At 46.9% G+C, this 63366-nt stretch overlaps 1 protein-coding gene and 1 long non-coding RNA gene across 2 annotated transcripts; one reads left to right on the top strand and one right to left on the bottom strand.

The window, feature by feature from the left end:
* Positions 1 to 2773: 2773 nt before the first annotated feature.
* Positions 2774 to 25257, top strand: LOC112588908 (formin-like protein 10). Its single transcript, XM_025300248.1, has 3 exons — positions 2774 to 3013; positions 24790 to 25105; positions 25220 to 25257. The coding sequence occupies exons 1-3, from the start codon at positions 2774 to 2776 to the stop codon at positions 25255 to 25257; spliced, it is 594 nt and encodes a 197-aa protein (XP_025156033.1).
* Positions 25258 to 49626: 24369 nt separating this feature from the next.
* Positions 49627 to 50125, bottom strand: LOC112588911 (uncharacterized). The gene is made up of 3 exons (XR_003113118.1): positions 50072 to 50125; positions 49892 to 49990; positions 49627 to 49685 (listed from the first exon to the last, which is right to left on the bottom strand). It is a non-coding gene; the product is annotated as an uncharacterized LOC112588911 (long non-coding RNA).
* Between the last annotated feature and the right edge of the window lie 13241 nt (positions 50126 to 63366).

Raw genomic sequence — 63366 nt, 5'->3', positions numbered from 1 at the left:
AGGGCGACTCTCAACACGGTCGCCGACGCGTTGTCTCGACGAAAGCGCCATCTTCTCGGAAAACGGTTGCTTTGGTACCGCCGTATGAGGGCGCGGTAGCCGCAGATCCCGCCGCCTGGCCGGACTACGCCATCCAGCAAGGCCAGCTCCTCCGCCCACTCCTGCACGAGCTGGATTTTCGCGAAACACCGGCGGAGGAGCAGTGGAAGGTATGCGTGCCTCGAGAGCAACGCGCCGAAATCCTTCGCCAGCTCCACGACGAACCCACCGCCGGCCACTTGGGATAGCGAAGACGATCGCCCGCGCGGCCCGCCGGTATTATTGGCCCGGAATGTTCCGGATGTAGCCCGACATGTCCGGGCCTGTGAGACCTGCCTCGCTATAAGGCGACACAGGTCAAACCCGCGGGCCTTTGCGGAGCGGTATTGGCAGGTTCCCCTGTCGGCCGCAAGCCGCCCCTTGACTGCGTTTGCCGTGCCGGGGCGAGGATTAATGCAGTTTCGAGTAATGCCCTTCGGTCTGCACTCCGCACCCGCCACGTTCCAACGGCTGCTGGATGGCATACTCGGCCCTGAGCTCGAGCCCCACGTACTCGTCTATCTAGACGATATCATTATCGTGAGCCGGACCTTCGAGGAACATATCGCGCGGCTCGGGGAGGTCTTCCGGCGACTCCGGGAAGCGCGACTGCGCCTCAATACGGAGAAGTGCCGTTTCTGTGTGGTACCTGGGGCATATCGTGGACCGAGAGGGTATCCGCACCGACCCAGAAAAAGTGAGCGCGATATCGGAATGGCCGGCGCCCACGACCGTGCGAAAGGTGCGGCAGTTCCTCGGGCTCGCGTCGTGGTACAGGCGGTTCATCCCCGGGTTCTCCGCGCTAGCCGCCCCGCTCACGCGACTCACCCGGAAGGATGTGAAGTGGAGGTGGGGCGCGGACGAGGACGCCGCGATGACCGCACTGAAGAAGCGGCTGACCACGGCACCGGTACTCGCGTGCCCCGATTTTCGGGAGCCCTTCCAGCTGCAGACGGACGCAAGCGCGGAGGGGCTGGGAGCCGTCCTCACGCAGCGGCTGGAGGGGGCCGAACGCGTGATCGCGTACGCGAGCCGAACGTTAAATCGCGCCGAGAAAAATTACAGCGCGACCGAGTTGGAGTGCCTCGCCGTAGTCTGGGGAATAAGGCGAATGCGCGACTACCTGGAGGGCTATCGTTTCACGGTGATCACAGATCACCAGGCCCTCCGGTGGCTGCGCAGCCTGGAGACACCCATCGGGCGACTGGCCCGCTGGGCCCTCGAACTACAACAGTACGAGTTCGAGGTGCAATACCGGCGAGGCGCTCTCAACACGGTCGCCGACGCGTTGTCTCGACGACCCGAGGTAAGCGCCATCGTCTCGGAAAACGGCTGCCCTTGGTACCGCCGTATGAGGGCACGGGTAGCCGCAGATCCCGCCGCCTGGCCGGACTACGCCATCCAGCAAGGGCCAGCTCCTCCGCCACATCCTGCACGAGCTGGATTTCCGCGAAACACCGGCGGAGGAGCAGTGGAAGGTATGCGTGCCTCGAGAGCAACGCGCCGAAATCCTTCGCCAGCTCCACGACGAACCCACCGCCGGCCACTTGGGGATAGCGAAGACGATCGCCCGCGCGGCCCGCCGGTATTATTGGCCCGGAATGTTCCGGGATGTAGCCCGACATGTCCGGGCCTGTGAGACCTGCCTCGCCTATAAGGCGACACAGGTCAAACCCGCGGGCCTTCTGCACGCCACCGCGGTCAAGGGCCCGTGGGAGCAGGCCACCATAGACCTGATGGGCCCTCTGCCGCGGTCGACCGGCGGCCACGCGTGGGTCATCGCTATGCAGGATCGCTTCTCCAAGTGGCTAGAGATGCGACCGCTCCGAAAAGCGACAACGGGGGCAGTGGAGCAGGCGATCACCGAGGGCATCATGCACCGACACGGCTGCCCCAAACAATAGTGTCCGATAACGGGAAGCAATTTCGGTCCGAGCAATTCGCAAGATTCTGCGGGGCTCACGGCATCCGTCACCGCACCACCCCCATCTACGCACCGCATTGTAATCCGGTGGAGCGGACAAACCGTGTAATAAAGACCATGATCGCTCAGTTTGTGGGGAAAAACCACCGCAAGTGGATACCCACCTCTCCGCGCTGCAGTTCGCGTACAACTCGGCCGTCCAGGACTCAACGGGATACAGCCCGGCCTTCCTGCTCAGCGGGCGGGAGTTGAGTTCCTGGCCGGAGACCCGTACCGCCGCTCCACCGGAAAGTCGCCGCCGACAGCTCGAGGACGCTTACGAGGTCGTCCGTGTAAATTTGGCGCGAGCTTTTCAACGCCAGGAGCGCTATTATAATTTGCGACGGCGCTCCTGGCGGCCTACGATAGGGGAGACAGTATGGCGACGCGAGCATCCCCTATCGGATAAAGCGCGAGGCTTTAACGCCAAGCTCGCGCCAAAATACTCCGGGCCGTACGAAATCCGGAAGATAATCTCGCCGGTAATCGTCGATCTCCGCGCTAAAAACGGCAAGTGGTTGCGAAATATACATATACAAGATTTGAAGTCGGGTAACAATAACGAAAAGCCACAGGACGCGGAGGTCGACAACCCGGAAGGGGAAACCGAAACAACGGCCCGGGGTATAAAACGACGGCCTCGAGCAGCAAAGCTCACATCTTCTCGAGCTGTCGCCGCGCGATAAGCCGAGAAGTTTTTGGCAAGCGCAAACGCAAGCACAATAGCTAGCAATGAGCGAGCCCCGAGGAATCGAGATCGAGGATCTCACCGTCCTGTGGACGGATCTCGCCCTCTCCGACGACGAGGAGAGGGCCTCGGCCGCCCCGCCGCCGTCGACGTCGCCACCACCAGCGACGCCACCGCCGACGTCACCGCCAACGTCACCGCCGACGTCACTGCCGACGTCACCGCCGCTACCACCAGCGAGCACACCGCCGCCGTCGCCGAGGCCACCGAACCCCCAAGTTCCGGCAAGGGGGACCGGATACAGCGGTCCGACACGACGCAGCGCCGTAAGGCAATTATCCTTACGGCTCCGTTGCCCCCACCACCCGGGCGCCGAGGACGCCAGCCCAAGACGCTGGCAGCGACGACAAGGGCTACCACCCGCCCCACACGGCCGCCGACGACTCCGCCGCCGCAACGACCGCCGCCGCAGCAACGGCCACCGCCGCAACGACCGCCGCCGCAGCAACGACCACCGCCGCAACGGCCGCCGCCACCGCCACAACGGCCGCCACCACCGCCGCAACGGACGCCGCCGCCGCAACGAGCAGCAGGGACGCCTCTCCTCCCGACGACGCGACCACCCTCGGGTCCGACCCCCGTCCGACCGCCGAAAATACTCCGACCGGTCGGCCCGAGGCCACCGCCGCCGGTCCTCGTCGAGGTGGAGCCCGGGGTCCAAAAGCTCGTCCCCCACGCGGCCGTCACGTTAGCCGTCGATACCGCCTCCGAACACCTGAGGGACGCTGGATGCTGCGCTTTCACGCGGACGGCCAGCTCCGGTCCAGCCGCCGCCTACCGGACGACCCCTCTGCTAGGGGGGTGATGTAACGAGGCGCAGATGCACCTCGTTACTACCGGCCCGACCGACCACCTGTCGGGCCGAAGAACGGCGCTTTGCGCCACCATAAATTAACGAAGACGATCGCGCCGCCGTTATCACGCGCCGCCGCTATCGCGCGCCGCGGCGATCACGCGCTGCCGCTAGCGCGCGCGGCCGCGATCACGCGCCGTCATCGTGCCTCGCGCCGATAGGCGCGCCGCTCGATCGCCGCCGTATCAATCGTAGCGCGAACAACTATAAAACGGCGGCGATCGAGCTCCTAGAGACCAGACCGATCCGTACCGCCGATTCGATCTAGACGCTTGTATGCCGAAAGAGAGAATATCCGGACCGTTTCGCTCTGCCTTCCGCTTTCCGACTACCCGACCGGCGACTAAGAACACGGGATTGTGCGTCCGCAGTCTCGATCGAGCGTTCTCGATACTTGGCCGTCTCCCGTCTTCCTGGGCTCGTGTGTACGCGTGCTCAGTCGAGCGTACTCGACAGTATCTCGCCTTTACCCGCCGCCTCGAGTCAGGGGTTCGTCCGTCGGCGAACTCCGCTGAGCGTACTCAGCCTTTAGGCGATCCGTCTAGCGACCAGGAACCCGGGACGGTGTGTTCGCCGTCTCCGCTGAGTGTCCGCAGCACTTGGTCGCTTTCCTCCACGAACGTAGGGAAAAGGGAAGGTGCGTACGCCTTCTCTGTCGAGAGTCCTCGGCCCCGACGGACGAAATCATCTCGCGTCTCCCGCGACTCGCGTGCGTGCGTTCGACCGAGAATCGAAATCTCCGGTCCGGCGACCATTTTTACGCGAGCAATTCCGAAGCGAGTATTGGGCGATAATTGTCCGAGACGCCCAGCGTCGCGAAGCGAGACCGAACACCGCGCCGTTACCGTCGTTACGATCGACACGCGTCGCGCAATAGGCCCCGCCTTCCGCACGGCCTATCCGTTCGTACGAGCGCTCGCACCGCTCACCGCACCGCACCGTACCGTACCGACGCGCCTTACAAACGCAACCCGCGACATCGCCTTCGGGGCCGACCTCTTGTATCAAATTAAATATAGAATAAAGCTAACGTACTACTCTCGAACGTCTCGCTGCTTTCCTCCTCACCGAACCCGGACTCCGACGAGCCTTATCCGCGCGAAACGCGTAGCAGCGACCGAACCGCGGAGTTCGGCCGTTACAAAGCAAAAGGAGCAAAAGCAACGTATCAACGTATAAAGCACAATAAAGAAACTGAGAAACAGAAATTAGAAAGGTTACAAAAGACACGAGATTATAAAAATATTCGCAATCAAACTATAAAAATAATAAATTCTAATCAGTAGTCAATTAAAAGTGCAACAAAATTATAAAAGACAAAAAAATTATAAAGAAAATATAGAAAAAATGCGCGCTAAAAAATGTAAATTATATCATGAAAACTATATAGAGGAACGTTGTAAAAAACGTGCACGTTATTGTAAAAAGCGGGAACAAGAAACACAAATTAGATTTTATAATAATTATCTTGAACGTAAAATATTAATAGCAAATATTATAAAAAAACTAAATATCATTATACATTAAGAAAATTAGAAACAGTTAAAAATATTATTAAAAAATATGATAAAATTCGTAGTTTCTTGAATTCTATAACAACTTTTGGTTCAACGGAAAATTATATTACAAATATTTCAAAAACTATTAATATTAAGTGTCATATAAAAAGAAGAATTGAAGCTGAAAATATAGTACGTTTGTGTATATGTTATAGAAATGATCATATTAATAATATTTCAAAAATTTTGTGTTTACTTAAAAATAAATCAGAAGTATGTTTGACTCTTGCAGATAAATGTTTCACATTTGATGAAAAAATTGACTCTTTATGTGGAAAATCAAGACATACTAATTCATCTAAAAATTATTTTAGCGAATCCACGTATAATCAAATAATTTCATCTAAATGTTTGATAACAAACGTAGAGGGACAAGTTATTAATGTATTACCTTTAATAACATCAAAAGCAAAAATGTCATGGTTATGTAATGAATATTGTAAAATTGATTCATGTATTATTGCACAATATCAAAAATTTCTAAAATCAATTAATTCCTGTACCTTAAGATATGTACCAAAATTAATAAAAAATATAAATAAATGTACGGTAAAAATTTCAAATATAAAATTAGAACATGTACATAGTTGTTTTATTGACCCAACTATTTGTAAAGCAATGTCTCTTCCAATACAATTATTATCGCCTCATTTCCCGAAGGTAAGATATATGAGACGTTTAATATATCAATTAACAAATAATTATCAAAAAATGTTAAATGTAAATAGAGCATTATCTTCCGTTGATTTAAATACATTGAATAAAATTGCAAATTTAGTAAAAGAGAAAACAATAACATATAAAAATAAACAAAATATTATGAGTGTTGATGATATTATTTCTAAATATTCTTGTGCATTTAGTGCTCTGACTAAACGTTCAATGGATATACCTCGAAATGTTTGTATTTCATGTAAAAGACTTTGTTATAGAAGAAATGTTCGTGAAATTAACAAGCTTAAAATATTAATAAACAATTTACTTTGGAAAGATATAATAGCACATAGTGAAAAACAAAATATTAATATGCAATATATATGTATCTATTGTTTAGAAAAAATTCGTAAAAATATAATGCCTGCATGTTGTATTTTAAATAAAAATCTAGTTGTGCATGATGTACCTGAAATAATATCGTCTTTAAACACATTTGAAAAGATTCTTATACAAAGAGCTAAAGCATTTCAAACTGTTCTTAAAGCAGGTACTGTTAATAATAAAAAGTTGCCTCAAAGCCAAGTGATACAAAAGGTTAAAGGTAGAACATTTCATTTGCCAATTCCTTTACAGAAAACATTGGATCAAATATGTTCTTATACTGATCCAATAAATATGAAACATGAATTATATATGATATTTTAGTTAGAGGTATTCCAACTAAATCTAAAATTATTTGGGAAGATATAGTAAATGTCAAAAAAGTGTTTGAAGCATTAACATGGTTAAAAGAAAATAACCCATTGTATTCTCAAATTATATTACCAAATACACATAATGACTTTTATTTAAATAAATTAAATGATCCGAAGTTTGAAATACACAAAGAAGATGATGATATTGACGTTGGTTTAGACAATGAAAATGTATCAATGTTAACTCAAGTTATTGATGAACATGATAGTTATTACGAACAATATACTATATATCCTCTATATGAAAAAAAAGTAAATATTTCTGCGACAGCACTATATCAAATGTTAAAAGTGAGGGATTTACCTTTAGATAATCGCGAAAAGAAATTAGATTTATTATGTTTTCCGGATTTATTTCCTTTTGGAATTAATGGACAACATGAAAATAGAAAGGTTAAATTACAAGATTACGAATTTATTAAATGTCGTTTAACTTCAAAACGTCCACAATATAGATTAAATCAACAATATTTATTTTATTTACTAAATGATGCAAATATATTAGGAGCGCAAAAAAGTTCTGAGCCTTTTTTTGCAAAATTCAAAATTTATTTAAAAACAAACAAAACTATATTAATCAACGAAATATTTCCCGTTTGCATCGATGATCTTTTGCCATCTTTCGGGCAGCTTGCGAATTCCCTAATGGTAGAAGTTCACCGGCTTCGAGGCGATAAAGTCATCAATGCATTTTCGTATCTCTTCAAGTGTCATAAAATGTGTATCAGCCAAGAAATGCTGCAGAGACCGGAATAGGTAGTAATCGGAAGGCGCCATGTCTGGGCTATACGCCGCGTGTGGGAGAAGTTCCCAGCCTAACGCAAAGATATGGTCCTGAGTCACTTTCGCAACATGTCATCGGGCATTGTCATGAAGCAGTATCACTTTACGACGTCCTTTGCCAATAAATGGCCTCTTTTCTTCAAATGCATCGCTCAAATTACTCAATTGTTGCTGATAGCGATCTGCCGTTACTGTTTCACCCTGCTGTAACAACTCGTAATACAATACACCTTTCCAATCCCACCATATGCAAAGCAAAACCTTCTTGATGTGGATATTGGTCTTTGGCGTCGATGTCGAAGGTTGACCAGGGTCAACCCATGATTTTTTACGCTTCGGATTATCATAAAGTATCCACTTTTCATCACCTGTAATGATTTGGTGCAGAAAATCCTTTTTCCGGAACCTTGAAAGCAAAGTGAGTGCCGTGTTATGCCGTCGATTTTTGTTGTCTTCGGACAGTGCATGCGGAACCTATCTGCCTTCCTTTTGAACTTTTCCCATTGCACGTGTAAACGTGTGGAAATGGCTTGTCGCGTAACGCCAAGTTGCTCTGCAAGCTCCTTTTCAGTTTGTGCAAAGTTTATATCCAACAATGCTTGCAGTTTGTCCGTTTCAATCTTTTGAGGGCGTCCAGCACGCGGTTCATCTTCAAGACTGAAATCTCCTTGGCGAAATTTTTGATACCACCTTTTACACGTAGCATAATTTACAGCGTTCTCTCCATATGCAACACAGATCATTTCAGTGGCTTCAGCAGCATTTTTCTTCAGATGAAACGCGAAGTGGATGGAAAATCGAATATGCTCTTTTGTTATTGCCATCGTGAACACTGCTGAATTTAAGGTTATGTGCATCAAACGCCAAATCGCACGATGTTTCGAAAGATCAAATGTCACTGCTTTAAAACCGCAAGAGGGCGGGAAAATGAATGCAATTTAAATTGTGGTTTCAGTAGTATGAAATCTAGGGCTCAGAACATTTTTGCGCTCCTAATACTACACCTGATATATTATAATAACTAATCCAAAAGAAATAAAATTAATTAAAGAATATTATATTTATAAAATAACAAATAATGAAAATATAATATAAATATAATAAAAAATTAATTAAAAATTAAAATAATAAATTTAAAATATTAAATATATATTTTCGACAATTTTAAAACTTTTTAAATAATAACAAAATAGTAATAATAATAACAATAATAAAATAATAATAACAATAATAACAAAATAACATAATAAATAATAACATAATAACAAAATAACAATAATAACCAAATAATAATAACAAAATAATAATAGTAATAACAATAATAATAACAATAATAACAAAAAGTTACAATAGATAATAAAATTGAGAACTACAAGAAAGCACTTGGCGCGCTCGAAAAATAAACGTCCGGAAGGAACGAGCACGCCAAGTGCTTTCTTGTAGTTCTCAATTTTATTATCTATTGTAACTTTTTGTTATTATTGTTATTATTATTGTTATTCCTTTTTTTTTGTTGACGCAGGGGAAATCCATCATGGATACCCCCGACCCTTTGGGGGGGGTCGGGGGTTATGTCGGACTCTTACCGACTAAAACCCCTGCGGGATGTCTACCTGTCGGACCGGAAATGTGGGGAGTCAGGGGAACTACTCCCGTATTCCCTCCCCGACATCCCGGCCCCAGGGCTCGTTTATCGAGCCCCCCGCCACCTGTTACCGCACCCTGTTCCGCAAAGGGAATCCAGGGCGCGGTCGCGGTCGATCTAAGATAGACCGGTTGGCCTTCTGGTATCACTTATGGGGTGAGGGGGTATCCGCCCTCACCCCTTACCCCCCCTCCACGTTAAGCAGGCAGGGAGGGTTTCTGGGAGAGTGGGCCCTCCCCCAAAACGGGTACCACTCCCCCTATCCTACCATATCTGTGGCCAGGGGGGATCCATCTTCCTCCTTTAAGAGGAGGAAGAGCCGGATCTCCCCTGCCGACGGAGGCGGGCCCGAGGCGGCCGAGGTGGGCTTGGACCCTCGCTAGTCGGTTAGGTTCGGGGGTCCTTCCGCTTCCTCGGCCGGTGTCACCTCAGGCCCGCTGCCTAATTCGGCCCCCCATGGACCGCCGACCACCCCGTCGTTGTCTGCGACGACGGGTTGAGTGTGGTCGGCGCTCCCTCTCGGCGGCCTCTTTCTTGGACAGTACGTCCTTACTGAAGGAGGCCGCCGCTTGCCAACCTTCCTCGCTCCCGCACATGGATTGAACCATGCGCGGGAGCGAGGTTTCCCCACTGTGCCACGCCATTGCCCCGGCCAGGACACGGCGCTCCCCTTCCCAGGCTGGACAGTCAGCCAGGATGTGGTGCGCCGTGTCCATAAGCACGGGGCAGTGGTGGCACCTGGTGGTGAGCTCCTTCCCGATCCGGTGCAGATACTTGCCAAAACACCCATGGCCTGTTAGTATCTGCACCAGATGGTAGGACAATCCGCATCCCCTCCTGCCTGCCAACTCTGGCAGGCAGGGACGGACAGCCCCCGCCGTCTCGCGCCCGTACTCCCGTGGGTCGGACAGTTTGTCCGCCAACATCTCGTGGGTACAGGCCACGGCTTGGGATTGTAGGGCCCGCATGTCCCTAGCCCTAAGGCCTCCCTCCTCGTGGAGCTCCTTGATTCTCCAGTAGAGGACTCTTCACTCTTCGGCGAGGAGCTCGACGGGAGGGAAGCCGACCAGGGTGGTCGCCGCCATATACGAAACTGTGCTGTACCCTCTGATTGCCCTAACATACATTGGTTTCAGCGCCTGCCGCATACGGCTTAGGCCATCGCGGCAGGCACTGAGCTGGGGCGCCCATATTGGCGCCCCGTATAGGGCGATTGACAGCACGGCCGTCGAGCATAGGCGGCGAGCCCTCCATCCTGGACCCCCAAGATTGCGTAGGAGACTGGCTACAGCCAGTCCGGCCCCGCGCACCCTGGGGGCCAGATCCCTAAAATGCGGGCCGAAATCCCATCGGCTGTCCAACGTCAGGCTGAGATATTTTATCGTCGGCCCGACGTGGATGCGGACGCCATCGACCAGGACCCGGGTCTCAGGTGGCGCCCCCCGACTGCCGTCATGAAAGAACACGGCTTCAGTCTTATGAGGCGCCACCTTCAGACCCAGGTCCTCGATGGTTCTCACCACCGATGCTACAGCAGCCTCTGCGTGGAGGTGAGCTTCCCCCCAGCTCTTCCCCCCGGCCGCCACTAAAGTGTCGTCTGCATAGCAGACGATGGGCTACGGCAGCCCGGGAGAAGAGGGTACGCAACATCCGGTCGAACGCGATGTTCCATAGCAGGGGGCCGAGAACCGACCCCTGCGGAACACCGCGTTCCATAGCACGCCGACCTTGAACCCCGCCTTCTTTAGGGAAGGCGAGGTCTCTGTCCACGAGATAGGCCGCCAAAATGCGCCGGAGATAGGCGGGCACCTCGTGGTATTCGAGGGCCCGTCCTATCTCCGGCCAGGGCAGAGTGTTGAAGGCATTTTTTATGTCCAAGGACACCGCCAACAACACCCCGCCCTCCCTCTCCACGACCGTCGCGGTCAGGTCCTGTTGGACTGCGTCCAGCGTCGACCTCCCGGACCTGAACCCATACTGACGGTCGTGGAGATCCGGCCCCTCCGAAGACATGTGCTGGACGAGGCGGTCGGCAATAATGCGTTCTAGCATCTTGCTCGCCTCGTCCAGCAGGCAAATCGGCCTGTAGGCCGACGCACTCCCGGGTGTCTTGCCCTCCTTGGGGAGGAGGACCAATTTGACCCTCCTCTAAGCTGGGGGAACACTCCCTCCTTGAGGTATCCGCTCAAAACCCCGCGTAAGGCCGCGGACAGGTTCTCGTCACCGAGGGCGAGAGCCCAGGCTCGGCCAGGGATCCCATTGGGGCCGGGGACTTTCCCTTTGGCCCCGAGTTTTCCCCTGGACTTGACGAGCTCCTCTAGTCCCACAGCCAAGTCTTCTTCCCAGCCCCCCTCCTCCATTTCGGGGGCGGGGATCCTGGGGAGGCCCTCCACCCTCGGAAAGAGGGTGTCAAGGAGCCCCTCAAGTCTGGCTGTCTAACGACTCCGTCGGCGGGGGCGCCCAAGGGCGGGTCTTACTCATCACCCTTTTGTACGGGCGCCCCCACAGGTCGTTGTTCAGGGAACTCGTCATCTGCTCCCAGGCTGCTCGCTTAGCCTCAGCGATGGCGACTCGGAGGGCCTTCCTGACTAACAGGTAGCCCTCCTTCGCCCTCGTGACATCCCTGCCTCTTCACCGGGTCCGGTATAAACACCGCCTGGCATGCACGGAGGAGTCGCGGAGTTCCGCTATCACCTCCGTCCACCAGTATACTACCCGGCGACGGCGGGGGTGGGCTTGGGGCATCGCGGCGTCGCAAGCCGACGCCACTACACCCACTAATTCCTCAGCCCCCTTCTGGGGGCTGAGGGCCCACTCACCTGGATCCTTCTCGAAGTTCCAGGTGGCCACGAGAATGGCCGCCTTGAACCTGTCCGCGTCTAGTCGACTGAGAGCCCATCTTCTGGGGAGGGGAAAGTCCCCCTCCCCGGGGCAGCGGGGGGCCCGCACCTATAGAGGTCTGGGGAGGCGGAGGGCCCACTATGTACCGGTGGTCCGATAGTGTTTCGCCCTCCACCTCCACCATCCACTCCCGGAATAACCGGGCGGCTGAAGGGGTCGCCCAGGTCAAATCAATGACCGACTCCCCCTTCAGCCGCACACAGGTGCTGGCCGACCCCTTGTTCATTAGCAAGAGGTCCAGCCCCGCTGCCCAGTCTATAAGAGCCTCGCCCCGAAGGTCCCTCTGCCGGGGACTGCACCTCCACCCTTCCAAGTGGGCGTTGAAGTCCCCGGCAACTACGACGGGTCGGGGGTGGCATCTGCTCACCACCTCCCCGATCCCGTCTAGGACTCTCTTAACACGGGCGGGGTCTCCCAGACCTTGCTTGTTTCTCCGGTGGTGGAGGTAAACCCCCACCACCGTGATGGGCTCGCAGTCGACCGCCACAAACGAGGACCCCTTTTTCCTGAGCTCACAGGAAGGGGTCCCCGCTGCGGGGTTTGCCACCATGGCTACCGAGCCGTCACTACTGCCGAAACAGCCCGGATTGTTCGGCGGCACGTAGTGCGGCTCGGTGGCCACCCCCAGCCCGGCACCCAGCTCTAGGACCCTGTTTGAAAACAGGTCCTGATCTCGGGTGCCAGTGCCGAGGTTGGCCTGTAGGACCCGGAGGAGCTAAGCCTTCGCCGCTTGCTCCGGGCTACCTACTTCCACCTCCTCTTGGGAGACCTCCGTTGGCTTAGCCGCTTCGGTCTCCCCTGAGGGGGTATTGACCTCGATTTTAGTGGCCTCAGTCGCGGGTTCCTCATGTTGCGCGGAAGCTTGGGGGTCCCTACCTAGATCGTCCCCTCCCCTGGGGAGTGTGGGGGGGGCTATCTCTAATTGGGGAGTCGGGGGTGACACTCCCACCGACTCCCCTTCAAAGTGTGTTGGGGGTTTCTCCTTTCCAGAGTCAACCCTCCTCACCTTCTCCCTCCTGGCGATTCCGGGGTCCTCGTCTGACTCCTTCGGCTGGTCCCTCGTTTTCGCCTCCGGCCTCTTCTTCCTTCCGAGGGGTGCCGTTTACATCTGCGTTTGGGAGGAGGAGGATGAGTCCCATCCGTGCCGCTCCTCTCCCCACTCCTGTGACATCACCACCATCGAGGCCACCTCGTCATCCTCCTGGTTCTTCGACGGTGGTCGTGCCGCCTCCACTCTTTCCTCTTCCACAGGATCCCTCGTCAGGGGGGTGTCGAGACCGACACCCACTTCCTGTAACTACTGTTTGGGGGGGGTTCTCCGCGGGGGTTCGGGCATCCCCCGTTTCGACCCCTCCCTTTCCAGCCTTCTTCTCTCCTTCTTTCCCTTTCCCTCCTCTCTTTCTTTTCTTGGGAGAGGGCTTACAGGCCGGCCCTCCGATCTTATGACCGGAGGGCCTGCCCGCCTCAGCGCAAACAGGGCACTTGGCCGCCGCCGTGCAGCCCTTGGCGCGGTGGCCGGGGCTACCGCAGCGGTAGCAGAGACCGCTGCGGTCGACGGCGCTAGTGCACCGCTCACGCACATGCCGCCGCTCTAGGCAGCGGAAGCACAGCTGTGCACGAGCGGGCAGCGCCGTCACCCCGGCACGGGTCCACCCCACCGGGACCCGCTCCGCAGCGGCGACCTTCGCGGCCGCCGCCCACGGACACCGCATCACTATTGCCCCCACGCCCCGCTGGGAGACACTCATTCCTCCCGCGGATACCTCCGCGGAAGCGCATCCCCTAGAGCGGGCTATTGCGGCCGCCACCTCGTCGGCCCCGGTTGTCGGATCCAGACCGGATAATCGCACCGCTGCGAATTTCTCCGGCCTCTGGACCCGAAAACCGGGGCCCTTTTCCGCCGCCAGGTTGCGGAGTTCCCCCGCAAGCCGGTCGGCGGAAGGTCCTGATTTGAGGCCAGGCACCTCTACCATCACGGCCCCACTCAGGGCCTTCCGGATACTTAGGGGTCCTTCGATCCCCAGGTCCTTAGGTAGAATCTGGCGCCTGGCCTCAGCCATAAATTCATGATAGCGGCCTTCGGGGCATTTGACTGTTACCGCTGCCGATTTCGGTGGCTTCGGCCTGCCCTGTCCCGCTGTCTGCGTCCCCCTCCCAAATCCTACCTTTGTGGGAGGATTTTGGGATCCTCCCTTCGCCTCCCCCTGGGTCTTCTTTTTTCCCTCTCCCGGTCACCATTGCCCAGGTGACCTCCTCCCCGGCCTGCGTCTGGTTGGCTCCCGGGATGATGGCGTTAAGAAGTCCTTTTTCCGCAGGGTGGCGGGCCCACTCCTGTATCCTCTTCGCTGAGACTTCCATCGCCGGCTCCTGTCGAGCCTGGGTTCCTGGATTCCCAGCCTGGGGTCCTGGTGGAAGGCCCTTTGCCCTCTCCCGTTCCTTCTTCTTCTTCCTCCTCCTTTTCTCCTTTTCCCTTCTCTTCTTCCTCGCCAATTATTCGCTCCTCTGTCCCGGTTCCCTTGGCTATGGTGGAACCTGGGCCTGGATCCTCTCCGGGGCTGGCGTGCTTCTCCTGGGGGCCGGCGTTGGCATCGAGGCCCCCACCGCCCCAGGCGCGCAGCTGCCTCTTCTCTCAACGTCGATGCGGGCCGCCACCACCCTAACGTGATCCATCCCCGCACCGACGCCACAAGAAGGGCCCGGCGCGCCCAAGGCGGCATCAAGGGCCCCTTCTGCCCCCGCCGGTCTCCACCATGCGGGAGGGGCCTCCTCCGGGAGATTGTCGTTGTACGGCGGTGTCTCCTCGGAGGAAACCCCTCTCCCTACCTTCCTTCCCTCCTCTCCCGAGAGGAGAGGTGGAGAGGGTTTCGTCGTCCTCCTCTTCTTCCTCCTCTTTCTTTCCAAGGTCCGGGCATCTCTGAGCTCGTCTTCTGTCGACGTGGAGCCCCCGGTGGCATCCGCGTATGTCTTCCTCCTCCTGGAACTCAAACTGGAGGGGAGAGGGGGGTACTCACGGAGGCCGAGGCTCGACGGGGCAGCCTTTAGAGCTTTCAGCTCTTCAGCCTGCCGCCTCATCTCGACCCTCATCCTCCTATTCTCCTCCCTCAACCCCTCCATCTCCTTCTTGAGGGCGGAGGATCCTTCGCCCTCTCCCTCTTATACTGCCACCCTCGCAATTAGGGTGGCCATCACCGCCTCGGAGGTGGCCACTGCGCGGTTGATGAGGCCTACGAACGTGGTCTTCAAGGTCCGGGACCTCCGCGCTATCATCTTAACCGCGCCTAATGCGCAGCCCACCTCCGAGGCCAGTTCTGATGCCCTGGCACCCCTCAGGAGCTCGGCGGAGGCGGGGTCCCTATAGACTTCCTCGGCAGGGCGCGTATCATCCATAGATCGATACATCCCCCTGTCAAGGAGGTCCCAGGCCTCCCTCTCCAACCTAAGGAGCTCCTTCTCCTTTCTCTCCTTAGCCTCCTTCTCCTTTCTCTCTCTGATATCCACCTCCTTGAATGTGGTGGCCGGTCGGCCTCGTTTCTTGGGGGCGGGTATCAGGGAGGGAGTAGTTCTCCCTACCACCGCGACTGATGATCCGCCGCTGTTGCTGGTGGTGATGTTCACTACCCTGGCCCGCTTCTTTCCTCCGTTGCTCCTGGAGGCTTCTATCTCCCCCTTTGTAGTGGCTGCTCCAGCAGCTGCCACCACCCGAGTAACCTTCAGGATGGAGGTCTTATTGGGCCTTACAACCCCCCTGGTCCTCTCCTGGGTAGACGTCTGGGCCGCCATGCTTCCCTCGCTGGTCGCTCTTGATTCTGAGGGTTGGACCACCTTCGATTCAAGGGCGACTGTGCACCTCCGTACGGGGATCCTTGAGCCCTGCGAAAGAATGACATCGGATCGGATGACAGGCTTTCCGCCGGTCCTCCAACCCGATGCCTCAGCCCCCCTTGGCTCTCTTGTTCCCCTCCCTCACTTCCGTGAGGGTCCCCCGTTTCATGTTGGGGGCGGGCTCCCTCTTCGACGAGAGGGGGCCTGGCCGGTTAGCCCTTGGTACCGAGGTCCCTTGGCCCACGGAGACCCCGGACCCCAGGAACTTACACGTCCCTCGTTGGGTCGCCCTTGTCTCCTTATCCGACGGGCTCACTATTCCAGTCCCGCGGTCAGGACGGAATTCCCGGCTGCTGTCGCCAGCCTCTGTTGAGGGGGATGGAAAACCCTCTTCAGATGACCCCTCGGAGGCTAGTCCTCCGAGGTCCACCAGCTCTCTCTCCCCGGGGGGTGGGGAGATGGCGCCCGCCTGCTGATCTCTCCCCATCCTTCTTTCTCCTCTCCCTACCTTTTCCAAAAAATTACCTGCCGAAGCAGGTGGTAAGTCCTGAAGTGGGTTGCTACACCTGCCTGTACGGGACTCTGAGCCCGTAAGCTCGGAGGTTGGTTTTTTGTTTTTAATATTTGAGATCATTCTTGGTCCCACGAGTACGGCGGGAAGTGGGCATCGACCCCGGGTAGAGACCCCGCATTACCCGGGGTAAGGCTAGCATGTCCCTGGGGTTCGCCAGGTGCCTCAAGTGAGGAACCACTGGCGACAGGTCACGCACCTGCCATTCATCCCTTAGGCGTGGCATGTCTCAACCGTAGGATTACGTGGTATTTTATAGAGGACCTGCCTCGCGGTCCGGCCAATTAAGGCAAGATCCCCCCGGCCCCAGATACATGACCTAGGGTTACGGTGTAATAGACTAGGGTCTGCCGGGGTTGCCTGAGTCCCCTGTACCAGAGTGCCGAAACACCCCGGCCCCTCGCAATTATGCTAGGTTATACATCCTGGCAAGTACGGGTTTACAATCAGGGTTTTCCTTCCCCTAGATCGGTCGCCATCACCTGGCTCACGAGCCCGATCTGCCCGCGCTGTAGGGACTTTTGGATCGTACAATTACGGTCCTCCAGACCCTATAAAACTTGGAGGCAGCTGCTCCTCCAAGAGTGAAGACGGACGCTCTTAGTCTGGTCCCTCCGTACAGGCCATCCCGGCATGGTAAAACCTGCTAGGGATCGAAACCCCCGCCGATACAGCCCTGTACGTCATTGAGACGCGCAAGCTCCCCCACCACGACAAGGTGGCGTCCATGGGGGAGAAAAAAGGGGACACATTTTTGGTCCCCTCTCCCACCCGATGACCAGTAACCTGGCACAATTGACGGCGATCCCTTCCGAGAGGGCCCCAGTGCTCGACGGCTTTTGCCTGACGGATCAGGTTGCATGCCACCTGCGTGTTCCCCGTTGCCGACTATCTCCAGCCGCCAAACACCAAGGTACTCCCTCCCGGATGGACCACCCCCGATTGTGTGCCCCAGGCTTCCCGGACACTAGGTGTTGTACCATTGATCGCATGATGGATGGTGGGTGGTGGACCTCATCCATCCCGCATGCAACCCCGGCACCGTAAATGTCGTGCCTTTAGGCACGTGCCAGCCAAACTACTTCTGAATGCGGTATCGTGTGTCCGTATACACCCTTTAGAGGACCGGTCGAGGCGCAGGGACGACCAGCTGCGGGGGTCTTCCAGTCCTGCAGTAGTGCATACGTGAGGCCTTATCACCATCACCGATGCCACACTACCACACCCCGAGGGTGTGGTAATAATATATTCTATAGTGAAGGTTTATAATTTATTTATTATAATACTATATAAACTTAAATAAAACATTATACCTTATATGTATAAAGAGAATTTACAACAATATTTTATTATAATAAAAATGCTGTCATGTATGTATTAATCAAGTTTTAGTTCGATATAGTTTTTGGTGCAGCCGCACCAAGATTTTTTGTATTAAATATTTTTTATTGCATTGTTATAATAATTAATTTGTTACAATAACAAGTAAAATAAATATATAACTCAGTGTTTTAATAAATAATGGTAAATTTTATTTGTAAAAATTTGTTATTTTATTAAAAAATTTTTCGAACGAAAGTTGCATGGCTTGAAGGACGACACATGACGGAAATGTGGACTTGATCTTGAGTGACCTTGTTAAAATCAGGCCAAAGTCATTGTTTTTTTTAAATAGAAACTACAATTTTTTATTACATATTCTTGTAGCTTATCTCGAGAGCTTTCCAAAACACTCTAACGAAGTTACATTTCATTGAGTACTTTCCGAGTTATGCGGCTTAGAAGTTAAGGCAAGACCGATCACTGATCCGACCAAATAAGGCAAGATCGATTCGAATATGTCTTTAGCCGTTAATAAGTCTTGCCTTTAGAAGTACGAAATAAAACCTCCTTGCTTTTATTACAATATCCTGTAAGTTAACAAATATTCTTCACACATACAAACATAGTATTATTATATTTTTATTGAGTAGTGCACTGAACAACTATGACATTGTTCTGAGAGTTTTCTCATTTAGAGCGACGAAACAAATATATTTTATGAATTTTTTTTCGCGCAGATAGAAAATTTCACGGGTGTAATTGTTTTTGAAGATTATTTAATACTGTATGAAAAATATTTATTAACTTACAGGATATTGTAATAAAAGCAAAGAGGTTTCATTTCGTACTTCTTGATTCTGTTACAATTGCGACGCGATTTCTGCTCGCCGTCGGCAAACTGCCGTCGGTCCACGCGCCCCGGCCGTTCGCACTCACACAAAAGTGGTTGGGCGCCAAGTGCAGCGGGCTGCACCGATCACCAACACGAACGACATACTACCAAAGGGCTGAGACATGCGAATTCGACGGGACCGGTAGCTCCTCGGTATTTAGAGTCGGTAGACGGGAGGGTTCGATCGGGAATCCGGGAAGTGATCGGGAAAATGCAAAATTACCACGGCGCTTTTATATTCTCTCACTTTTATTAGGACGGGAATCGGAACGGGCCGACTCCTCGATACGATACACTCCGCTGTTGGCTCTTGCGGATTCGAGCCTTGCTCTATGCCGACAAATAAATCGAGATACGGTACGCACGGGACACCGAAATAGTAAAGCAGGTGGACGGTCTTACACAGTCGGGAACATCCCACCGGCGTGGTCCTTCGCTCCCCCTCTTCCGCTCGCTCCTACGCAACGTAGCCACCAACGGTAACTCTCGGTGAGCGTGGCACCAACTTCAGCTCTTGATAGCGGTATAGAATAATTCTGTGTCACTGTGATTTCCGATAAAGATCCGTGCTAGTCGACAACGGACTGACTAGTGATGAAATAAGAGAGAGCTAAAACTGGAGTTTGCTCTTTCATTTTCTCCCAAAAACAGTGTCTCTCCTTTCTTCATTGTTGTGTTTCGTTACGCTTCTCTCCCCGTTCCTCGTTTCATCTCCCAATACGGGAATCCTTCCGCGGATCTTTGTTGTCGATCCGCGGAACGGGTCTCGGTCTCACTCTCGCGCGTTCTCTCTCTCGCTCGCGCTCCCGCTGTCGTGTCGCCTAGGCCGGCTTTGTCTCGCCTGCGATCACACTTCGAGCACGGGAGCGACGATAGCCTTGCTTGATATTCCTACGGGCCTGTGGACAACGGAAACGGCAGCGAGAATCCTTTAAAGCGATACGGGAATTGGTAATAAGAGATATAAGGAGGAGCAGTCACCTGAGGTGGCGGTCCGGGCGATGGGTGACGTCCTCTTCTCCCCTCGGGCTCCTTCGGTCTTGATGGGCGGCGCAGGAGGTCCAGGGGCACAAAGCTCGGGGACGCGGGACCGTCACACCTGCGCGCTCCTATTACTAATACCAATTAATACGGGGGGGCAATGCGGCTCCTCCCCCCCGCAATTCTCGCGCGATATTCTTTCCTCCCCCCGCAAACCTCGCGTAAGGACCGAGGGTTCGCACTATGACGGGCGCCTTCGCGGCCGCCACGTCACACAATATTCTTTCATATTTCATACTACATCCTTGTATAACTTAAAATTATTCTTAAAATATTATTAAACAGTCCAATAATCAAACCTGTGAATCTGCCCGACTCCGCAAAATAATTAATAAAATATATTTCATTTTCTTGGCGCCGAATATTACTAATACTATTACAAATAATATTACAAATGATATAAATTTTTACAAATAATAAAATTTGTAAAAATTTGTATTATTTGTAACATTATTATACAATTACAAATAAAATTACAAATAATAATATTACAAATAATATATATTACAAATAATAATATTATTAATAATAAAATATTATTTGTAATAATTTCGGTGCGTCGAATAGACAAAACTTTTAGTATTGTCATAGAGAGGAAAGGGGGAGAGAGAGAGAGAGAGAGAGAGAGAGAGAGAGAGAGAGAGAGAGAGAGGGAGAGAGAGAGAGGGAGAGAGAGAGAGGGAGAGAGAGACAGGGAGGGAGAGAGGGAGAGAGAGAGGGAGAGAGAGAGAGAGGGAGAGAGAGAGAGGGAGAGAGAGAGAGGGAGAGAGAGAGGGAGAGAGGGGGGGGAGAGAGAGAGAGAGAGAGAGAGAGAGAGAGAGAGAGACATTCGCGCCCGCGATTCAGATTATGGGCAAGAAAGAATTAAGCTAAGACTCCATGCATGCGGTGAGCTGCGGCAAATGCTGCGGTGACCAATCAGGAGGGAGGCGCAAGTCCGGTTGCGGCAAGCTCCGGCATGCGTCTGTCTCCTGATTGGTCACCGCAGCCGTTTGCCGGAGCTCACTGCATGCATGGAGTCTTAGCTTTAGGCTCGCTGACCGAGAACGAGAGCGACAAGGAGGGAATTATATTTTCTCTCTCTCTCCCTCTCTCTCTCGCTCGCTCGCTCGGCGCATGGACAATTGCCGATCGCGTGGCTCACACGGATTGACCGAGCTGGCTGTGTGCGTGCATAGGGGGAGGGGAGAATCCTCGTGCAAGGCCGTTACCAAATTCGCATCACTGATACCAATGATGTCAAAACCGAACAAGCTGCGGACAAGCGTAACTTGTAAATATCGGAGAACAACTGTTTATCAGCTCATAGAAAATTAATATGACGAGATACCCGCGAAGACCCATGTACTTCTCTTTCGTCTTTGCGTACAATTGCGATCAATAAAAAATTTTCACGAATTGTTCGGTTTTGACATCATTGGTATACGTGTGTATGTGTGTGTGTATGTTTACACGTACACGTACAATTGCGATATACACTTATCATGTTAGCATTGATCATTTTTATTCATGCTAAAAGAAATAAGTATGATTATGTAAAGAATTTGTCTGCGTATTATTATATATTCTACATAGTTTTCCTTGTGATAGCAAAAATAACACACTTGTGTTCATTCACTATGACCTATGAACCTAGTTCAGTCACTGAACTGTGACTGAACTAGGTTCTGAACAGTCAGGAACTGTGACGCAAGACAACGTCGTCTGGACAAACCCTGTTAAATATCCTCATATGTATTGACCAAAGTTTGTCTGTGAAGCATTCGCGCTCCGATTCTACGCAGAGTTTTGGATTTTGTTATTACTCACACATGCAATATGTACAAGCAACTTTGGCAGGGAAAAAGAAATGTACGCGTTACATCTTGCTTTTCACTACGTACTACACATTTCATAAGAACAAGTTGCACATGCATGCTTTCTGGCAACTGTAAATACGACAGTAATTGTTTTGTTTACATCTGTATAGATTATTGTTCTCGTAGTTATTTTAATGTTAGTTGTTACTGTTTGTTGAACGCTTGCATGCAATTGTTTTAATTATAGCTTTCGCATCTTTTCCCTCACTCCTTCCCTAATTCCTTAGGAAATGTAAAACATTATCTAATGTTTCTCTATTAAAAGAGTCTTATTAGATAATTGTTTTACATTTCCTCCTGATGGAAGAAACCACCACCTTCCCGCGGTTTCCATCGAGCAGTAATGTGAACTTGCATTTTTTAAATTTATTGACACGCTTTCATGTCACTTCTTCTGCATAATGCATACTATCGCATGTATGAAAACAGTTTTTTTTACTGATTTTAGCGTTATAACAATAAGACATACAAATATCTCCTATTTTTTAGACTTCATTAAACGTGATCATAATAAAACATGCAAAAATATCTGCTATTTTTAAGGCTTGATTCCGTTCACGTTGCTGGCAAAGAGTGGCTATCCTCTTTTGTACATTGCAAATTGTAAACGGCTATTAGCTTTAGTTTTCAACGGTGGTTTTTATTATGAGTAGGTTAACATAGTCGTATAGATGATTGTCATGTCCGCGACTTGGATCCGCATCAAGAACTAATTAACGCCGTCAACGCCATTTGATAAACATTTACACGTTGCATAAACTTCTCTTAGCACTATTGCTTTCATAGTGCTACAGCTACTTCAAGAGATAATATCAGTTCCGCATTCATTCCATGAACATAACATCCATGAAACGAACGGCTTAAAAGTTTCTTATAAAGACTTAGAACGTTCGTTAGGAAATTGCCAGTATGTTACTTTCGCTTCGGGCGACGTACCGGCACGTTATATTAAATTTTCGCATTATATTTATTTCATATTTTGTCAAAAATCGTCGCTGCCGTAAAAAAGTCTATGTGCATGTTTTCTGATTGTAACATACGTGTGTCATTATATGTAGAATAAAATTGTGAATATATTATACATATAGTATATTGATGTAAACATCTTGATTTGATAAGAAAATTTACATAGGGGATCTTTTCACGGCAGCGACGATATATCATAATCGCGCTTACGACTCAGATCTACGCCGAGAAAGCCAAAATACGCTCGGACGCACGTTAACGCAGTTAAGTCGGGGCGAGAAGGACCGAGAAGGAGCGAAGATTATTCTCTTTCTTTTTCTCATTCTCTCTTTCTCTATCTCATTCTCTTTCTCTTTCTCGCTCGGCGAGGCTGGCGTGAGGCGACGAGGCTTCATATCGATAGGCGGAGCAGCAGCGTTGTGTGCGTGAAGGCGCATGGAGGGGACGCTTCCCCTCGCATGCTGTGGTGTGCGCGGGCACATTTGCGCAGCACTGCTCAGGCCTGTTACCATAGAGCACAATACCAATGTTTGTACCAAGAGCATATCAATGTGAGTAAAATAATAGATTTTAAATATTCCAATGTTTGTTTATAATATTTCTTCATGTTAAATATTATTTTATTAGAATGAATGTAACACAAACAGAAAGTGCTGTTACTGCAGTGGATGAAATTGCACCCAGAAGTGGTTAAAGGAAGATTACGCAGAAAAGGCGAAAGTAGAAGAGAAATGGTAATTATTATTTATATATTTTCAGAAAAAATATTGTATCATAAATAATTCTATAATTTCAGCAAGAACTATTAGAAGACATGGCACGCACTATAAATGAAGCAAAGTTTGGTCCTGTTAAAACCGGTGCAGAATGGTTAAAGATTTACTTTCATTCTACATATGTTATTATACTATACATATATATTATTTATCATTAACATATAGTGCATACTTTATTATTACATACGTATATAGTACAGTATTATTACATACATATATAGTATATATATTAGGTATAGTAAAAAGAAATCCATTATTTTTCCAATAAATGGCTTTAGTTATTTGTATCTCGCGTTGTATAAGTCCGATCGGGTTCCACTAGATCGCGTTAGAAAGATGAGATTTCGTACTAAAAAAACTTTTCTGACAGTTTTGTGATTAGTTGACTCAGTTTTGTTTGAGCGCGCGTCAAAGATGGACACTAGCAAAGAGAAGATACGCTATATTTTACAGTTTTTTTTCGATAAAGGCGAAAACGCAAGCCAGGCGGCTGAAAATGTGAATAGTGTTTATGATCCTGATACTGTAACAGCCAATCACGCGCAATTTTGGTTTCGTCGATTCCGTTCCGGTAATTTCGATGTCAAAGATGCACCACGCATTGGAAGGCCAATTGTCGAAGATATCGATAAAATCATGGACATTGTCGAGTCCGACCGTCATGTAAGCACTGTTTCGATTGCCCAAGAGCTAAAGATTGCACAAAAAGCCGTTTGGAACCATTTGAATAAGGCTGGATACAAAAAGAAGTTCGATGTATGGGTGCCACACGAGTTAACGAAAAAAAACCTCATGGACCGAATTTCCATCTGCGAATCGCTGCTGAATCGCAACAAAATCGACCCATTTCTGCAGCGGTTGGTCACTGGTGATGAAAAGTGGATCACTTACGACAACGTCAAGCGAAAACGGTCGTGGTCGAATCGCGGTGTGCCAGCGGAAACGGTGGCCAAGCCAGGATTGACGGCCAGGAAGGTTTTGCTGTGTGTTTGGTGGGATTGGCAGGGAATTATCTACTATGAGCTGCTCCCCTACGGCAAAACTCTCAACTCGGAACTGTACTGTCAACAATTGGACCGTCTGAAGGAAACAATGGCCCAGAAGCGGCCAGCTTTGGCCAATAGGAGAGGAATTGTGTTCCATCAGGACAACGCCAGGCCACACACATCGATAGTGACTCACCAGAAGCTTCAGGAGCTTGGTTGGGAGATTCTTATGCATCCACCTTATAGTACGGACTTGGCACCAAGTGATTACCATCTGTTCCTGTCCATGGCGAACAATTTTGCTGGTGCAAAATTCGCTTCAAGAGAGGCTTGTGAAAATCGACTGTCTCAATTTTTTGCCAATAGGGACGAGGGCTTCTATGAGAGAGGCATAATGAAATTACCCTCAAAATGGAAACAGGTTATCGAACAAAACGGCGCATATTTGACCTAAATAGGATCATTCTAACTATGGTAATTAAAGCCTTCAATTTCATGCAAAAATAATGGATTTCTTTTTACTACACCTAATATTATTTGTCATAAAATACAAATTTTTCTATTCATATTATAAAATAACAATTTAATGGGTTTTGCAATTATAAACATAGAAAGATTGGAAAACAAATGTTCTAAAAACAGAAACGAAACAGAGAAACTATAGTTTAGGAACAGGTGGAGGCTCACCGATAAAGATTTCTTTCTCTTTCATAGAAGAAGAATTATTGGAATTTCTTACTCCAGAAGCAGCAGGCCTAGAAAATATACCGCAAGGAGGAATAGATTTGAATGAAAACATAGAAAATATAGAAGAAAATTTTAATCATACACAGGAAACGCATAAGTTACATTTTACTGAAAGTGATAATAAATCACTGAAGAAGAAACAATTATATACAAATAATCAATTTTTAGATGCTGAAATAGGTAATATAATTTATCATAATTATCGTCATATTTCTCAATTATTATCATATTTCTCAATTATGTTATTTTTTATTCAGATATAAATTAATTTTTATGTGATATTTTACATTCCAGAATCAAACGTGCAATCGTTAGGTAATTATCCAGTTTAGGGGCTCCGCCTTAGAATTCGATAAAAATAGGCTCAATCAACGCGTTTTTTAATAAGGAGCAACTTTTTCCTCTGCGAAAATTGTCGCTCTTCACTGCGAAACGAAATAAAAATAGTTAAAGTTGACTGGTATAATAGGTTAGGAAACCTATCAAGATTCCGGATGGGTTCGCAACTTTCCACGCGCAACGAGGACGGGGTGGATGCGGGACTTTCGGCCGCCCTCTCTCACCCCCCCGTGTGTGTGTGTGTACATATGTTTGAGGCATTTTTATTTATTAAACCAACGAATATTGTACACTCATTAATTTAGTAAAGCAGAAAATTTTAGTACAATTTTAATAAGATAAATTAAAAAAATTAAAAATAAATGTGGAATCAATAGTTATGATCTTTAATTGTTAATAATTTTTTTATGACGGAACTGATAAGTTAATGACATTTGATGAAAGATATTCACCTTATGGACCCACATTTTTCATTGCAGAATTAGATTGTACGTGAAATTTTTATTGAAACAATTTTTTTCATTTGTGATAGATAGCATTGCACTGCCTTTTATAATAAGCCGTAGTTCGCCACACACCCACAGTGGCGCGTCGAGCAGTTCCCTCTTCGATTCGGGTTCCCATTTGAGATTTGAACGTTACCACCCACCCTACCCCGAAAGGATGGGGGGGGGAATAACTTTTATTATGTTCTTTAAAAATATTGAACAGGTATTTTTTATTTCTCAATCCAATGATCATTTCTGGAGAATTGCGGAAAATATAATTTTTTGCGATTACAGCGCCATCTATCACAAATAAAAAAAAAGTTTCGGACAAAATTTACGTATTTTGTGGCGTAGAATCCGTATCTGCAATAAAAAATGGGGGTTTCCGTTTAAGATTTCAAAGTTGCCCCCAACCCCCACCCTCAGGGGGTGGGTTGGGAGGTCGAGTTTGATATCATTGGATGTCCCCCTTTGAGACTAATAACTTTCATTAATCACTTTTTTTTATCCAATGCATAGTTCTCGAGATATTTCAATGTCTTCAGATAAATCGTACACCCTGTATAATAGGAACATATATATATATACAGGGGGTTTGATAGCTGATCATGCAGACGAAAGTTGGAGATAGATTGGGTGTAGCCGAGAAGAAAAGTAATGTACCATAATGTCAAATTGGCAATAGTTACCGAGTTATTAATTAAAACATGTGAGCCAACGAGAGCGGAGGGTGGCCGCAGTAAGCACGTAGACATTTACAGGCGGAGTCAGCGAATAGCGATAGGCGAGCGCGCGCGGCGAGGGGCAACCTAAACGACAAGAGGCGATCGCGCGCGACGAGGAGCGAGCGAGCACGAACGACGAGGAGCGAGCGCAAGCGACAAGAAGCGAGCGAGCGCGACGAAGAGCGAGCGAGCGCGAACGACGAGGAGCAAGCTATAAGGAAAAAGCTATAAAGAAAAAGCTCGCTCGCTCCTCGTCGCGCGCGATCGCCTCTTGTCGCTTACGTTGCCCCTCACCGCACGCGCTTGCCTACCGCCACTCGCTGACTCCGCCTGTATCAAATGTCTACGTACTTACTGCGGCCGCCCTCCGCTCTCTACGCGCTCGTTGGCTCACATGTTTTAATTAATAACTCGGTAACTATTGCCAATTTGACATTATGGTACATGACTTTTCTTCTCGGCTACACCCAATCTATCTCCAACTTTCGTCTGCATGATCAGCTATCAAATACCCTGTATCTAAATATAAAATAGGCAACAGACCCATTTGGCGAATAGCCGTCGCGTCAAATGAAAGGCGACTCAGTAAAATTTCATAACAGGAAACAATGCCCTGTTGTAAAAATCTACACGTCTCCGTCGAAGGTTTATATCTGGGTAGTGTTCGCCAAGTGTGTCCGTCAGCCTAGCTATAAAATTTGAAACTTTGCGCTAACAAACCTTCAATAAAACAAAGCAACTCAGAGCATTCTTGCTCTAAAACTTGAAACTTACATCTTCCCAATCCAAAACCATATGTGCCCTATCAGTCAACCAACAAAGCCTACTTCACCGATGGTTATAAACTCTTATCTCAACCCTTGATTTACGGCATTTTGATTTTTCCAGCCGGCCACTTGTATACATTCCTCTATCTCACAAGAATCCACCACCTCCACGCTTGTCGCGCCTAATCCATTCAGCCAATCATATCATATCCATCTAAAACTATGAAACACCCACGCTCCATCCTTCAGCCCTTCCATATTCATATCTCCAAAAACTAACCGTCTCCTCCCATGATGTCTTTTAACTTCATCCTTAATTTCTAATGGCTGAGACTTTTTCCCACTAAGACCAATTCACCCCTTCCTCAAAGGCCATCTCTTTACCCACCCTGATAGCTTCTGCCTCCGATCATCGGTATAAAAACCGCGGTAATCCGCCTCCGCGACACTCTGAAAGACAGAAAAAAGGCAGACACACTCTCACTCAGCTATTCTGCTTTTAGAAGTCAGATTTCAAGTATTCCAGATTCAGATTTAAAAAAAAGATCCGGGCATTCAGATATTCAGATAGTATTTCCAAGATTCATATATCCTAGTTTGTGCAAATATTCAAAGAAGTCAGGAAAAAGCATTAGTGATTGTGTCATAATTGGACAACCTGAAGGGAGTGGGCGAGCACAACCCAACCTACCGAGCAGGAGCTACTAAACGACAACTTTTATTTTTTGTTCACCTCCCGGATAACAGGAATCAGCAGTAAGTTCTGTTTTTTATGCCCTTATTTATTGGTTCCACCCGTTTATTGAAATTCATTTTTAGTGGGCCATTATTATCATTCCGTGGTATCCATCCAACGAGTCCTTCGTTTTTTCGAGACGATGTAGAGATTACGGTGTACGGGATTAGAGATCCTTATGAATTTGAACACCAACTGCAATATCTCCGATCCATTATAAATATTTCACTCGAAACTGATTATCACCCAGACTCGACACTCCTACCCCCTTTCCTACTTCGACGCTTACCCCTTAGTCCTCCCTCTTCTCCTACATGCGCTTCCACTCCTTCTACCCCTTTAATATCGTATTCTCCCGTCTCTTTTTCCGAATTATCCACTCTCTTAAATTCACCTGACCGCTCTCGTTCCTCCTCACCCGACTAACTTTCTATTCATATTTCTCCCCTTTTCCATTCCTTCTTCTTCTATTCCACACACATACACACACACACACACATACACACACACACACGCATACACATACACACACACACACACACCATCATTCAAGTAAATTGTAATAAACCGCGCCGTAATATCATTTTATTGTTATATTTTAAACCGCGCCGTATATCATTTTGTTGTCACTCTTATTTTAATAAATTTGCTATTAATTTATTTCCATCAATTAATTTCAAAATCACCCCACCTTCCAACAGTTGACTCATGGTCCTATCCCCGGTAAAAGGATTCACGTCTTTGACCGAAAAACGGACCGCTCGTCGTACGTCAGTGACCGAGTAGAGGGACCCGTCGGGTTCCTAACCCGTTCCCTTACACGCGTGTACGAACGAGGTTCGCCTTTCCCGCGAACGAAAAGGTTGCGTTCCTCCTCTAGGACATAACAATAACTATGGATGAGACTTGGATCTATCACCATGATCCTAATTTGAAATGGGAACGTTTACAGTGAACTGAAGCTAGATTTTCAGCTCCAAAACAAACGAAGCATGAAAAATAGGCAAAAAAGGTCTTGGCATCAGTTTTTTGAGATGCTAAAGGGATTTTGTTAATTGACTATCTGGAAGAAGGTAAAACAATTAACTCTGAATATTATTATAACCTTTTGGATCAATTGGACGCAAAAATTCGTGAGGAAAGACCTGGTATGCAGCACAAATAGATCATTTTTCACCAAGACAACGCATCTGCTCACACAAGTGTTTTGTCAATATCTAAATTCAACGAATTAAAATACAAATTGCTTGATCATCCACCGTATTCGCCAGATTTGGCACCCAGCGACTTCTATCTGTTCCGAAACCTGAAACAATTCATCCGTGGAAAGCATTTTTTGTCGAATGAAGAAGCTATAGCAGCCGTAGAGGCATGTTTCGCAGACCTTTCAGAAACACACTTCAGCGATGGAATAAAATTATTGGAGAGCCATTAGGCCAAGTGTATTGAAGTTAATGAAGACTATATTGAAGAATAAAATCATTTTTAGAATTCGGTATTCTTTATTTCAGTTTCGCTCCGCAAACTTTTCACGCAACCTGTAGGGTTCAGAGGCTGGTGAGAACTACCGCGTTGCGGCTCACTAGTCTCGACCTGACGATCGGGACCGACGAGGTGGTAGCCACATTGTTCCAGACTGGGGGATGCTCGCAGGCGGAGGTCTCCGCCAGCGGATTGAGTGTCTCCCAGCGGGGAACGGCGGCGATCGTGGTCCGGTGCCCGCAGGCAGCGGCTGCTAGGGTCGCTGCCGCGCGGCAGGTCCAAGTGAAATGGACCCACGCCGGGGTGACGGCGCTGCCCGCCCGCGCCGTGATCTGTTTCAGATGTCTGGAACAAGGTCATGTGCGTGGGCGGTGTCGACCAGCCGGGTCCCAGCGCCGTCGACCGCAGTGACTGCTGTTATCACTGCGGTAGCCCCGGTCACCAGGCCAACCAGTGCCAGGCGGCGACGGCTCACTGCGCCGTGAGCGCAGACGTCGGCAGGCCGGCCGGACATAAGGTCGGCGGGCCGACCTGCAAACCCCTTCCAGGGAAGAAGAGGAGGAAAGGGGCGAGGAGGCCTGGTGGACGAGAAGGAGGAGAGGACGCTGGGAACACCCTTCCCACGCAAGGGGTTCCCACGGAGAGAAGGGGGGAGTTCAGGCCGGCCCCCCTGCAACGAAAGAGTCAGAGGAGGCCGGCCTCTCCTGTAACGAGGGAGACGGAAGAGGCTGGACCGGCCTCCTCTGTGACGAGGAACCCGACGCGGATGTGGGAGGCCAGGCCGGCCTCTCCCGCAACGGGGGAATGGGCACCCACGGAGATGGAGGTTGATGTTTGCGGCATCGACGGCAGTCCAATGGAGGAACCCATGCCCCGGAGAGGAAAGAGGAGGGCGCCGGGATGTCGGGGAGGGAATACAGGCGTAGTTCCCCTAACTCCCCTCACTTCGGTCCGAGCGGTAGGCACCCCGCAGGAGTTTTAGCCGGTAAAAGTCCGGCATAACCCCCGCCCTCCCCAAAAGCGCGAGGGTATCCATGAGGATTTCCCCTGCGTGACCAAATAAATAAATGAAAGAGGAGGGCGGCGCCCGAGGAAGACCTTGGTGCTGAGAAAAAGGAGAAGGACGCCGCGATAGCCTTTTTTTTGTAACGGTGGAGAACTCCATCATGGATACCCTTGCCCCTTGGGGAGAGAGTTATGCCGGACTCCAACCAGCTAACGCCTCACCGGGACGACCATCGCTCGGACCGAAGTGGGAGGACTCAAGGGAACTAGGCCTGCATTCCTTCCCGGACATCCCGGCCCCAGGGCTCTCATGGAGCCCCACGCCCAAGTACCGAGCCCCTCCCCACAAGGGGAGTCAAGGGCGTGGTGCTCCGACCGGTTACCCGGCCGGGTTGGCCTTCCGATCTAAATTAAGGAGGGAGGGGACACCCGCCCCCCTCCTCGGCCCCGCCTTTCCCCTTCCCTATTGGGTAGGTAGGTAGGGGGGGCAGGGGAGTGAGGCCTGGCCCCAACTGAGCCTCACTCCCCTTTACTCTTCTATCACCGATGCACGCAGTGGGCGAGAAGGTTTACTTTTTTTTGATAACGCAGGGGAAATCCATCATAGATACTCACGACCTGTTGGGGGGGGGTCGGGGGCTATGTCAGACTTTTACTGACTAAAACCCCTGCGGGATGTCTACCATTCGGACCGTGGTGGGGAGAGTCAGGGGAACTGCTCCCGCATTCCCTTCCCGACACCCCGGCCCCAGGGCTCTCCGGAAGCCCCATGCTATCGAGTACCGCACCCTGTCCCACTGAGGGAGTCCAAGGCGCGGTCCCCCGACCGGTTTTCCAACCGGGTTGGCCTGCTGGTGTTTAACTTGGGGAAATGGGACATCCACCCTTCCCCCACGCCCCCCATACTCCACTCTAAGGAGAGGGGCAGGGGAGTGGAGCCTAGCCCACCTGGGCTTCCACTCTCCCCTCTACTCTACCCTAACCGACGCTTTAGGGGGGAGGCGGGTGGGTGTCACGCACACCCGTCATCCCCCTCCCTCCACGCGTCCGAAGTCGGGCCCGAGGCGGCCTCCGTCGAACCGGTGGCCTGTCCTCCTCCTCGGCCGGCGTCCCCTCGGGCCCGCTGCCCAAACCTTGGGAGCGCCGCCCTCCCCGCCGCTGCCTGCGGCGGTCTCTGGGGCGTGAGAGGGTTTACTTCCTCTTACCCACCCCCACCGTCCCGTCGGAGGCAAGCCCGAGGCGGCCAAGGACGTCTCCGAGGTGTCGGAGGCCGGTCCTCGCTCCCTGCGATGGGATGGGCGCGCTCCCATTCGGCGGCCTCCTTGCGGAACATGAAGTCCCGGCAAAAGGAAGCCGCCGCTCACCATACCTTCTCACTTTTGCACATTGCCTTTAGCAAGTGCGGGAGCGAGAGGGCTTATCCCTGGCACTCCACTGCCCGGGCGAAGACACGGTGCTGCTCTTCCCACGCATGGCATTCTGCCAGGGTGTGCTGCATGTCGCGCCGGGCAGTGGTGACATCCCGCAGTGGGCTCCTTTCCGGTGCAGGTACCAACTGAAGCACCCATGTTCGGTCAGCACCTGCACCATATGGAAGGTGAACCCGCGTCCCCTCCTGCCCGCCATTTCTGGTAGGCAGAGGCGGACGGCCTCAGCCGTTCGAGGCCCGAATCTTCCGGGGTCGGCCAGTATGGCCGACCACCGTTCCAGTACTCGGGCCTTGGCCTGGGATTTTAGAGCCTTCAGGCTCCTGGCAGATAAACCCTCCCCCTCCTCGCGGAACTCCTTCACCCTCCAGTAGAGGGTGTGCCTTTGTTCGGCTAGGAGCTCCACGGGGGGAACTGGCCAGGGCCGTCGCTGCCCTATATAAGACGGTGCGGTACCCCCGAATCGCCCTCACGACCACCGACCGCATTGCTTGGCACAAAAGTGCCTTGCTGCGGTCGAAGGCCATAAGCCGGGGCGCCTATATGGGCGCTCCGTAGAGGGCGATCGAGAGAATACCACACCAATGTAGAGACGACAAGCATGCCATCCTGGGCCCCTCTGGGTCTTCATCAGGTCGGCTAACGCCAGGCCTGCTTTTCGGACCCGGGGGGCCAAGGCTTTAAAGTGGGCCCCAAAATCTCACCGGCCGTTCAGCGTCAGGCCCAGATACTTGATCGTGGGACCGACATGGACGCGGACTCCATCCACCGAGACCTGGGTCTCCGGTGGTGTCCCGCGGCTGCCGTCATGAAAATAGACGGCCTCCGTCTTTCGGGGCGCCACCTTGAGTTCCAGGCCCGCGATTGTGCCCACTATGGAATCTAGTGCCGCCTCCGCTCGGAGACAGACTTCCCCCCAGTTCCCACTTCCGGCTACCACTAACGTGTCATCCGCATAGCAGATGACATAGCAGCCGGGGGGAAGGAGAGAGCGCAGCTCTCGTTTGATCCGATCAAACGTGATGTCCCATAGCAGGGAGCCGAGGACCGACCCCTGCGGGACACCACGTTCCATGACGCGCCGACCCAGGACCCCAGGAGGCCCGCCTCTCCCCGAGTAGGCGAGATCCCTGCCCCCGAAGTAAGCCGACAGGATGCGCCGGAGATAGGCGGGCACCCCGTGATACTCGAGGGCCCGCCCGATCTCTGGCCAGGGCAGGGTATTGAAGGCGTTAGTGATGCCCAGGGACACCGCCAGCTACACCCCGCCCTCCCTCTCCACGACCATCCGGTCCAGGTCTCGGAGTCGCTGGGTTGCATCCAGCGTGGACCCGTATTGGTGGTCGTGGAGGTTCGGCCCCTCCAGGGATAGATGCTGGACGAGGCGGTCGGCAATGATGCGTTCCAGCATCTTGCCCGCCTCGTCCAGCAGACATATCGGCCTAAAGGTCAACGCCCTACCGGGCACCTTGCTGTCCTTCGGGAGGAAGACCAATTTGGCCTCCACTCTGAAGGGAATACCTCCTCCTTGAGGCACCCATTTATCGTGTCCCTCATGGCTGCGGACAGGCTTCCCTCGCCGAGGGCGAGAGCCCAGGCGCTGCCAGGAATGCCATCAGGGCCAGGCGCTTTACCCCTGGCCTCGAGTCTCTTCCTGGCCATGGCGAACTCATCTGGAGAGACCTCAAGGCCTTCATCCCAGTCCCCCTCCCGCGATTCGGAAGCAGGGATCTGGAGGGGGGTCCCCTTCCGCTCTCGGGAAGAGAGTGTCCAGGAGCCCCTCGAAGGCCTGAGGGTCTAAGGCCTCCGTTAGTGGGGGAGCCCACGGGCGGATCTTGCCGATCGCCCGTTTATAGGAGCGCTCCCACGGATCCTCATCCAGGGAGCTTATCATTTGCACCCAGGCTCTCTTCTTAGCCTCGACGGTGGTGACCTTGAGGGCTGTCCTCGCATCGAGGTAGCCCTCTTTCTCCCTCGCGGCTTCCCCGCCAGGTCACCGGGCTCGGAAATAATCCTGTCTGGCCTGGACGGCGGCCTCCCGAAGTTCGGAAAGAGCCGCCGTCCATCAATACGCAGTCCGGCGCTGGCGCGGGTGGGACCGGGGCATCGCGGCGTCACATAGTGCACCCCCACCCCGTGGAGTGGGCGTTAAAGTCCCCGGCAACCACGACGGGTCGGGGGTGACACCGTCGCACCACTTCCCCAACCCGATCGAGGACCTTAATAATTGAGGCGAGTTCGCCGAGGCAGGCCTTGTTTCTACGGTGGAGGAGATACACCTTCAACACAGTGACGAGCCCCCAACCAACTGCCGCATAAGAGGCCCCCCTTTCCCTGAGAACATAGAGGGGGGACCCATTCGCGGGACTGGCCGCCACAGTTACAGAGCCGCACCGGCTCCCGAACCAGCAAGGGGTGCTAAGCGGAATCCAATGCGGCTCCGTTGCCAACCCCAGCTTGGCGCCCAGTTCAGCGATCCTGTTTACCCACAGGTTCTGAGCCCGGGCGCCACGGCCGAAGTTGGCCTGTAGGGCCCGGAGGGACTTGAAGGCTAAACCGTTCACGCCTCCTCCGGGCGTCCTACTCCTTCCTCCGCGGAGGTGGAGTCTATCGGAATGAATAAGTCAACATCCTACAGAATCCCCTCCGAGGAGGTTTCGACTATAATGGCCACTACCGACGTGGCTGCCTCTTCAGAGGCGCAGGGAAGTCCTACTTCTATGATCCACTCCTCTAGGGAGTATGAGTGGGGGTTATCTAATTGGGGATCTAAGGGTGGCGCTCCTTCCGGATCCCCTTCTATCTCTAGGGCGGTTGGTAGTAGGGCATCTGCCTCTACCATCCTCACCTTCTCCTTGACGTCCTCCAGCGAGGATGATGAGTAGTCCTCCTTCGCCGCTGGGTCTTCCTTCGCCAGGGTCTACCGTCGCTCCGCGTTCTTGTGGTAACAAAGGCCGCTGCGGTTGACGGCGTTCGTGCACCGCTCGCGCACGTGACCCTGCTTCAGGCACCTGAAGCAGATCACGGCTCAAGCGGGCAACGCCATCACCCCGGCGCGGGTCCAGCCCACCTGGACTCGCCCTGCCTTGGCGACCCTAGCGGCCGCCGCCTGCGGGCACAGCACCACTACCTCCGCCATCCCGTGCTGGGAGACGCTCATTTGGCTAGCAGTCACTTCTGCCGGCGAGCATCCTCTAACCCGAGATAAGGCAGCCACCACCTCCTCGGCCCCGGTTGTGAGATTGAGGGCGGTGAGCTGCAACGCGGTTACCTTCACCGGCTTCTGCATACTATAACCGGGGCCCTCCTCCGCCGCCAGCTTGCGAAACTTCTCCACAAGCCGGTCGGCGGCTGACCCAGAGCTGGAGCCAGGCACCTCTATCAGCATGGCCCCTGTGAGTCTGATGGACCCTGAGGGATCCATCAATCCCAAGGTCCGCCGGGCTGATGAGGCGCCTGACATCCTGCATGAACTCCCGATAGGAGTTCTGGGGGCAGGTCACGGTGATGGCCGCCGAGCGGGGCGGCTTCAGCCCCAACTGCCGTATCGCCTTCGGGCTCCCTCCTCTGGGTCCTGCCTTTTAGAGGTGGGGGTGGATTCCTCGTCTTCTTCTCCTGCTCCATCCTCCTCCTCTCTTTTCTCCCTATCACCCTCGCCCAGGTCTCACCCGTCGTGGCATCCTGCTGCTGGGAAGTCCTGGGTGGGAGGGCCTTTTCTGCTCTTCTCATCTGTGGAGTCCCCGTTGCTCCCTTTTGGGCAACATTCTTGCCAGCCGCTGTTATAGGTAGTCCCGCCTTGGACCCTCTCCGATCCATTACTGGAGCCTTAGCAACTGTTGCATCAGCAGTTATTTGCTGCTGCCTCTGCTACTGCCGCCGTTGCCTCTCACTCCTCTTCTTCGCCCTCTTCTTTCTGGCCTCCGTTGACGGTGCTGATAGCGGTCCCCTCCCCACGAACCCCGAACGACATTTCTCAACGTTATCTAGGGAGAGGAGAGTGTCGTGAACGTGGAGCGTCAGATAGCTCAGTGATCTAGAGCAGTCGCCCGGCAAGCGAAAGACCCGGGTTCGATTCCCGGTCTAGCGACTACCGCGCTCTCGATACTTTTCTCTCTTCGGAACGAAAAATGAGATGCAGGTTCCGAACGCACGGCATCCCATCGCCACCTAGTACGCCCTCCTTCTTTCATAGTGGGGCTGTTGCCCCTCCAACCGAGGAAGTCGGGGCAGGGGGATGGAAATTCAGCGGCACCTGGGTAGGGGGTGCAGACCCTGTCCTCCTCGCCAACCGGAGTCTCTCCCTCACACTGAGGAGCCGGTTGATCTCATCCGAGATCCCCCGATACTCCTCCTTCTAGTGCGAAGGCAGCCCCAGGGTGGCTAAGGGATCATCCAGGGCCTTTTGCACCCCCTGGATGGGAGGCCTGAACGCGGGTGGGGCGGTCTTCTCCGGCAGGTTGTCGTTATAACACGGCAGCACGCCAGAAGGGAGGTCCCCCATCCCGTCCTCCGATGAGCTGGAAGAAGAGTATGGGAAGATTAATCTCCCATTCTCCCCCCCAGTTACTCGTCTCCTCCTCCTTGTCCTCTCGGGCCTCACCGGTACAGTCTCCTCCGCGGACGTGCTGCCAGCTGCAGTTTCCGCGTAGGTCCTTCTTCTGGGGGTTTTGGGGGCAGGAGCAGTGCCCGGGGCGGGAAAACCTGCATTGGCATCCTGGCCTGCAGTTTCTCCTTCAGGCTTCGGTTTTCAACCTGCAATACCCTCAGTTCCTCCCTCAAGTCCCCCATCTCCCGTTTTGCTACCGAGATGGAGTCCCCTGCTCCATCTTGGGCTGCGACCTTTGTTATCAGAGTGGACTGAGCGGTCTCGGGGTCACGGCGGTGCGGTTCAGCAGTGCCACGCAGGTCCCCGTAAGGTTTCTCGACATGCGCGCCACCAGCCGGACCACGCCGAGTGCGCGTCCAACCTCCGAGACCAGCTCTGCCGACCTGGCCTTCCTGAGGATCGCCTTGGAGGTGGGGTCTCTGAGCACCTCCTCAGCAGAGCGCTTATCCATCTCCGACCGGAGAATGTCCCTGCTAAGGAGGTGCTCCACCTCCTTTTCCATCCGCCTCTCCTCTTCCTCCCTCTTCTTCTTTCACTCCTCCTCCTCTCGGAGGCGTTTGCCCACACCTAGGCACGTAACGACTAGTCGTCCACGTGGCCTCTTGGTGAGCTCCAGCACCGGCATCTCCGTTACCGAGCTGGACTCACCGCTACTCTCCTTCCTCTGCCACTTCTCCGATGTTGTCATCTGTGGAAGTCTCCGGATCACGATGTTAGGACCCAAACCTGCAGGCAGACAAATATCGGATACCACCGGTTTCCCGGTGATGGTCCCCTTTTTATTTTGGGCCTGAGCCCCCCCTCCCATTGTTCAGCAGGGGGCCAGACCGATTAGACCTCAGAGCAGAGGTGTTGCACTTGTCCCCGAGGACTCCGTCGCTCCCGCGTTGGACGACCTCCTCTCTTCTTTCCGGAGACTCGTCTCGCCAACCTCCCGGTGGAGGAGGCAGTTCTGGCCGTTGGACGCAAAGGTTTCGGCTCCCGCGTTGCGTGCCCGTTCGTCTTCTACCCGGGAACCTACGTAGTCAACTCCGCGGTCGGGGCGACTCTTCCGGCAAGCTGCCAGGAGCGACGGTGGATTTTCCCCTATATATGGCCCCTCCACGTGGAAGTCCACCGACTCACTCTTCCGCGGAGACGGGAGGCAGTCCTTCGCCGCGGGACCCCTCTCTTCCACCCTGTTACAAAAATCAACCCGCGAGAGGCTGGTACCGGCGGACTAATGCCTCGCGGCACCTCATTCGTATCCGGCGTGCAAAAAATTGTCGAAGCTGTAATAATGTTTAAATTGTGTTGACTCATTTTTGGTCCCACGAGTGCGGCGGGAAAGGATCAACCACCCCGGGCAGAGCCCCTGCATTGCCCGGGGCAATTGCTAGGCTATTATGTCCTCATGGTTTGCCAGGTTCGCATGGGTGAAGGTCCACTTGCGACAGGTCTCGCACCTGCCATTCATCCCATAGGCATGGAACTCCCCACCGTAGGATTACGTGGTCTTTTATAGAGGTCCCGCCTCGCGGTCGAGCCGATTAAGGCAACCCGGCGTCAGAGACATGACCTTGGGTTGCGGTATATTATGCTAGTGTACGCCGGGGTTCGCCCGGATCCCTCGTACCAGGATGCCGAAACACCCTGGCCCCTGACGTCCACCTTCCCACCTCTATCCACCCCCCAAAACCCAGCCTACCCTGAACCCGAGATGCTCTTGGCAAGCGATCCTCCCCAACCAGCCCTCCCTCCGGTTGGACCGGAGGTACTACTCCGATGGGTCTACGGATCGCTTGTGCCTCCTCACCACGACAAGGTGGCACCACGTCGAGGAGGCGCCGCGACAGCCTCACCAGGAAAGGAGACGGAAAGAAAGGTAAAGCGGGTGGTGGCTGAGACTCCACCCCCACCAACCCTAGGAAGGGAAGGCTCTCTCCTATTGAGCGGCCCCTCCTCATACCCCCGAGAGGAGGGCACCGTAGAGGTAGGGCCTCCCTGTGCCTCTGTCTGCCTCCGAAGAGGCACCCGCGACAGAAGAGTTCACCATGGCCGAAACCTCCTTGGGGGAGTCAAAGCCGGATGTTGAATTATTCACTCCGGTAGACTTCCCCTCTGAGGAGGAAGAAGAAGTGCGCCCAGAGGAAGCGTAGAAGGCTCAGCCTTCACGCTCCTCCGGGTCCTTCAGGCCAACCTCGGCCACGGCGCCCGTGCCCAAGACCTATGGACAGGATCAAGGAACTGGGTGCCGGGCTAGGGGTGGCCACTGAGCCGCACTGGATCCCGATCAGTAGTCCATGCTGGTTCGGGAGCCGGTGCGGCTTGGTAGCCATGGTGACCAGTCCCGCGACGGGTTCCCCGCCCTGTGAACTCAGGGCGAAGGGAGACTCGTTTGTGGCGGTCGATTGGGGGCCTGTCACTGTGATGGGGGTATATTTCCCCCAACGTAGGAATAAGGCCGGCCTTGGCGAACTCGCCCCGATCATGAGGGTCCTCAATCGGGTCGATGATGTGGTGCGACGGTACCGCCTCCAATCCATCGTAGTTGTCGGGGACTTCAACGCCCACTCCACGAGGTGGGGGTGTAGTCCCCGGCAGGAGGACTCTCGGGGCGGGCTTCGGCCTCCAGTTGATGAACGACCAGCATCTGCGTGCGGCCGAACGGGGAGTCCGTCATTGATTTGACGTGGGCTTCCCCTTCGACCGCCCGCATGAAACTCCATATTTTTGACCTAAAAGTGTCAAGATTGAAAATTTTTACGTTCGGATATGACGTTTTCAACCTTGACCTTGTTCTAAAAATTATGCGTTTTACGTTACTTCACTGATCGTGAAGTCTACTGAAAGTAAAGCATCTCGGAACCCGACCACTGAAGGCTAGGTCTCAAATCCGACCATTGAAGGCAAGGTGTCTCAAACCCGACCACTGAAGGCAAGGTGTCTCAAACCCGACCACTGAAGGCAAGGTGTCTCAAACCCGACCACTGAAGGCAAGGTGTCTCAAACCCGACCTCTTAAGGCAAGATGTTTCAAACTCGACCACTGAAGGTAAGGTGTCTTAAACCCGGCCACTTAAGACAAGGTATCTCAAACCCGACCATTGAAGGCAAGGTGTCTTAAACCTGACCACTGAAGGCAAGGTTTAGTTAGTCCCGGCCATCGAAGGCAAAGCATCTTGTAACTCGGCCTGAGCTTACAAGAGATGTTCAAAATGTTCCCCATTGACCGTTTGACAGTGTGTTAAGCGGACGTACAAATTGTCAGTCGCACTCCTTATTATTTTTGGAAGTATTACAGCACATTCGTCCATGATCCGTTGTTGAAGCTCATCCAGGTTACGAGGTTTAGTGAAATAAACTTTATTTTTTATGTAGCCCCAAAGAAAGAAATCAAGTGGTGCAATGTCGGGCGATCTCGGTGGCCATTCGATTGTTCCTCTTCTACCTATCCATCGATTAGGGAAAGCATCATTTAAATAGTTCCGAATAATGCGTCCGTAATGTGGCGGTGCCCCATCTTGCTGGAACCAAACATCATCAAAATTATCACAAACAATCTCTTGTATTGATGGAACAATTTGGTCTGTTAGAAGCTACAGATAGGTTTCTGAGTTCAAATTCCCATTTATAAAAAAAGGCCTAACCACTTGATTATCATAAAGACCTGCCCAAATATTCAATTTTTGAGGTCGCTGCGTATGTGCTTCAAGCATCGAACGAGGATCTTCGTTGTCCCAATATTTAAAATTATGACGGTTTACCTTACCAGTAATTTCAAAAGACACTTCGTCTGAAAAAACGATATTATGCAAAAAGCTCGGTTGCTAATCAATTCTTTGCATGAGAATTTCTGAATATTGCACCCTGCGGTCAAAATCATCCTCATTCAACTCATGGTCGAGATAAATTTTGTAGGGGTGGAACTTAATGGTTTTTAGATTTTTGGAAATTGACAATACACTCATTTGAAGCTGTTGAGATGCTTTTCTAATTGACAATCTGGGATTTTCAACAAATAATTGGGCTACTTCAAACTGTCGCTCTTCTGTCGTTTGGGACCTTGGCCACCAAGATTTTTGGCGGTTTTTCTTACTCCCAGTTTCTACAAATCGTCTGATGGTGCGAGATACAGTCGATATTGAAATACCTTCGCCTTCATTACGAAAGTTTTCATTGAACAGCAATCTCACTTCACTGTATGACCTTTGTTTATCCCCTCATCCTCTCATCAACAATAGCGAAACTCTCTCATGCTCTGTAAGAGAAGCCATTTGGAATTGAAAACAAAAAATTTGCAAAAATTTGGTATAAAAAATTCGGTTTCTTTACCTTTAAATAAAAATAATAAGTAATGTACCATTGATCGTTAATAATAATATGATAATAATTCAAAACGGACTAGAATGACATCAAAACTTGTTAAATCGATGAAAACTCAAAAACAATCTATTATCTGTTTGACACTGATAGAATCGAGACAAATAAAAACCTTGAAGCGTATACTTTATCGATGGCGAATAAATTTTTCGGATACCGATCCTGGGATTTTTGAGCTCGCTAAAACCGAATCCGACGTCGGATTTTGCAAATTCAAGATGGCCGATTCAAGATAGCGGCCGATATTTAAGAATAACAAAAATTGGATCTCGTTTAAGGAGTTTTTGAAGTCGTTACTGAAATCGAATCCGACGTTGGATTTTACAAATTCAAGATGAACGATCCAAAATGGCACCCGATATTGAGGAATTACCAACAATCGGAGTGTGACCTCGTACGTAACGTAAAATCTCACTCTTCACATTATGGGAGGGGGTAAAAGTATGTGTTTTCAGCCTACAAAAATTAATTAACCTTGATATGACTGACACATAACCATAGGAACAAGGTCGAGGTTGAAAACGTCATATCCGAACGTAAAATTTTTTAATCTTGACACTTTTAGGTCAAAAGTATGGATTTTCGGTCCTAACAAAGTCCGGTTTAACCTTGATAATAATATTAACTCATGACCTTGAGAATAAGGACAAGGTCACGGCTGAATGTCCCTCGCTGACCTCTACATTCTTATTCTTATGCGTAACGTTGCTCCCTAGCAGGTGCATTTTCGAAGATATTCGCGTTTTCAGCCTAAAACAAGCTTAGACCTTTATGTGACCTTCAGAGGTCAAATTTGGCAGTGTTCAAAGTTATATCCAAACGTAAAATTTTCGCTCTTTTAATTTCTGAGGTCAAAAATATGGGGTCCCGTTTAAAAAAATTGACCTGACTTTGAAATGACCTTCAAGGTCATTGTCAAGGTCAAATCCAGGGTCACCGTCAGATAACCAGGAAAAAATCATAAAAACCCAGTGCATCGTATTTTTTCTGGGACTTATATTTTTCGAGTTATTCTGCTCTTCCCGGACTTTTATAACACCCTATATAATAGTAACATGACTATTATTAAAATCGCCGGGTACATTAGAAAACCTCCTAACTCCAAATTTTGATGAAACTGAGATACTATAAGCACATTGATGTATCAATATGTATATAGTATCTAATTTCGTAACAAATTGGAATTAGGTTTTCTAATTATACCGATACAATCAATGTTTTTTAAGAAACTCAAATTCAAAAGACAACTAATTCTTGATTGATTGTAGGAAAACCAAACATTTTGTTAAATTAGAAAATGTGGCTTGCGTTTGTTGAAGATCATCAAATCATTTTTTTATAAGTGTAATTGTAACATTTGTAAATAAAATAAAATATATAATCATAAAATATTTATTAACAAAAATACTCCCTTATAAGTGTCTCAATATTTAATGTAATTCTCACTATTTATTATCTTATATTTAATATATAACAAGAAATAAATATTATTTTACATATAAGTATCATTTAATGCATTTATTGTCGAAGTAATAAGAAATAATTTTTTAAAATTTTGTCAAAATAATATTTTTACCTATCTCAAAAACTTTATATACAGGGTGCACAATTTATCTGAAAACATTGAAATATCTCGAGAACTATGCATTGGATAAAAAAAAGTGGTTAATGAAAGTTGTTAGTCTCGAAGGGGGACATCCAATGATACTAAACTCGACCTCTCACCCCACCCCGTGGGGGTGGGGGTTGGGGGCAACTTTGAAATCTTAAATGGAAACCCCCATTTTTATTGCAGATACGGATTCTACGCCACGAAATACGTAAATTTTGTCCGAAACTTTTTTTTTATTCGTGATAGATGGCGCTGTAATTGCAAAAAATTATATTTTCCGCAATTCTCCAGAAATGATCATTGGATTGAGAAATAAAAAATACCTGTTCAATATTTTTAAAGAACATAATAAAAGTTATTCCCCCCCATCCTCTCGGAGTAGGGTGGGTGATAACGTTCAAATCTCAAATGGGGACCTACATTTTTCATTGCAGAATTAGATTGTACGTGAAATTTTTATTGAAACAATTTTTTTCATTCGTGATAGATAGCGTTGAATTTTTCCGAGAAACTACTTTTAGCGTTACACAGGAACAACGACGAGGACGTAGTAGTTTTATGTTCCCTTCGGGTGCTTTTTTAATGTGAGTCCCCTTGCCTCTCACAGATCGGGGTGCTTTTTTAATGTGAGTCCCCTTGCCTCTCACTGTTCAATTAATTAGAGTAAGTGTTCGAAATTTTTACCTTCAACTTCAATACACTTATTGATCCTTTTTTCAAATGACTGTACACAGGATAGAAGCATATCTGCGGGAGTTTCAGCGCAAGCGTTTCTTATGCGTTCTACCATGTTTTCACGAGTTGTTGGCATGAGTTGTTGATAAACCTTATCTTTTAGGTAACCCCATTTTCGGGTTCCCATTTGAGATTTGAACGTTATCACCCACCCTACCCCGAGAGGATGGGAGGGAATAACTTTTATTATGTTCTTTAAAAATATTGAACAGGTACTTTTTATTTGTCAATCCAATGATCATTTCTGGAGAATTGCGGAAAATATAATTTTTTGCGATTACAGCGCCATCTATCACGAATCAAAAAAAAAGTTTCGGACAAAATTTACGTATTTTGTAGCGTAGAATCCGTATTTGCAATAAAAAATTGGGGTTTCCATTTAAGATTTCAAAGTTGCCCCCAACCCCCACCCCAGGGGATGGGGTGGGAAGTCGAGTTTGGTATCGTTGGATGTCCCCCTTCGAGACTAACAACTTTTATTAACCACTTTTTTTTATCCAATGCATAGTTCTCGAGATATTTCAATGTCTTCAGATAAATCGTGCACCCTGTATATATTTAAATTTGTTCATATGTATTCTGAATTAAATTTTTATTATATACGAAACACATAAAACAAAAAATAAAACAAATGTTTAAGATAAAATTCTATAAAGAACTATACCTATCTCAAAGACTATATATATTTAAATCTGTTTATATATATTTTGGATTAAACTTTTATCATATACTAAACACATAAAACAAAAAATAAAACATAAAGGTTTAAGATAAAAAATGAAAAAACGATATTGGACTATAAAGAACTATAAATTATTAGTCTTGGGTATTATTTTCCGCTGCATTTTGGATATTATTTTCCGCTGCACTGTTTTCTATTATTTCCTCTCTCTTCTTCCGCTGTTTTGCGAAACGTAGTCATTCTGATACAATAGAATCGAAATCGATCTCCGTGAATGTACTATATTGCGATGTTACCTTTCTTGAAAAAAAGAAAGATATGTATTAACTGATACAAACGTTCTAACAATAAAAATTGTGATTTATGTATATATTTTTGTATGTATATTTTGTTGTATATAAAACATACTTTTTATAATTTAGATGAAATGCAAGTCAGAGATTTTTAAATTATTGCGTATTCCTTTCCACGAGCATTTCATTGCGCATTCGTTTGTAAATATTTTTTTTAAACTGCGATGGATGTTGTCTTTAGCGTTACACCCACCAGTCTTGTTTAGCAACTGTTTTTATACAAAACCAGAAAGAGATAATTAAGTAAGAAAGTATTAAAACAAGTATGAAGTGCATTAAATTCTCACAATTTAAGACTTATGTAGGCAAACGTGCATATAGTTCTACAATGTATATGCACAAGAAAATTAACCAATCATGTGTAAAATTTATATAATATTCATTGATAGATTATAATCGATTTTCTTATGCATATACAATATGAGGAGACACTAATTTAAACATCACTAATTTAAACATCAAAAAGAAATAACAATGTTGAAAATGAAGTACTCGTCCAGGCAATATTTTTACTTATATATATATATTGTATCAGAATATATATATATATCAGGTGTAGTAAAAAGAAATTCATTATTCTTGCATGAAATTGAAGGCTTTAATTACCATAGTTAGAATGATCCGATTTAGGTCAAATATGCGCCGTTTTGTTCGATAACTTGTTGCCATTTTGAAGGTAATTTCATTATGCCTCTCTCATAGAAGCCCTCGTCCCTATTGGCAAAGAATTGAGACAGTCGATTTTCAGAAGCCTCTCTTGAAGCGAATTTTTCACCAGCAAAATTCTTCGCCATGGACAGGAACAGATGGTAATCACTTGGTGCCAGGACTATAAGGTGGATGCATAAGAACCTCCCAACCAAGCTCCCGGAGCTTCTGGCGAGTCACTATCGATGTGTGTGGCCTGGCGTTGTCCTGATGGAACACAATTCCTCTCCTATTGGCCAAAGCTGGCCGCTTCTGGGCCATTGTTTCCTTCAGACGGTCCAATTGTTGACAGTACAGTTCCGAGTTGAGAGTTTTGCCGTAGGGGAGCAGCTCATAGTAGATAATTCCCTGCCAATCCCACCAAACACACAGCAAAACCTTCCTGGCCGTCAATCCTGGCTTGGCCACCGTTTCCGCTGGCACACCGCGATTCGACCACGACCGTTTTCGCTTGACGTTGTCGTAAGTGATCCACTTTTCATCACCAGTGACCAACCGCTTCAGAAATGGGTCGATTTTGTTGCGATTCAGCAGCGATTCGCAGATGGAAATTCGATCCATGAGGTTTTTTTGCGTTAACTCGTGTGGCACCCATACATCGAGCTTTTTTTTGTATCCAGCCTTATTCAAGTGGTTCCAAACGGTTTTTTGTGCAATATTTAGCTCTTGGGCAATCGAAACAATGCTTACATGACGGTCGGACTCGACAATGTCCATGATTTTATCGATATTTTCGACAATTGGCCTTCCAGTGCGTGGTGCATCTTTGACATCGAAATTACCGGAACGGAATCGACGAAACCAAAATTGCGCGTGATTGGCTATTACAGTATCAGGACCATAAACACTATTCACATTTTCAGCCGCCTGGCTTGCGTTTTCGCCTTTATCGAAGAAAAACTGTAAAATATAGCGTATTTTCTCTTTGCTAGTGTCCACCTTTGACGCGCGCTTAAACAAAACTGAGTCAACTAATCACAAAACTGTCACAAAAGTTTTTTTAGTACGAAATCTCGTCTTTCTAACGCCATCTAGTGGAACCCGATCGGATTTATACAACGCGAGATACAGATAACTAAAGCCATCTATTGGAAAAATAATGGATTTCTTTTTACTACACCTGATATATATATATATATATATATATATATATACAGGGTGAAGAAAAAACCCCGGGACCCCTAAGAATTTCGAAAAATATACACTTTATAAAAAAATGTTTCAAACAAAAGTTGCAGCGTTGAAAACGATCTATTTACCGATTTTAACGATTTGACCTTGGGTGGCGTCATCAAGGTCAGGACAAGGTCAGCTCGGATTTTTTAAATGGAACCCTCAATTTTTTATTGCATATTCTTCGGATCGGAGGATGATCCGGCCAACTAAGGTAAGATCGTAGGATGATCCGGCCAACTAAGGCAAGATCGGAGGATGATCCAGCCAACTAAGGCAAGATCGGAGGATGATCCAGCCAACTAAGGCAAGATCGTAGCATGATCCAGCCAACTAAGGCAAGATCGGAGGATGATCCGGCCAACTAAGGTAAGATCGGAGGATGATCCAACCAACTAGAGCAAGATCGGAGGATGATCCAGCCAATTAAGGCAAGATCGGAGGATGATCCAGCCAGTCAAGGCAAAATCCAAGCATGATCCAGCCAGTCAAGGCAAGATCCGAGCATGATCCAGCCAGTCAAGGCAAGATCCGAGCATGATCCAACCAGTCAATGCAAGATCCGAGCATGATCCAGCCAGTCAAGGCAAGATCCGAGCATGATCCAGCCAGTCAACGCAAGATCCGAGCATGATCCAGCCAGTCAAGGCCTTAGTTGGCCGGATCACCCTCCGATTTTGCATTAGTTGGCTGGATCATTCTCCGATCTTGCCTTAGTTGGCCGGATCATCCTCCGATCTTGCCTTAGTTGGCTGGATCATCCTCCGATCTTGCCTTAGTTGACTGGATCATCCTCCGATCTTGCCTTAGTTGGCCGGATCATCCTACGATCTTGCCTTAATTGGCCGGATCATCCTACGACCTTGCCTTAGTTGGCCGGATCATCCTCCGATCTTGCCTTAGTTGGCTAGATATCTTACTTTAAAAATACTCAGTAACTTCGGAACAGCTTATTCAAATTGGATAAAACTATAGTGCTTCGAAAAGGTCTGAAGAAGGGCTATAAGAATATGCAATAAAAAATTAGGGGTTCTATTTAAAAAATCCAAGCTGACCTTATCCTGACCTTGATGACGCCACCCAAGGTCAAATTGTTAAGATCGGTAAATAGATCTTTATTAACGCTACAACTTTTATCTGAAACATTTTTTTATAAAGTGTATATTTTTCGAAATTTTCAGGGGTCCCGTGCTTTTTTCTTCACCCTGTATATATTGTTACGTCCCGTGGAATTTTATTGGAATCAATAGAATTTATTTGACGTGGATATGACTATGAGGAAAGCGCCTCTATATAGAGAACAATACACGGTTTGCGAAACACATTGAACGACATAGAGGAAGACAAATGTTGTTTTATTCACGTGGGTATCGAAAGGCTTACTGTGATCGGATAGCTGGAACGTCACTGTTTAGGCGTCCGACGGAACGAGAGAAGGAGCCCTCGTACGTGCCCGCATTCCTCCCAGCTGAGATGACGGAACGTCGAACGCTCGCGATATCGCACTCCCGGCTTCCGAAAGTCGCGTCTGTCTTTTCTTGTACGAATTAATTAAGAAGATCGAAAAATTGGTTGAAATCACGAATACACTTGGTTGCAACAATTGTAATGAGAAAGAACCAGAAAGAAAAAAAAAAAGATATACGAGAATATGAGAGACCGTCACGAGATGATGGAACTTGAAGCTTCTCTAAGTACAATAGATAAGGAGAGACTTGTGAGCACGCGTCTGAAACGTGTGACGGCCTCAACGAGAGTGAAGAAGCGGGCGGTTCGCCGACGGGCCGAGGAGTCCTTCTTCTTTGTGTCGGAGCAAGATGCGAGTTACTCGATCTCCGGATGCAACAACGATAAGAACCCCGCCAAAGTGTCGCCTAAACAGTTCGGTTATCTTAGAATGAAAACGTTTACAATTTTATAGTCAACCGCGGGTGGACAATAATGCGGCAATCGCGAATTTAGGTACGACGCGATACAATGATAGGCCAAGGAAGCGTTCCTGGTGAATTCGGCGCAACAAGTTTAATAATTTTAACGGAGAGTGGCAAACGGGGGTAGTACAATTTTATAGTGATAGGTTTTTACTTCTTTACACTACATTTCTAACGCTTTGATCTAATAACCGGATAAGTACATAAAGTTTAGCGAGATGTCGGATAAAAGAAACAAGGTGGAGAATTACGACGCGATATGCCTTGTCTTCCATCCGAGATTCCTGAGAGCGAAGCTGGGCCGTGCTGCTGACGCAAAACAGTTATGAAATTCGTAGAATCACAATGCTTATACTGCAGAGTTATAAAGATAACGATTAGAAAAGTTGTTAACGGTTATAACGCAACTTTCCCACACTTAGTGCTTATTTTTATTGTTAAGAAGCAAGAGATGGGGAAGCTGCATAGTCTATCCGCTATGATAAAAATAATTTGGAATAATAGTAAGAAATAATAGCCAAGCCCTCGCGCAACCGGGCTATTATTCTTGAGACTACGTAAGCAATGATAAAGCATACGCGCGCTGTAGAAAACGACGTATCAAATTAACATAGAACAGAAGTGCCGAAAAGAAAGAAAATAGAAAAGAGTAACACAATTCATACGTTGAGTCTGGCACATAAAATGTGTCATCCAAAATCGATATATCAAATTAACACACGCCGGTGTCGGAAATTTAACACAAGGTTTTCCATATACAAAGGAATAGTAAAAGGCATTAAAGCTAACGCATTAACTTAAAATAAAATGCTAGTCACAATTACAGGTTGCCGTTACGAATGTCAACATAATATAATCCTAGTCCATATCGAACGAAGGAGGGAAGAACCGGAAGTTTAGATTGCAAGATGTACCGCTCGATAAGGATAAAAAAGAGAGATAAGAAAAAGGGGGGAAAAATAGGAGCTGAGACGTAACAATATATATATATATATATATATATATATGTATATATATATACATAATAGATATATGCATAATAAATCATAACACAATATTAAATATTATAAGATAAGATGTATAGATAAAAAAAGTTTAAAGCTTACAAATTGTTGGACTGGTTCCTCTGACATTTTTAACAATGAATAGAAATCTTTTATGGCTTCTATTGTCTCCAGTGGTAAAACTGGTGAAATAAGACCGTTATCAATCCCTCCCAAAGGACTTTGTGCACGGCGTTTAATGATACCTTCTATTTTAATTAGTCGCTGCTTCATTTCTCGCAACATGATATTCGATACAGCTTGCATACGTAACATCTGCTTTCAACTTTCTGCAATACAGTTAACAATATTATACATACATAATAGTAATTTATAATATATCTAATAAATTGTATACATCTGAAAGTAATTGTTTACCTCTCACATTAAAATTCTCTTGTATATTGGTAGGTAATGTATTGGTAGGTAATGTATATTCTGCAATATTATAACCTAGTTATTGCACAGTTAATCTACACTAATTTGCAATCTATACTAATTTGTAATGCATGTATCTTGTAATATTATCGGGATATTCGAGCTTTGCCTTTCCTCAGGTCTCGTGAGCAATGGGTCATTTATTTCGTCTGAAAATATATGACTATTATATTATATTGATAAATTAAAAATATAATTATTACACACACACACACACACACACACACACACACACACACGAACACACGCGCGCGCGCACACACACACACACATACACAACACACATAATATAATTACTATATTTGCTTAATGTTATATAATAAAATATCATTTTGTAAAGTTACATAATTATTACTTGTATCAGTAACTGGTACAATGTTATAAAATTCGTTTAATTCCAAATTGGAAGGACATGGTGGTAATGATGAAATAGTACCCGTGCAAGTCTATTTCTCTGTAAACAATACAGTATAAAAATGTGAAATTGTAATAAAATTGAAGGATAGAAATATATAGTATTTTTGTGATATTTTACTCTTCAGAATTTTTCGTGGTTCAATATGATCTATTGTTTCTTCTTCTTCATCGCTTCCATAAGAGTTATATAAAACATGTTGTCTTTTCCCACGCCCGAATCGTTCAACGTCAGTCGTTTCATAAGTCGAATCTGCTGCACACTTTCGTGCTGATTCTAGAGACGCTATAGTAAGAACAAGAAATATAGCATTCAGATTTGTTGTATATATGAAAGATAATATCACAATAAAGAAATAACGTATAGAAATATAAAAGGAAGCATAATATTAACCCTTGGTGTATTAGGTGGGATATGACATATCCCAGCAAAATCTAAACTTTAATAATTTTTTAAGAAATATTATACGGAAATTGCCGTTTCATGCAGTTAGAAGTTGTGACGTTGTATTTTTATTTAAATGATATATTTGTAGATAGATAGTGTTCAGAGTAAAATTAACCCTACAGGGTTCAAGGCATGATTGTTTTTCATTCGTGGAGTTAATGATAACTTTAAAATATAAAATATTACGATTATTATTAAAGTGTATTTTTGTGTTTAATACATATTCAATGCGTATTTAAAATATAATTTAAATGGAATTAGTAATGAACTTTGATTAAAAATCTAAGCTATATTCATTTTAAAGCTGTTGCATATTGTGACTAATATTTTATATCTTTTCATAATTGAGATTGTAAAAAAATTACAGCACATATTAGTCTGCGAGCACATGTATTTAATAATTTCCAACAATATATTTCTTATGCTATAATGTACAAAATTCATTCCAAATGATAAAAATTCAGGAGAGATTAATGGAAATACATACCGCAATATTTTATTATGTCCACTTTATGTCGAGACCATGTATCATAATTTGGATGTGCACACTTTGATATTAAGGTTGCACTATTTGTTATTCGAGGCGACCACCAACAATGTTCAATGCCGCCATATTCACAAAACTATGTTGTTGGAATCTCCGAAAATGTTGAATCGGACAAAAATTTTACTACTGCATAATTTTTGTCAGAAGCCATTACCTTCCAATCTGATGTAAAAAACATACGACGTTTCAATCTGTATATGCAGAGTCAGCCATATAACTACAATATTAGTTACCCACACAACACAAATTTCCAAGGAACGTCTTAAGGATGTTCTTAGAATGTCTAGACATTTTAAGGATATCCCTTGGAGATTTATGCTATCTAGATAATAATAATTATTTTTAGAATGCAGAAAGTCAAATACAGCATAAAGAAAATGATATTACATTTACACGAAAGAAGCGTTTATATTATTTATATTATATTACTAACCTTGCAAATGTATAGTAGTAAATGTATAATAGTAATTGTTGAATACGAATTCCAACATATGTAAGTTTTCATGTTATAATACTTAACATTCAGATGAAAGGAACATAGGTTTCATTCTTACTCTCAAAATATATAATTACTTTATCATTTAATGTTTAAAAATGTTGTAAAGCTTTATAGTATCTAATTGTTATTAAGTAACATTGAAATAATTATATTGACCTACTTCGTGTAAGTTTTTAATTTTTAAGCATTTTCTTTTAATTTGTGTTACTGGAACTGTTATAATGTCCGAATTTGTAATGTTTGATATTAAAAATATACCAAGTGATTGTGAGGGACAGTGAGCTATAAAAACAGATTCTGGGTTTGTAAAACGTTGTGTGTGAATATATAAAATATTATTTTCTTCTAATATCTTTAAAATAAAAAATAAAGAGTTATCAGAAAGTAAAGCACAGTTATCGATTTCGTTTTCTGAAGTCTTAAAAGTTTTATATTGTAAATGAGATATTTCGTTACTTTTTTATACACAACAATTGGATATTGTTCTATTACATATGATACAACTGGAAGCTGGGATTCTTTATATAAACGATTTGATAACTCTTCTAAAGGTGCTTCCGATTGATGTAAGTTCTTTTTCAGTTTTTGCATATGATTTTCATATTTAAAACAACTAAAGTTATCTAAAGAACCAAATCTTTGTACGTCATTCGCAAGGTGAAGAAGATTATGCACATTATAAGAAATATATTCGTTGCCATAAATATTTCCAAAATTAGAAACAAACCATAATAATAATGAGTTTGCATAAGCGTTTAATTTTATACATAGCTGCTCATCAATCAATATTCTAATGGCAACACTAAGAGAAAGGAAGTGACTGTAACAAATTGGAGATAATACTGAACGCATCACAACAATTCCACTATACAGTAAAAATTGACGAAATTCTGTCGCTTTCCATTTGTCAATATCATCTAAACTTCTTGGTTTTCGTGCAAATTCAGATGTAATGCATGACTTTATTGCAATTAAATTTTGTGAAATAGATTTTACATTTTCTGCAGATAATCTAATATCTTTATGTCCTCTTATCAATAACTGGAGCAACCTTTTTACAACGCCTAAACAAACTATTATAGATGCATGTAGTCAAGTGGTACTTGGGACACCATGTCAATAGAAAGTCGTTCTAAGATCGAATCACCCGTGTGATGTTCAATTTGACTCCTGTTTCTGAATGTATCATCTGTACGTAAACTATTGACAGTTTCTGGGAATACAACTCTATTTCATATGAAATCTCCTTCCTGTGTATATTTCGAACATGAGAAATAACCAGTATGTCCTTTTGTAAAGGTAATAAACGATTTTGCGGAAGCATCGCACAATACAGCATTCAGAGTAACTGTATATCTCTTGTCGGAAACAATTATACCTGTTTCAGACAGGAAGATAAATTCATTAACAAACTTTAATAAAAATTCATTAGCATCAGTAGAGTTATGCATTCCATGATAAATACCAATGACAAATGGTAATGTATAAATATTAATATTTTTTATAGACGCCATAATAGGCCAAAACTGACTACCTGAACTTTTTGCAATTGGTAGTCCATCTATATTAATATTTAATTTTATTTCATTTTCTTTAATAAATTTGGAATATATATTTAAGGAACGCTTGAGACCAGAGAGCAACCCAAAACGAATATAGCGGCCACCACACATATGTGTAATATTTACGGTTGCATTTCGTGATGTCTGCAGTAATATTCTTACGTCATTTGGTAATTCTGCGTGACCATGCTTCCTTAAAATTGCAAGTAACTCGTTTGCAGTATTGTGCGAAATGTTTCGTTCTATAATTAATTTTTTTATATCTTCCCGTAAATTAGGCATATCAGTACGATCAGAAATATCATTTACTTCTGACATATTATTTTGCATCTCAATGGTACTTTCTGTATCATATTGTAACTTGACAATCGAATCATTCATTTCATCAAAATAATCGCTCAAAGTATTGTTCAATACATTATTTACTTCATTGGATATATCATCAACAATTTCTAAACTAATTTCTTTATCTTTCACCACATTACATATTGTATCTGATTTTGGTAATTCTGCTACATTGCAATGGCCATAATAGTTTAATTCACGTCTAATAAGTAGATTCTTTCGTCTGTTTGATAAGTGTTGAAAACTTTTTGACATTATTATGTTTTTTCTGTGAATACTACAATATATTAATACTGAGAATAATTATATTTGTAACATAAAAATATGTCCATTTAACAAATACTTACTTAATACACTGTATATTCAGAAGATATTCAACAGATATTATGTATCGTATTCCCTTGAAACGTGGCAAAATGCTAAAACATACGACAAAATTACATATATCATATAATATGTGCATGTCAATTGTAACGCTAAGTACTTTTTATTATTAGTAAATATGTAGAAATGCTACTTCACCAAAAACCGTATTTATTTTTAATAATCTATAAAACAAGCTACAAAAATACTAGGTGCGCAACTAAGTTTCCGGGTTTCACACATGGATGGCGCTAACGACACATGTAGTCGACATACATGTCTGAAGTTGTGTTTTTTATAGCTTGGACATCTGTTAACAATAACCAGTCGTAATACCAATACAACAGCAACGCAAAAATATTTTTCTAACAACGAAGATGTCGAGTTTTGTGCCAAATAAACAACATTTGCGGGAAGCTTTGCTTTTCTACTTTGACTTGAAAAAAAGTGCAGCTGAAGCACGTCGTTTGCTTGAGGAGACCTAATGCGAACATGCACTATCGAAAACTACCTGTGGAGATTGGTTTAAAGAATTGGCTTGGTTTAAAGATTGGCTTCAGAAGTGGCGATTTCGATACTGAGGACAAGGAGCGCTCCGGAAGACCAAAACAATTGAGGATGCCGATCTGCAAGCGTTATTGGATGAAGATGATACGCAAACACATGATCAACTTGCAGAGGCATTAAACATGACTCGCCAAGGTATTTCCAAACGTTTACATGCCATGGGAAAAATTCAAAAGGAAGGAGAATGCGTGCCGCATGAGTTGATTGAGAGACAGATGGAAAATCGAAGAGCCACTTCCGAAATTTTGCTTTTGCGGCATGAAAGAAAGAGTTTCCTGCATCGAATTGTTACTGACGATGAGAAGTGGATATATTTCGAGAATCCCAAACGTAAAAAATTGTGGCTATCACCTGGCGAAGCATCAACATTGACGGCACGGCCAAATCGCTTCGGAAAGAAGACAATGCTCTGCGTTTGGTGGGACCAGAAAGGAATCGTGTACTATGAGCTGCTGAAACCGGGCGAAACAGTCAATGGGCATCGCTACCGACAACAACTGATCAATTTGAACCATGCATTGCTCGAAAAACGGCCAGAATGGGACACGAGACACGAACGAGTGATATTGCAGCACGACAACGCTTCGTGCCATCGCACTTCTATCGTCCAGGACACCATCAAAACGCTGAAATGGGATCCGCTACCGCACCCGCCGTATTCGCCAGGCCTGGTTCCTTCCGATTATCACTTGTTTTGGTCGATGGCGCATGGCTGAACTGGGCAACACTTGGCCAATTTCGAAGAGGTGCAAAATTGGTTGGATGAATGGTTTCGGTCCAATGACGTGTCGTTTTATCGTCACGATATTCATGTATTGCCAGAGAGATGGCAAAAATGTGTAGCTAGCGAGGGACGATACTTTGAATAAACCATTTTTTGTATTTCTCTTGAAATTTTCCATTTTTCATTGATCAAAAAAACCCGGAAACTTAGTTGCGCACCTAGTATATATGTATACATTTTAAGACTTAAGTATAAGATGTTTTATCTAATGTGTTGTAACCGCGTCCTAATTATTCCACCTTACGCTGCAGTTAGTTAGTAAGCACGCCTTACACAATTCGGTTAGAGTGATGACACCATAAAGTTGTAATACATAAACTTGCATCTCTGCTGACTGAGATCACGAAAGTAGGTTATTGTGTCAGTCATACCAAAGGCACCAGGATATATAAGACTGGAGCCGAAAAAGAAGAGGAGATAGAAGATTGAACCGAGAACTGAACGTCTCGTTAGTTACGTATAAATCCGGATCCGTCATTCCACGCTAGTACGTAAGCGCAAGTGTAAAGAGGAACAAATAAACACCACCTTCTTTTGTACGACCGACTACTTCTATCTCGCCTGGACCAGCGAAGCTCGGGATCCCAATCCCTAAGACCACGAACGAACCCGAAACCTAACCGGCCTTAGTGCATCAGGCGCGAAGACCACGACAAATTTGGTGGCAGCGGTGGGATTGCTCAACAACCTGCATATTGGTCAGCATCGCGGAGATACAGGCACCATCCAGGTCATATCAATACCGTAAGGATTGGCAAAAGAAGAGGAACCTCAGGAACCCGATAAGCTGCAGCCGAGATTCCCACACCACGTCAGGCAGTACACGAGAGATCACCGGCATTCTCCGGGACAATCACGGAACCAGCAAGGTCTGAAAAGGAGCGTACACCTCGAGTTGCTTCATTTCAACGGGTTGACGGATACGGACCGCACCGCTAGGGGAAGACAGCACCAAGCAGACATATATATAACAGCAATATTGTAAGTCAGCTAAGGACTCCTATTGCGAATTTGAATATCTGAGGGACGACTACCAAATACTAGACTAGCAACGTTCCGGTCTTTCAGCGATTGTTCATTAAATACTCGCTTGAATTCGTTGCGTGTAATCGAGACCGCGACTCGCGACATCGCTGACAATGTTCGTAGAACTTTAGAATCACGGTACGATGATAGCGATTTTTCCGAAACTCACGAGCATGTGGTAACGCAGCGCAAATTTCCCTTTAACGAATTAGATGATAGCTTATTCCCTGTCCGGCTAGATACGCAGATAGACAGGCGCGCATCCGGGGAAGATAGTCAAGCCTTAGTAGCTTATCCTTCTAATATCTCGGAACCATACAATATGGCATCTCCTCCGACTAATGTAACTGAGTCAGCTATCAATGATGAAATAAACCAACTCCGGTCGCAAGTAAACAATGCAGATGAGCAAATTCCTGCAGCAACTGTGGATAGAGATTACGACATCCAACGCGAACAAATACTCTTGGATATTATAACTCAGATGCGGCAACAAATGTGTTACATGAATGAATAAATCCATGCACTCGCGGAAAGTCACTATAATCACCGAATAAGTCACGGACCTATGAACGTGACATACGGACGAACATTTTTTTTTTTTGGTCACGCAGGGGAAATCCATCATGGGTACCTCCTCCCCTTGGGGGGAGGGGGTTATGTCGGACTCTTACCGGCTAAAACCCCTGCGGGATGTCTACCTGTCGGACCGTGAGGAGGGGAGTCGGGGGAACTACTCCCGTATTCCCTTCCCAACCCCCCGGCCCCAGGGCTCCCTTCCGGAAGCCCCTCGCCACCTGTGTACCGCGCCCTGTTCCACGAAGGGAAGCCAGGGCGCGGTCCCCGACGAGGGTTACCCCCCGCCGGTTGGCCTTCTGGTGTCTCCTGTCAAAGAGGGAGAGGACATCCACCCCCCTCCTTACCCCCCTCCCTGCTAGTCAGGGAGGGGAGGATTTGCAGGGGAGCGGGCCCGGCCCCCCCTGTCCCTACTTGTCCGGTCGCTCGGGGGGGGAAGGTAGGGAAAGCGTCTCGCCGCCCCCTACTCCCCCCTTTGTGACCGGTGGTGGGCCTGGGGCGGCCGAGGGGACCCTCTCGCGGGTCTGTGAGCCCCCTCGGCCGGCGTTGCCCCGGGCCCGCTGTCGCGTCCCTCGTCCCCCTGAGGGCGTTGTCCACCCGGGAGCTGCTCCCCGCAGCCCCGGTACTGTCTTCGCCCCCACTCGGCGGTCTCCTTCTGGGACATTACTGTCTCACAGAAGGAGACCGCCGCTGTCCACGCCTCCTCGCTCCCGCACATGGCTTTGACCATGTGCCCGGGACCCCGGTCGGACAATAGGTCCGCCCATCTCTCCCGGGTCCGGGCCTCGGCCTAGAGCCTCAGACCCCTCAGGGCCCTGACCGACACTGTTCCCTCCCTGCGGAGCTCCTTCACTCTCCAATATAGGAGATGACGCTCCTCTGCGAGGAGCTCCACAGGGGAGACGCCGGCCAGGGTGGTCGCCGCCATATACGACAAGGTCCGGTACCCCAGAATCGCCCTGATTAGCACGGGCCGCAGGGCCTGCTGCAGTGCGCGCTTGCTGCCGCGGCAGGCCCCTAGCTGTGGCGCCCATATGGGCGCTCCGCGTACGGACGAACAACCAACGATGTACGAAACCGCCACTCGCATACTTCTAATTATATGCAACTAAAGGAAGCACGAAATATAATACCCGAATTTGACGGTACTTTGCAGAGTCAACTACAGGAATTTCTAAATGCAAGTTCTTACGTTATGAATAATATTAATCCCGAGGAAGAACCTATGTTACTCGAAGCAATATTATGTACTAAACTGAAAGGCAAGGCTATGATAGATTTCGACACTAGGGCTATTCAAAATTTCGAGCAATTGAAACAAGAATTAGAGACATGCTATTCTACCAGGAAAAGTATGACACATTTACAAATTGAATTTAATTCCTTGAAGCAACGAGTAGGCGAAAGTATGCAAGGGTACGGATTACGTACCGACAAACTTGTAATGCAGCTTTACGAATCCATGATAAATGGACAATGACACACTACGGAACAAAAACGTGTCATCTTAGAAACTATACAAAAACAGGCGTTACAGAACTATCAGATTGGTCTGAATAACGACATTAAGTTACTCGTTCGCTTACAAAACTATCGTACGTTGCACGAAGCCATAGCAGGAGCCAGTTCGGAAGAACGATTAATAGGATCGAGCTGACCATTCATAAAACATAAGCCGAATCAAGACATACGCAGCGAACTCCGTATTGTTCGAAATGTGGCAAACTCGGTCATTATGAGCATGATTGCAGGGTAAGCAGAAATTCGACTCGATATTCCTTATCTAAGCCGAGCAGCACACCTCGCATAAATATAATGTAAAAATACTGCAAACGTTGCAGAAAGTCAGGATATAAAGACGAGGAATGTTGGTTCCAAAATAATGAACGCACTTATAAAAAACATACAGCTGCTAATATCGCACCACGAGCGTGGAAACCAAGTAACACAAGAAATAATAATAACAACAAAGAAGACTTATTAGAAGTATCTATGACTAAATCTCCTCGCCCAGCGGATGAGTATCGAGTGTCCTATACCGATGGGACCATGAAAATTTGTACCGGTTTAAATTTACCAGGTGTGTGCATAAGTTTTTTCCGGTTTTTTGGTACAAAAAAACACATAATTTTCAAGGAAAATTAATTTTTGTTTTATTCAAAATGTTGGCCATTGGCTTCTACACATTTCGCCCATCTTTCAGGTAACTTATGAATACCATGCCAGAAAAACTGCTTGTCTTTTGCGGCAAACCATTCGTCGAGCCATTTTCCAACTTCCTCGAAATTGCTGAAGTGCTGCTCTGCGAGCGCGTGCCCCATTGATGCGAAGAGGTGATAGTCAGATGGCGCCAGGTCTGACGAATACGGCGGGTGCGGAAAGATGTCCCATCCAAGCGATTTCAAGGTTTCTTTCACTGGTTTTGCTGTGTGAGACGACGCATTGTCGTGTAACAAAATCACTTTGCCATGTCTTCTGGCCCATTCTGGTCGTCTTTCGATTAATGCGTGGTTTAAATTAATCATTTGTTGGCGATAGCGTTGTGTATTAACGGTTTCGCCGGGCTTCAAGAGTTCATAATACACAATACCGCTCTGGTCCCACCAGACACAGAGCATGGTCTTCTTGCCGAAGCGATTTGGCCTTGGTGTTGAAGGACCGGCTTCGCCAGGTGAAAGCCACGATTTTTTCCGCTTCGGGTTTTCAAAATAAATCCATTTTTCGTCACCCGTCACAATTCGATGAAAAAATGATTTCCTTTCATGGCGTTGAAGCAGCACTTCACAAGTGACTTTGCGATTTTCCATTTGACGTTCATTCAAATCGTGTGGGACCCATTTACCGAGTTTATTGATCTTCCCCATTGCTCGTAAACGTCTGCTGATTGTTTCTTGTGACACATGTAATGCTTCTGCTAATTGCCGTTGAGTTAGAGTTGGGTCATCATCCAATAACTCCTACAATTGCTCGTTTTCGCATTTTTGTGGTCTACCAGAGCGCTCACTGTCTTTCACATTAAAATCACCACTTTTAAATTGTCGAAACCATGTCTCACATGTTCTAATCGATGGAGCGTGTTCACCATATGTTTCTACCAGCAAACGTTGACTTTCAGCAGCCTTTTTCTTTTGATTAAATAAGAAAAGCAATGCGTGCCGCAAATGTTTTTTTTCAGGCACAAAACTCGACATGATCACTGAACGATAAAACAAAGACGCTAGTTTTTGACGGACTCAACTTGTGTGTGTTTGTAGTTTAATGTCAGACGAACAAAATGACATATGTATGAAATTAATACGCTGCGTACTTTTCGCTGGCGCCATCTCTTAGTTAAACCGAAAAACACTTATGCATACACCTGGTAGTTATTGTACCAATAAAAGAAACTAAACGATCCTTGACTTATTAGTGAGATTTATTAGTGGATACCGGATCTGCTATTACGTTACTTAAATTACGAAATTTAAAAAGGGAAACCCTTAATTCACGGTAAGAAAATCACTGTTTCGGGAATAACCAGGCATAAAACGGATACTTTAGGCGTAATTATAGCTACTATATTGTTACCCGACCAAGAAATAAAACATTCAATCCACATAGTCCCTGACGACTTTCCTATCAGTTATGATGGCATCCTAGGCGCAGACTTATTGCAGAAATACGGAGCCACCTACGATTATAATATAAGGCAGTTACACATTCGTAATGCCATTTTTACACTATATCCGTGTAAGATTATTTTACCACCACGGAGTGAAACAATTATACAAGTTTACACTAGCCATAATATCACAGGAATAGTACAGGCTCGAGAAGCATTACCAGGCGTATTTATTGGAAACTGCTTAATAAAACCACATGAAAATACCTGTCCTATCAGTGTCATCAACTTAACCGAAAAAGCAATGGAGATTCCGACACCGTGAGTAACCATAGAAAAAATAGAAGCATCCGATGTTATTACGAATCCTGAAAGACGGCAACATAAATCACGTGGGATATTATAACCACGCGCGGAAAGAATAAAGAAACTACTACGTTTAACACATCAAGTAAATCGACAAATAAAAGAAATGCTGCATAACGGTATTATACGTCCAAGTAACAGTCAATGGAATGCACCCTTATTAGTAGTGCCGAAGAAAAGTGGCGCTACCGCAGAACAGAAATTGCGAGTAGTAGACTTCCGAAAACTGAACGACCTTACTATTGGAGATTCCTTTCCTCTACCTAATGTAACGGATATATTGGATCAACTAGGCAACTCCAAATATTTTACGACATTGGACCTCGCATCGGGATATCATCAAATCCCCATGGCTGAGCAAGACAAGGTTAAGATAGCTTTCTCCATACCTTACGGGCATTATGAATTTATTCAAATGCCCTTCGGCTTGAAAAACGCACCCGCTACATTTCAGCGGCTAATGAATTCCGTCTTACATGAAATTCAAGGACTTCGGTGCTTAGTATATTTAGACGATATATTTATATACGGAGCCAGCTTACAAGAGCACAATCAGAAGCTCAAGGAAATAATGCAAACCTTAAGAGATTGCAACCTCAAACTACAACCCGAAAAATGCGAATTTCTCCGAAAGGAAGTAATATATCTAGGGCACATCATTACCAATGAAGGGATTAAGCCAGATCCTTCAAAATTGTAAACCGTGCGTAATTTTCCTACTCCTCTGAGAATAAAAGATATTCAATCATTCATCGGGTTAGCAGGATATTACCGTAAATTCATTGAAAACTTCTCGAATATAGCAAAACTTCTCACGAAACTAGTGAGAAAAGGTGAAAAGTTTATATGGACCACAGCGCAACAAAACGCTTTTGACACTTTAAAAGAAAAGCTTACAACAGCGCCCGTCTTTAAATATCCTGATTTTAGCCAGGAATTTATTGTCACCACCGATACTTCCGATCATGTTATAGGAGCGATATTGTCGCAAGGACCAATAGGGCGACATCGTCCTATCTCATACGCCAGTTGAGTACTATCTCGGACAGAACAGAACTACCGAAATACTACCGAAATACTACCGAATACTACCGAAAAGGAACTTTTAGCAATCGTGTGGGCTGTTAAACATTTCCGACCTTATTTATATGGGACCAAGTTTAAGATAGTTACCGACCACAAACCCTTGACATGGCTATTCAATGTTACCGATCCTGGATCAAGATTAGTACGATGGAGACTAAAACTAGAAGAATACAATTACGAAATCATCCATAAGCCAGGTAAAGCAAATTTGAATGCTGATGCTCTAAGCAGAAATGTCGCCCCACCTATCCTCAAAGTAAGTACCGAAAGTAAAGACGACACTATCCAAAACGAAGAAAAGGAAGAGCCTGGTGCTGCACGAACCTATAGTAAAGAAGAAAAAGCAATTATTATATGAATACCACGATGCCCCTTTAGGAGGACATCAAGGCGTACAACGCACATTGAATAGGCTTCGACTAAATCATAACTGGGAAAACATTACAACGGATATAAAAAATTACATTAACCAATGCATTTATTGCCAGAAGAATAAATTAGCGCCTCGCATCAAGTCACCTTTAATGCTCACCGATACTCCTGATAAGATATTTGAGAAATGCGCTCTAGACATTGTACGACCTTTAACGGTAACTTTAACGGTAACTTTCCAAGTCAATCTAACAAAATTCAATAAAGCAATCCCAATTCCGAATCAAGAAGCATCTACTATTGCTAAGGAATTCACGACCAAAATTATACTCGAGTACGGAATACCCGACAAAGTACACTCAAACGTAAAAAACCCGGTACACTAAAAATTTGGGAAAAAATTACAAAATTTCAAATGATCATAACTTGGTAAATAAAGCTAAGACTCCATGCATGCGGTGAGCTCCGGCAAACGGCTGCGGTGACCAATCAGGAGACAGACGCATGCCGGAGCTTGCCGCAACCGGACTTGCGCCTCCCTCCTGATTGGTCACCGCAGCATTTGCCGCAGCTCACCGCATGCATGGAGTCTTAGCTTAATGAAGATACAAATATGCGCAGAAATGCAAAATGAAGCTTGAAACGTCCTCTAAGAATATCTGAATGGCAATTATGCTCGGCCATTTTTTCAAAATGGCGGATGATAAAGTGAGAGGATGCAAAATTGATAATCAAAGATCCGTGTTTGCGATGGTGCATGGTGTGCATCAGGTATCGCAGCGTAATGGGACCAAATGCACATGAAAGTATAGAGTGTTATCTTTAAAATGCTACTTTACCGAGCTCGATGTGATCATTTTTCACTGAGTTGTTCCAAATTTTGCTAAAAATGCGGTTTTCTTGTTAAATTTGCATAATTCAGTGAATAAGTATCGCATCAAGCTCTATAACGAAGTATTTTAAAGAAAAAATTCTATACTTTTAGGTACTTTTCGTTCCATTGAGCTGCGACACTTACTTTGCTCCATGCGCCGTTGCACGCTCGAACCTTTTTTTAGCAACTTTTCTCCTTTTTATCACCCGCCATTTTGAAAAAATATCGTTGCGCACAATTTCGATAGATCTTTCGAAAAGTATGGTTTCAAAGCTTTCAAACCGTTTTTGAAATTTGCTGCTAGGATATTTAGATGTCGAGATATTCAATTTCGAATTTGCAACAAATGTCGATTCAGCGAGGCTTAAGGGGCTAAGAGGCTCTGCGGTTCGTTTGGCTC

Source organism: Harpegnathos saltator, unplaced genomic scaffold (assembly GCF_003227715.2).
Source record: "Harpegnathos saltator strain DR-91 unplaced genomic scaffold, Hsal_v8.6 scaffold107, whole genome shotgun sequence".
Taxonomy (NCBI): domain Eukaryota; kingdom Metazoa; phylum Arthropoda; class Insecta; order Hymenoptera; family Formicidae; genus Harpegnathos; species Harpegnathos saltator.
This window is presented reverse-complemented; position numbering and strand designations above follow the sequence as displayed.

Excerpts from the sequence above, each read along its gene's own strand:
- LOC112588908 (XM_025300248.1), top strand. The coding sequence starts at position 2,774 with ATGAGCGAGCCCCGAGGAATCGAGATCGAGGATCTCACCGTCCTGTGG. Across the intron at positions 3,014-24,789 it reads CACCGAACCCCCAAGTTCCG|AAAGATTGGAAAACAAATGT; the intron begins GCAAGGGGGACC and ends TTATAAACATAG. Across the intron at positions 25,106-25,219 it reads ATTTTTAGATGCTGAAATAG|AATCAAACGTGCAATCGTTA; the intron begins GTAATATAATTT and ends TTTACATTCCAG.